The sequence below is a fragment of the Hemiscyllium ocellatum genome, chromosome 12 (assembly GCF_020745735.1).
Source record: "Hemiscyllium ocellatum isolate sHemOce1 chromosome 12, sHemOce1.pat.X.cur, whole genome shotgun sequence".
NCBI lineage: Eukaryota > Metazoa > Chordata > Chondrichthyes > Orectolobiformes > Hemiscylliidae > Hemiscyllium > Hemiscyllium ocellatum.
Genome location: NC_083412.1, coordinates 31,111,666 through 31,183,754, shown reverse-complemented (window position 1 = coordinate 31,183,754; position 72,089 = coordinate 31,111,666). Strand labels below are relative to the sequence as shown.

The window sequence follows — 72,089 nt, the reverse complement described above, 5'->3', positions numbered from 1 at the left end:
AATGTGTCTCAGTGGTGGTATGCATACGAAAGCTGTGGACTTCGGTGTTCTCTGGTGAATGTGTTAGGCTTGGTACCTCAACAGGTTGCTGTGGGGTCCCCTCCTCAAAAACTGAATTGGCACTGTGTTAGAAGATCCCCAATGATGCTGGTATCTTATGTGAAGCTGGGCACCCAGGCCTGTTATCCAACAAACCTCTTCTGAGGTCTGGACACACTCACTGGTCTCCTTCTCCTCCTCCAACATGATGCAATGCAGAGAAATATACACAAATCACACAAAGGCTCCAGCTCAGTTATTTTTCATTTCACTGGTACAGAACATAAAAGAGGATGTGGTGGCATATTGTAAAGGCAAATAACACAGAAGGTTAGAGGCAAAAAAACTGCAAACACTAGAATCTAAAGTAGACAGGCAGGAGGCTAGAAGAACGCATCGAGCTAGGCAGCATTAGGAGGTGGAGAAGTTGATGTTTTGGCTGTAACCCTTCTTCAGGACTAAGGGTGGGTCTGTGAGGAGCTGCAGATAAAGGGGGAGGCGGGGCAGGGTGGTGAAGTGGGGGTAGGTGGAGACAGGTAGAGGGTATGACCTGATTGGTCCATGGGCGGAATGAATCCAGTAGATGACAAGGAGGAGTGGAACGGAGGGGGAGGGGCTGGAAGGGAGTCGAGGGATGGGGAGGGAAGTTATTTGAAATTGGAGAATCCAATGTTGAGTCCTCCAGGCTGTAGGGTGCCCAAGGGGAAGATGAGGTGTGTTTCTCCAATTTGCGATGTGGTTTGTTGTGACAATGGATGGTCATGTAGGAAAGGGAGTTGGAAGGGAATTTGAAATGGGTGGTGACTGGGAGGTCTGGTCGGCCCCTGTGGGCCTGGCTGAGATGCTAGAGAACATTTCCATAAGTTTACGTTTGGTCTCCCTGATGTAGGGAAGACCACATCAGGAGCACCTGATGCAGTAAACTAGGTTGGAAGGGACCCATACTTGCATAAGGCAGAGAGGAGTGGGGAGGGCCAGATGTTCTTAATGGTGCGGTTTAGTTGGAGTTGGCAGAAGTGTTTAAGTATGATGTTTTGGGTGTGGAGGCTGGTGGAGTGGTAGGTGAGGACAAGGGAGACTCTGCCTTTATTGCGTGAGGGGTTTTTGAATAGTGGAACTAGGAATGAAGGTGGTACGGTGGAGGCTGTATGGAAAAGCATGTGTGCTTGAAATAGGTGGACATTTGGGATACTCGCAAGTGGAATGTCTCTTCATCTGAGCAGATGTGGCAGAGGCACAGAAATTGGTGGAATGGGATAGAGTTCTTGCAGGATATTGAGCGGGAGGAGGTATAGTCCAGGTAGTTATGGGAGTCTGTGGCTTTGTAGTAAACATCCGTCTGGAGCCCAGGTTAATGTCAATACATTCAAATCCCACATTGGCAGATGGTATAATTTGAATTTAGCAAAAAAAAAACTGGAATTAAAAACTAGCCTAATGGAGGCCATGCAACAATTTCATTACTGTCAATTATCGTGAAAATCCACCTGGTTCATTAATGTTCTTTAGGGAAGGAAATCTGTCATCCTTATGAGATTTGGCCCACGTGTGATTCTAGACTGATAATAATGTGGCTGACTCTTAAATGCCCACAAGGCACATTGGATAGGCAACAAATGCTGACCTAGCGAGTTCCAACCACATTCCATGAACGCATGCAAGAAAAGTGCATTCAAGAAAGCTTATACCTCTTTCAGTGGACAGCCACTGCTCGACACTCCAAAACACAGTAACACTGTTGGAAGCTCAATTCCTTGTCTTGCTTCAGCAGGTAAGAGATTCTAACAAACCTAGCAGAGTCCATTGAGCTGAACCTTACCATATTTTGACAAAGTATCATTTTCGTCAAGTTTCATGGAGGGTGTCTCCCTGCAAGAACTAATGTGTTTTCTTTTATTATCCTCCAAACTCATCTCATTAACTACCTATCACACCCTCTGCCATCCGCCTTGTCCAATGCTAGCCAGATTATCATCACTGCTGGGATAACCCAGGGGTTCTGAGGCTAGTGCCATCTACAAAATGCCATTGTTCACCCAGTCAAGCACTATCAGTCCAGAGCAGCCTTACGTAGTTCATGACATGTGTGTGACTGACAACGGGAAATTGGCATCTCACTCTCAGCCAGGGGCTACTAGATAAGTTGGTGCAGAGGAGGTTATCCTCTTTCCACAAGACCAGCAGTGTAGACCTCAAAACCAGACCTGACCAGTCTGTTCTGAGACCTCCAAAGGTCAGTGTGCTCTCAGCTGTCTGAGGAAACATGGACAATATAGGAAGAAGGTTACTGACTTTCTCTGCTCTGTCAATGGAGTGCCATCATCTTCTATCTGCCACTATGCACTCACTCCATTTCTGCTACTGTACACCTCTGTCACCATGAATCACACTGTACTACTGTCACTCTTGCATCTAACATCTTCTCACACTGACTCTAAATCCCCAATTCCCCCACCCTATTAACTCTGCAAGGCCTCTGCTTTCTTCCCCACTCGAGAAACCTAAACATATTTCTTTCACCTACACCAGTACTTACAGCTGTAGCAGGCACTTGCATTTCACTCAGTCCCTCCCTTTCTCACATTCCAGGACAAAGCAGAAAAATAGGGCAGAAAGCGCCAAGAAACAAGCCAGGTGGTGAGGTGTCTGACATTTGGCTCCTCAACCCCACAAGGGTAGGATTTTGACCCAGAATGTCCCAAGCAGCTGAGTGAACATGTCTAAGCCCCTGCACTGCCACTGACCAACTGTGCCAGCACTCCATGACTGATGGGTGTCTATTGAAATGGATGAGGATTACCACCCCCCCCCCGCCCCCTTAGAAATTGAGACCTGGACATTTGCTTGAAGCACTTTCAGTGCATTTGCCACATACACGTTTGGCACTGGTATGACAATGACATAGGATAATGGCATACAGATACATACACACCTCTTTGACTGATCATTGCTGACAACCATGATAGCTGCCTGGCTTTGTGTCTATGCTAAAAGGCAAGTTAAACAGAGGTATTTTGCACTTAGCTTTGGTTGCATGGGTAAAATACTGAAAAGTAAGGCAAGACAAGGAGACTGTGAGCATCCAGGTTGGCACTAAATATGTGAGCGCTAACAACATAAGTGAGCAACTCTGAGAAGCAGCCTGGTTCAATCTGTGAACTGAATGGTTGTTCCCTGAGAACAAAGTGTTCTTGTAGCAATATTGCGATGAGAAGAACCAGTAAGCATCTAAATGCAGCACTGAAATTCAGAAGAGTGCTGCAAGCAGTTCAGAGATGTACCTTGATGATGTGGAAGACTGTCCTGTGTCAATTGCTGGTGTTCATGGACTGGGATGCATGTGGCCACTGCCTACAAAACATGCCCTGAAATGTTGGCGCCGGGTACCAAGGTGGAAATCCAGAGGTGCAAGTAATGACCTGGAATCAGCAGATGCCTGCTCTGACCTTCATGTCAGTAGGTTTTTGGCATCAACTTTCTATCCAATGGTGGTAGAATGGGAACCAACCTAAGGCAAGATTATGTAGTCCCATTAATAGAGTTCTTGCTGCTCACCAGCAAAAATCTCATCTCGATGACCCGAACCCAGTTGGAAGATTTGATTTTTTGCTCCTGACTTTGTGAAAGATCTCCCTTGAGCAGATTTCTATTGGTGTGGACTTGATGGGCGCAAGTACTGTATAATGCTATGACTTCTCAAGTGATTCTCTCATGTTTCTGACCATAGCCCGTGTCATTCAGAAGCTAGGCAAATTCCTCCCTGTGGAACCTTAATAGACCCAGTCAGACTCTAACAGATCCTGTCATTCTTCAACAATGTAAGCAAATCAAAACAGATGCTAACAGATTCAAACAAAACTATCAGAAATTAACAGACCCTAACAAAGCCTTAAACTGACCCCTACAGATGCTGGCAGTTTCCCTCTGACACAAACAGACCCAACCATCATCACCAGTTTGAAATGGAGTGTATCATCAGATAGAGTCTGTCCTAGTGAACTTACAGCGTTGATCAGAGTGTGGAGAGATGAGGAAAACAGGGGAAGGAAGAAAAAACTAAACGTAGATTATCAATTTATAAATAAAGGAATAAAACGACATGGCAAGTTATCTCTATCTCAATTATCTTATGGTTTTACTCTTTTAAAGCAAGACAACAGCAATAATAATACTTCAATGTATTCTAGAATTTGCCCTTATATCTTCTTTATGGTATCTGTCACTTCTGCCAGTGTGTGGCACATGGTAAGGGATGTTTTAGGTAGTTTGCAATTATCAATCCTTCTTTGTCTATACTGTGTCTCGGGTCTATCTGTCGATCAGTGAGATAGGATACACCTCATAAAAGAGGCACGTGTCTTAGTAAACAATGCATGACAGCAGAGATCCAAGATGGTGGCATCTGAGTGATCTGCTGTGCTGGTCTCTATGCCATACCCACGGGCAAGGTGGACCTTTACGCCCCCTCCCCCCCCCCACACCAACCACCCACAGGAGAAAAAAAGTACTAATTTAAATGTGCGGATCATTTGGAGCTGCTGAAAATCGTGTGTGATAGGTTTAAAGCTAGGATGAAATTGAATAAAGGAAAGGTCTCGGGAGGAAGGATCCGAACACTGGAAGATCAGGTTCTGGTCCTTCAGGAACAAGTCGAATGACTTGGAAAGTAAAAATAGAAGGAAAAACCTATGGCTCATGGGTCTTCTGGAACACAAGGAAGGCGAAGACCTCTTCGGCTTCTTGCAGGGATGGGTCTCGAAGTTCCTGGGGCTGGAGTTGGAGTTGGGCCTAGTGAGCATGGAGCGGGCCCACCGAATCGCAATGCATAGGTCCAGGCCGGACCTGTGCTCCCACGCAGTCCTAGTGCAGCTCCTGTATTATAGAGAAAAACAATTAATAGTTGAAACAGCAAAAAGACTGGGAAGAAATTCATTAGTTTCAATGTACAAAGGCTCAAGGATAATGTTTTTTCAGGACTTTCCAGAAGCCCTATTTAAAAATAGAAGGGCATTTGATGAAAGAAGAAAGAATTAAGGGAGCTGATCATTCAACATTCTTTGAGGTACCCAGCAATGTTGCATTTCACCCATGGGGAGACGATGCATAACTTCGACTCCACAGAAAAGGTGAAGGAGTTTGTGAAGTCTTTGAATTGAAGGACCTGAGTCAGGGTGGGAGGGGAGGAGCATTGTTGCAGACATTGGTATGGGTTTTTTTATTGCCCCTCTTTCTACCTCTCTCCCGTCCTTTTTTGTTGTGGTTATTGGTTTTATATGTACAGCTTTGTTGTAAAATTGGAATTATCTTATATATTGGTTGGTTAGGTATTATCTAGGGCCTTTTTTTACTGTTGTCTTTTTGATTTTGTATTGGGGATGGCTATATCTGTGGTTAAGATGAGTGGAAGGGGGAATGGGCATCCATTGTTAGCTTTTAGAATGTAAATAACAGGTTTTCCTCATTTGTGAATTGTCTGGGGCTAGGGCATGGCCTCGCTAGAGAGAGTTAAGATGGTAGTAAGGATTGAGAGAGGAGCCCCTATGGGCAAGGGGGAAGATTTCTAGAGAAATGGGGGTTATTTGGGTGTTTGCTTCAGTTAAATGTAGTGATTAATTTTTTAGTTGTAGTAGTTTTTATAGGAATAGTTTTTAGATGTCATAGAGTTAATGTCTTTGTAGCTCATCACACCTCAGATAAGATCCCCCCTCCTAGGAAACCATGCGTTGCCCTGAACGACCATGGCTAGTAATTTATTCAGGTGGTGCACCTGGAATATAAAGGGAAGCCATTCTCCTGTTAAAAGAAAGAAGGTGTTGTCAAACCTTAGGAAGTAAAGGGTGGACATCACCCTACTGCAGGAGACGCATCTAACTGATAAGGAACATCTGAAACTGCAGCAGAGGGGTTATGACAGGATATTCTTCTCCTCCTTCAGCTCTAACAGTAGAGGAGTGGCTATACTAGTAAGAAGGAACATCCCTTTCCAGGTAACGGAGCAGATTAAGAATGAACATGGACGGTTTATTATTCTTAAAGCCCTAATACATGGAAAAGAGTATGGTGTCTGAATGTATATTGTCCCCCAGTGCACCCTCTTAAATTTCTAATCGATGTAGTGGCTAAATTAATGGATCTTGGGGTGTGCCGTACGATTATAGGAGGGGATTTTAATCGCATAATAGATCCAGATATTTACAGGGTGCCAAAAGGCCTGGCAGATACGCCTGCACAGTCTAAACAGTTGGTGGACATGTGTGAAGAGTTGGGATTAGTGGATGTGTGGAGATGTCTCCACCCTAACGGAAGATTCTTTACATTCTACTTCCACCCACACAAATGCCATACACGAGTTGACATTTTTTTATGCCAAGTGATGGTTTGGACAGAACATTGGCATGCAAAATTGGGAATATAGCTGTCTTGGATCATGCGTCAATGTATCTAGATGTTAAAATCAAGCATAGTGGAGTGGATGCATGGCACTGGCACATGGATCCATTGTTGTTATGGGACAGCAAATTTGTTGAGTCTATCAGAAGAGAATTCAGAGCCTTCTGGGATATCAACTCAGGTATGGCCAGTAATCCGGCAATACTTTGGGAGGCCACTAAAACATATTTACGAGGCCTGATCATTTCATATTTGACGACTAGAAGGAGGCAGAGGGAGGAGAAGTAACGGATGCTGGAGGCCCGACTGCAGATAGCTGAGAAAATATATTATAATAGGCCCCTCTCTGGTCAAGTTGCAGTGGGTCACGGCCCTCCAGATGGCTCTCCACTCATTGTACACACAAGTGGCTAAAAAAGAGGTCTCCTTTGTTAAAGAAAGATTACTTGAATTTGGCTATAAGCCAGGTAGAGATCTAGCATATTTGAGGAGGAAAAAAACTTCCTAATCTGCTAGGGAGAAGGTCGGTACGATTACGAATTGAAGAAGATCAATGTTCGGTTTAGGAAATACTTTGCAGAGCTATATCGGTCAAAGAGTGGGGGGCGGCGAACATGGTACAATGGGAGTGCCGTCCTTTTTTTGAAAATCTGGACCTCCCTAGTATAAATACGGAATAGGCTTCCCTTTTGAATGCACCTATAATGGTATAGGAAGTGCAGGAAGCAATAAGGCATCTCCAGGGTGGCAAAGCACTGGGGCCAGATGGATTCCCAAGTGAATTCTATCAGGAATTCATCAATGTGTTGGTGGACCCACTTCTGGGGATGTATAGCTATTCATATGCACAGGATTGTCTGCTACCTTCTCTGATGGAGGCTAATATCTCCCTCATTTTAAAGAAAGAGAAAGACCTCACAGAATGTGTTTCATATAGACCAATTTTACTATTGAATGTAGATTTTAAAATTCTATCTAAGATGCTGACTCTGAGGTTGGTGAAGGTCCTGCCCTATATTATAAAAGAAGACTAAATGGGTTTTGTTAAGGTCCATAGCTCCTACAACAATATCAGGAGGGTACTGAACGTAGTGCAGGTATGCCTGCAAAGATTGATTCTGGGTTTGATGGTCTCCCTAGATGCAAAAAAGGTATTTGATTGGGTAGAATGGCAGTATCTGTTTGGGGTCCTCGAGCTCTTTGGTTTGGGAGGATCCTTTACCAGATGGGTGGTAGTATTGTACAAAGATCCTAAGGCAGTAGTCATTGCAAATGGTGCTAAGTCAGATAACTTTAACATTGGGAGGGGTAGTTGACAGGGATGTCCTCTCTCACTGATGTTATTTACCTTGGCGGTCAAGCCGTTAGCTGAGGCAATCAGGAGGGATCTTGAAATAGTGGTCCAAGGGTGGGAATGGGGGAGCATCAGATCACTCTATATGCTGATGACATCCTCTTGTTCATGGCAAATCCAGAGAAGTCTGTTTCTCGACTGATTCAAACAATTAATTCATTTAGTGGTTTTTCAGGTTACAGGATCAACTTTACAAAATTGGAAGCCATGCCAGTAGGGGGATTAATGGAGGTGCCTAATCTGAAAGATGGAATGCAATTCCCATTTAGATGGTCATCAAAAGGTTTTTTTGTCCTTGCGATTTTTTATTACACCCTCCTTCCACCAGCTGTATAAAGCTAATGCAAGATTTGTGAAGGTTTGTAGCTCAGGTTGAGATTTAGGGTGTAGGTTTGCTCACTGACAAATCCCAGGAACCCCATCCAGGAGAAAGATATAAATAGAAAGCAGGAGACAACAGCTTCACTTCACTTGGAGGTCGCCACTGATGGTGTTACCTAGCCAGGTAATGAAACGTCTGGATGTCAAACCTACAGCTCAGCGAGCAAACCTACACCCTAAACCTCAACCTGAGCTACTAACCTTCACAAACCTTGCGAAAACCTACGGGCGCAACACGCTATAACTTGCCCAAAGATGGGAAAGGAATGCCATCCGAGAGAGTTCCACCCGTGAACAACTGTACTTCCTGCATGAATATTTAAGAAAACAGGTACTGCCAAAATGTCTCCAAAATCAACCGCCGATAAAACACCTCAAGCCAGAAGTTTAACAGAACAAAACGGCTGCAGAATGCTCCGAGAACTAATCAATGATCCCCACAATAGACTCCAAAAATACAACCGGGAAATTGTGCGCCAAAAACCGTTATTCAAACAAGCAACAAATCAAGAATGGACAGACGCGATAGAACAAGCTATAAACACCAAACAATGACAAACACAGATAAAGAAAAATCGGGACCTGAAGGAAAAACTGCACAAACTCACAAAAAAAGACAAAACCGATAACACAGGGGCATGGATAAAGAACTTATCAGACCAAACCCTATCAGACACAGAAAAAGCAGTACTAGTCAAAGGATTAAATTTCAATGAACGAGACGCTGACACGAAGGATTTCCTAGCGGCATTAGAAACCACATTGAAGGACAACAAATCACCACAAACCCCAGGAACCCCATCCAGGAGAAAGGTATAAATAGAAAGCAGGAGACAACAGCTTCGCTTCACTTGGAGGTCACCACTGATGATGTTACCTAGCCAGGTAACGAAACGTCTGGATATCAAACCTACAGCTCAGTGAGCAAACCTACACCCTGTATAAAGCTAATTATGTACAACTACTACAGACGATAAAACAAGATTTGCAGCAATGGGAGGGGTTACCGTTACGATGTTTGGGCCAAATAAACCTGATTGAGATGCATGTTCTTCCTCGCCTGCAGTACCCCATGAGAATGCTCCCATTGTTGTTCCCGAGACAAGTGTAATGGAGGCTCAATGGTTGGCTTGGGTCCTTTAATTAGTGGCACAGGCATCTTCTAATTAAATTCACTAAATTGCAGCTTTCGCAGGGTGAGGGAGGGATGGACCTTCTGGATTTGAAGAAATACCAGGTAAGTGCCCTGTTAACATATGGTGGTGACTGGGTATGGGAGAATACAGAGTTGATTTGGCTTGACTTTGAAGCCTCACAGTCAAGATGCCCTTTAATTAATTTATTATTCATGGACAAGATGAAATCCATGATCAAGTGATGTAAGAACCCAATTATTTTAAATATGGTGAGAGCCTGGAGGATAGTGAGGCAAGATGAGGGCAATTGGTCTAAGACATCACCGCTTACACATTCTCCTCGTGTCTGTGTGGGTTTCCTCTGGGTGTTCTGGTTACCTCCCACGGTCCAAAGTTGTGCAGGTTAAGTGAATTAGTCATGTTAAATTGCCCATAGTGTTAGATGTATTAGTCAGAGGGAAATGGGTCTGTGTGGGTTACTCTTCAGAGGGTCGGTATGGATTTATTAGGCTGAAGGGCCTGTTTCCACACTGTAGGGAATCTAATCTAAAACTCCCTGACTCCATCCAAATACTGTGTGAAATCATCATGTAGGATGGAGCTCAATACAGCTCACCATTATCTCTTGTAGAACTATTATCCTAAACGACATGCATCTCCAATGTCATTCACATCTGAATTTCTCATTGGCATTTCTGGAATGACTTGTCTAAACTGACTATTTTATTCATTAATACATATAATATTTAATCTAAAAGCACTTATTACTTACCTCTCTTCGATTCTCAGTTCATATTCATTTACTGGCGCGAGATTGTACTACATAATACTGCACTCGTTTATTGTGCTTTATGAAAACATGTCACTTCTTTTGCTTTCTGCTTTTTCACTGTTATCATTATCACTGATAAAGTAGCAAACTTGTGTGAGTCTGTTGCCTGTAGATCAACTTATTAGAAATAAGCATATGGTGTACAATTAGAACCAAATTGCTAAAATTTGCATCTAGTGAGTTTCTGTAAAGACATAGTACCTTGCAAGAATACAATACAGCTCCTAGAATTTCAGAAGCAAATATTAGATTCAGTAGCATGTCTCATTCATACCACTGTGAAACAGAAGCATTCAGGTCAAATTGTCAGATATTTGAGTATTATGATTATTCCAGTCACCTACTGGAGGCATCTCTGTCATCAATCGGTTTAACATCCGTGAAAAAGACAACTGGTAGCATAGTTTGGCACTTGATAATGAAATTAGATTGCGCCTAAAACTTTCCAATAAGCTTCATTGATAGTTTGGTTTACCAATCAGAGAAAGGAGCAGATTGGATTTCACTTTCATTGAGAATTTTAAGACAAACTGTGACAATCTACAATGTCACAATATGCTGAGGATACAAGGAAAAGCCATGGATTTTCTTTCACTTATCATAATGATACTGGAGGCTGAATGCCACCTTCCAGAATACACATAGTTACAAACTTTACAGAGAAAGGGCAAAATCACATATTGACCCAACGTCCTCATACCAGCCTGCAAATGAGGAAGTGGCTTGCTGTTTCTCAACGAAGGTGAAGTTGTTTCTTATCTTTTCATACACTTCTTGTAAAGCCGTGAATATTAGAACTTCCACGCCTCTATCTCTGACTATTTGAAGCAATGTGTACAACCTTTATTCTCTTGTAAAAAAATATTTTCATTGTACTGAGGCTGCCTGCTATACTATCGCTACAGGGTGGCAATGGTTTCTGATCGACAGCAAATAGATGTTCCCCTCCAATTAAGGAAGTTCTCGATGAGATTGATGCTCCTGTTTGAGGAGATGAAGTTGTCATTCTTTGAGACATGCACCCAGCATTTCTTCACCTTCAATTAATGTACTCACAGACAAGTCAAATATTTGTGCTATCATCATATTCTAATACTTCACAAAAGTGTCCATTCTTTACATTTGTGTTTCACTTGGACCAAACCATTTTATTAATTATCTTGAGTTACTCACCTTGTAAAACAATTGGCTATTTTCATTCATCGCTTTTAAAACTTCTAAGCATGTTGACTACTTGCTGTTCCCGCACTTGCCACAATCTGTTATTGATTAATTTTGTCATTTTTTAAAAAATTATTCAAAGATTATTGTTTATGACTGGCAAATCCCAATTGCTCTTGAGAACCACTTTTGTACATCTAAGGTGGGCACACTCCCAGTGCTGTTCAGGATAGATTTTAACCCAAAGACAAGGAGGAAACGGTCGTATTATTCTAAGTCAGAATAGTGTGCCTGTTGCAGCATAATGCTGCCTGTTCTTTTATGTGGTAGATGACACGGTTTAAGAAGATACAGTCAAAGGAATCCTGAAGAGTTGCTGCATTGCATTTTGCAAATGGGACAAACTGTCAATGTACATCAGGTGATCAAGGTAGTGAGCATTTAATATTGCAAATTGAGAATTTGTAAGACATATTGTGGCAATCTACATGGTCGCATTATGCTGAGGATGCAAGGTAATGCATGCTAATCAAGTGGGATGCTTTGTCTTAATAATGTCAAGCTTCTTCGATATTATTGGAGATGCACTCATCCAGGCAAGAAGGGAATAGTCCTCCAAAATCCTAACTTGTCCCTTGTGGGGTGGACAGGTTTTGGGAGTCAAGAGGTGAGTTAATTGCCACAGAATTCTCAGAGTTTGTCTGCCCTTAAAGTCACATTATTTATCTTATTATTCTTTTTCTTTTGTTCTCTGTTCCTGTCTATAAGAATCTGTTTATACTCTAACTTACTCTCAAGATTGTTACAATCTTTAGGGTGTACAAGTTTCCTCTCCAGTCAAATAGACCCTTCAGGTGTTAAAGATCCATGACTAATAAAATGTGCCTTACAGTATGAGGCATAATGCTCCTTTTGGATGAACGTTTTAATCAAATCTTATTTGATTCTCACTATAGCTGTATGACATAACTCTGTAGGAGTGTTACTGGTATCAAACCTCATCTTCAGGAAGACCTCAACTTTGGGAAGCCTTTGGTCTATTCCACAAAATTCCTGGTGGAAGCATGAGATGGGCAGGTGGGCAGCGGGGGTGGGGTTGCCTTGTTAATAAAAAATGAAATTAAATCAATAGCAACAAATGAGGTAGGGTCAGATGATGTAGAATCTGTGTGAGTAGCGTTGAAGAACCACAAAGGTAAGAAAACCACAATGGGAGTTATCCACAAACCTCCAAATAGTAGGCAGAATTTGGGGCATAAGATACAAACAGAGACAGCAAAAATATGTAAAAAAGGCAAGGTTACAGTGCTCATGGGGGATTTCAATATGCAAGTGTACTGGGAAAACCAGGTTTGTGGAATGTCTGGCTTTTTGGAACAGCTTGTGGTGAAGCCCACTAGGGAACAGACAGTACTGGCTTTAATGTTACGCAATGAGGCAGACTCGATAATGGAGCTTAAGGTGAAGGAAGCCTGAGGAGGCAGTGACAATAATATGATAGAATTTACTTTACAGTTTGAGAGGGAGATGGTGGAATCAGATATAACGGTATTACAGTTGAATAAATGCAACTATAGAAGCATAAGTTGAATTGAATTGAATTTATTGTCCCGTCTACCAAGGCACAATGAAAAACGTTGTCTTGCGAGCAATACAGGCAGATCACAGAGTTCGTAGTACAGATAAGTAGATATTAGGTAAACAGTGGCAAAAGCAAAAACACAGGTACAGGCAAATGAGGGAGAAACTCGGTAGAATTGACGGGGAGAGGAGCCTGGCAGGAAAGACAGTAGAACAGCAATGGCAGGGGTTTCTGGGAGTAATTCAGGAGACACAGCAAAAATTCATCCTGAGGAAAAAAGAAGCTACTAATGGGAGGATGAGGCTACATGGCTGATGAGGCAACTCAGGGGTAACATAAAAACAAAAGAGAAAGCATATAATGTGGCGAAGGGCAGTTGGAAGCGAAAGGATTGGGAAGCTTACAAAGACCAACAGAGGGCAACGAAGAAAGAAATAAGAAGGGAGAAGTATTAGGGTAAGCTAGCTGGTAATATTAGGAAAGAGTTTCTTTCGATATATAAAGGGCAAAAGAGAGACAAAAGTGGACACTGGGCTGTTGGAAAATGAAGCTGGAGAAGTAGTAATGGGGAACAAAGAAATGGCTGAGGAATCGATTAAGTACTTTGCATCAGTCTTCATGGTGGAAGACCGTGTAACATTCCAAAAGTTTGAGAGAGTTGGGGGGTTGGGGGGGGAGGGGGGGGCGCAGAGATGAATACGGTGGCTATCAGCAAGAAGATGCTAGAAAATCTAGAAGGTCTGAAAATGGATAAATTGCTTGGACCCAATGGGCTATGCCCTAGACTTCTGGAGGATATTCAAAGTTTGTGAGAAGATTTGTGGTTCAGGTGCTCGTTGTTGTGGTTCTGTTCGCCGAGCTGGGAGTTTTTGTTGCAAACGTTTCGTCCCCTTTCTAGGTGACATCCTCAGTGCTTGGGATCCTCCTGTGAAGCACTTCTGTGCTGATACCTCCAGCATTTATAATGGTGTGTCTCTGCCACTTCCGGTTGTCAGTTGCTGTCCGCTGCAGTGGCCGATATATTGGGTCTAGGTCGATGTGTTTGTTGATAGAATTTGTGGATGAGTGCCATGCCTCTAGGAATTCCCTGGCTGTTCTCTGTTTGGCTTGCCCTATAATAGTGGTGTTGTCCCAATCGAATTCATGTTGTTTGTCTTCTGAGTGTGTGGCTACTAAGGATAGCAAGTCGTGTTGTTTCGTGGCTAGTTGGTGTTCATGGATGCGGGTTGTTAGCTGTCTTCCTGTTTGTCCTATGTAGTGTTTTGTGCAGTCCTTGCATGGGATTTTGTACACTATGTTGGTTTTGCTCATGCTGGGTATCGGGTCCTTTGTCCTGGTGAGTTGTTGTCTGAGCGTGGCTGTTGGTTTGTGTGCTGTTATGAGTCCTAGTGGTCGCAGTAGTCTGGCTGTCAGTTCAGAAATGCTCCTGATGTATGGTAGTGTGTCCAATCCTTTGGGTTGCGGCATGTCCTCGTTCCGTTGTCTTTCCCTTAGGCATCTGTTGATGAAATTGCGTGGGTATCGCTTTTCACCAAAAATGGCCTCCTCTATATTGGGGAGACGGGCCGCTTACTTGCAGAACGCTTCAGAGAACACCTCTGGGACACCTGGACCAACCAACCAAACCACCCCGTGGCTCAACACTTTAACTCTCCCTCCCACTCCACCGAGGACATGCAGGTCCTTGGACTCCTCCATTGGCAGAACATAACAACACGACGGCTGGAGGAGGAGCGCCTCATCTTCTGCCTGGGAACCCTCCAACCACAAGGAATGAACTCAGATTTCTCCAGTTTCCTCATTTCCCCTCCCCCCACTTTGTCTCAGTCGGTTCCCTCAACTCAGCACCGCCCTCCTAACCTGCAATCTTCTTCCTGACCTCTCCGCGCCCACCCCACTCCGGCCTATCACCCTCACCTTGACCTCCTTCCACCTATCACATCTCCATCGCCCCTCCCCCAAGTCCCTCCTCCCTACCTTTTATCTTAGCCTGCTTGGCACCCTCTCCTCATTCCTGATGAAGGGCTTATGCCTGAAACGTCGAATTTCCTATTCCTTGGATGCTGCCTGACCTGCTGTGCTTTAACCAGCAACACATTTTCAGCTGTGATCTCCAGCATCTGCAGACCTCATTTTTTACCCCATGGTTAAATAGGGCAAAGTCAGCATGACTTCATTAAGGGGAGGTCATGCCTGACAAATCTGTTAGAATTCTTTGAGGATGTAATGAGCAGGTTAGACCGAGGAGAGCCAATGGCTGTTATCTACCTGGACTTCAAGAAGGCCCTTGATAAGATGCCGCACAGGAGGCTACTGAGTAAGATAAAGGCCCATGGTATTAGATGCAAGGTACTAGCATGGATAGAAGCTTGGCTGTCTGGCAGAAAGCAGAGAGTGGGGATTAAAGGGTCCCTCTCAGTTTGGAAGCCTGTAACTGGTGGTGTTCAACAAGGGTCAGTTTTGGGACTGCAACTTTTTATTTTATACATTAATGATCTGGATGAAGGTACTGAGGGTATTTTGGCAAAGCTTGCAGATGATACAAAGGTAGGTAATGGGGCAGGTAGCATTGAGGAGGTGGAGAGGCCGCAGGAAGATTTAGACAGGTTAGGAGAGTGGGCAAAGTAAAAGCAGATGAAATACAACGTGGGAAAGTGTGAGGTCATGCATTTTGGTGGGAAGAATAGAGGTATAGACTACTTTATAAATGAGGAGAAAATTCAGAATTCTGAAGTGCAAAGGGACTTGGTAGTCCTATTCCAGGTTCCTCTGAAGGTAAGCTTGCAGGTTGAGTCAGAAGTTAGGAAGGTAAATGCAATGTTATCATTCATCTCGAGAGGACTAAAATATAAAAGCAGGGATGTACTTCTAAAGTTTTATAAGGCTCTGGTCAGATCACATTTAGAGTACTGTGAGCAGTTTTGGGCTCCATACCTTAGGAAAGATGTATTGGCCTGGAGCGGGTCCAGAGGAGGTTCACGAGAATGATCCCCGGAATGAAAGACTTAATATATGAGGAAAGTTAGAAGACTCTGGGATGATACTTGATGGAGTTTAGAAGAACTAAGGGGGATCTGATTGAAAGTTTTCAGAATACTGAATGGCCTGGACAGATTGGACATTGGGAAGATATTTCCATTGGTAGGAGGGATGAGGACCCAAGGGTACAGCCTTAGAGTAAAGGGAAGACCTTTTAGAATGGAGATAAGGAGAAACTTCTTCAGCCAGAGAGTGGTGAGTTTGTGGAATTCATTGCCACAGGAGGCTATGGAGGCCAGTTCATTGAATATATTTAAAACAGAGCTAGATAAGTTCATGACTGCCAAAGGGATCAAAGGTTATGGGGAGAAAGCGGGAAAATGGGGTTGAAAAGCCTATCAGCCATGACTGAATGGCGGAGCAGACTCGATGGGCTGAATAGCCTAATTTTTGCTCCTTTGTCTTATGGTCTTATTTTATTTTCATTATGCTCCTTCTAAGAATTTTATAAAATTATTGTGAGCCATGTTCATAGATGTAACCTCTTGTCTTCCAGCAGTTTTCTCTGTATGGATCTTTGAAAGAAGCAGAAATTCATGAGATCTCTGTAGTGTAAGTGTCATGACAGCTCCCTAAGTATCAGGCACAGACCTTCCGAATTTGTCATTGATGGTCACATATAATTTAAACATTTACGGAGTGGAAATATTTTTTTGCTGAGGAACTCTGCAGATTGATGACAGAGCACTCTTAAAGCAACATGGGTACAATTGTAATCAGGAGAAAGTGAGGACTGCTGGAGATCAGAGCTGAAAATGTGTTGCTGGAAAAGCGCAGCAGGTCAGGCAGCATCCAAGGAGCAGGAGAATCGATGTTTCGGGCATGACCCCTTCTCCATTCCTGAAGAAGGGCTTATGCCCGAAACGTCGATTCTCCTGCTCCTTGGAAGCTGCCTGACCTGCTGCGCTTTTCCAGCAACACATTTTTCAGCTACAATTGTAATCACCCTGCATTTGGGGTAAGTCAACAGTGGTGGAGAATCATATTGTCCAAACTGTTTGACTCTCCTGTTCATGAAGGAAGGATATTCAGATCTGTGCTCTGGAGAAAATGGCATCTGCAACATTCTGAATGCAGTTATGGATCAAGAATTGGGAAATGGCACATAAGCCATGTAGTAACCATAGGAGAACCCTGTTCTTGCTGAAGTTGCTGATAAGGTATTAATCACCGACTCCTTCTACATTGTCTTCAGAGTAGCATCAAGGCTACAATTACTCCACCAATGGAGTATTCGTGGAAGATCCATGAGGAATTAGTCTGTCGGGAATGTCAAAGAAATAACAATTTTATCAAAGGACTTCCCGAACTGTCACATCCATCACAATGAAGGTTCATGTTATATCCTCATACAGTGTGATATGGATGCTGGTCTAAAAGTGTGCTGCTGGAAACACACATCTGGTCAGGCAGCATCCGAGGATCAGGAGAGTTGACGCTTTGAGCATAAGCTCTTCATCAGGAATGCTCCCAGAAAGGACATTATTATGCCTTAATAATGAGCTCTAAAATATAAGACTTTATCAAATGTTATATTCCACATCAAAGATTTCATTGGATCTGAGTTCTGCCAGTAATTAGATGCCAACATCCTTCCAAGGAAAAGGCTCCTTCAGCTTTTATATTTAATTAACTTGTTCTTATTACTATTGCTTTGTCTGCATGATAAGGAGGCAATTAGTTAGTACAATTAGTGACAATGATTGCCTGAGTCATTATTTTTCATTTGACTTCTTGGACAATTAATGACTTACTGATGAAGTGCAACTTTAAATCAGAAGAATGACATTACTGAATGAGCAAAAACATGATTACTGCAAAACATGGTAGGGCCTCCGCTTTCAAGAGTTTCAATCTGTCATTTAAAGGAAATAAATAGTAACTTACTTTGCTCATGGTGTCAGCCATTTTGAATTGTTACTCTCAACCTGACATAAAATGGTTCCATTTTCATTTGTTTTGTCAGCAACTTGCAGTTTCCATTTTGAAGCATACATTTCCCCCATTCTTCATATTGCTTTTTGTGATAGTGCTCGTTTGATCCCTATGACATTTCACACTGCACAGTTCCTATTGAGCCCTTTTATATACTTATTTCTGTCCCAAGTTTAAACTCAAAATCTTTGCCTTTGAAATTTCTCGTGCCTTTGTTGGCCACACATATTCCCAATGTACATACAAGGGTCAATGTGATGTGGTTGAATTCCACTTCTCCGAAACCTTCCAAAACTCCCAGTCCCCTGTCATTCATTATGAGATTCCACCTTACTGCAATTGTCACCTATCATTGTCACCATTCACTGAGTGACCCAGTAAAATGAAACCCATTCCCAGACTTGATCATTTTCATCAGGATGCTATGAACTGCTCCCTAAAAAAAACCCCTGATTATTTTGACTAAATCCCCATTACTGATCAGGGCCCATGAACTGAAAGACAGGACAGGACAGGCAATCTGAAAGGACAGCTCTGAAAAACCCTGGTCACCCGAGGCTGATGTCTCCATGACACCCCGACTAAGTCACTTGAAGTCCCAAGCACTTGAACTACAGCACTGAGTGCGGCCCTATCCCTGGCCTGCAAGGACATGACCCCTCAGGTTCTAATCAGATCAACTGCCTGACTGACCATGGCAGCCCCTGGATTGGAATTGAATGAGTGCCTTTACAGATGGTGGTGTTTTACACTGATTGATTGTTGTCCTCGTTACTCCACTGCAGGCAGCTCGCCTTTGATATTCACATGTAGTGGTGTGTTTGCAGTAGTGTGTTCTGAGTAAGGGTCAACAGCGCCAAAACATTAACTCTGATTTCTCTTCACAGATGCTGCCAGACCTGCTGAGCTTTTCCAGCAACTTCTGTCTTTGTTTCCAATTCTCCTCTTTTCACCAAGAATCTAAATGACACATCACATAACTCAGTATGCAACATGGCAACTGCAACCTGTTAAATGTTTGTCTTTCCCATCATGTACCTATTGCTCCTTCTAAAGACATGCTCCATATGTGCCACCTCCTTGACCTTTTGCCCAAGCATTGGGCATTAGCAAATGACCACCTTCATTACATCATCATCCCTGCTCTCAGACCAATTCACATACCACTTCATCCATTCAACACTTTACTTTACAGCCCAGAATTCAAGGGAATTGCATCATTTTGCCACATCACTTTGTGTGCTGACACACATCTGTATTTTATGCACCTGTACAGGATGCAACTTATGGCTTACATTGCTTAGCTTTCACTCACTTTGAACTAATTTGGATGTTGCCAGCCTCCATACATCATATTTTTCACATTGCTTTCTCAGAACACGCTAGCTGGCTTCAGCACTGACTTGTGGTTTGCATGCATCTCTTTAGGTTCATGTTAACTTCTTAGCACAGTCTTCAGTGACAGGCTTCCAGGCTCTGTGGTTTGCATTGCCTTTTTCATGCAGAGGAAGGGTCAGGTAGCTTGTGATGCTGGAGAATCAAGGAGGTGAACATGTCACTAAATGGCACTGTGTTACTTCAAATTAGGAACATCTGCCATCCTTGCCTAGTTTGGTCTACATGTGACTCCAGAGCCAAAGCAATGTGGTTGCCTCTGAACTGCTCTGTGAAATGGCCTAGCAAGCCACTCAGTTGTATCAATTGCTAGAAAGTCACAACAAAAAAATGAAACAGACGGACCATCTGGCATCGATCTTGGAACCAGAAAAGACAACAGCAAAAATACAAACAGCCCTGTCAACCATGCAAAGTCCTCCTTACCAATATCTGGGGGACTAGTGCAGAAATTGGGAGAGCTGTCTCACAGACTAGTCAAGTAACAGCCTGACATAATCTTTTCTTTCAGGGGAATTGAAAGTGGCTATACTTGCCACTCAATGACGAGATTTTGGAGTTGCAATTTAAGGCTTGAAGGGAAAATAAGGCAACTTTTCCTTATGTAGCTGCACAGATTTTTCAATTTCCGCTGTATATTCCTATCATTATTTCAATGACTCATATCACAGCAGTAAGAAGCAAATCTAAACTTGTTTTCTATCCAACTGCCTGGCTTGGATCTGAATTGACAGAGGATATTGGATCAAGCTGTAACAGAGTGTGGAGCTGAGTTAATCTGACAAAATCACTACTGATTGAAAGTGCACCGATAATGCAAAAATTGGCAGAATCTTGCTTCGAGTTTTTTGATAGAATGTACCATGGTGATTTTCCACATAGGTAGATACTACGGTTGTAGCTGGAATACCTTGGCCCAAATTTGAGCTCTTTTGATGCATCCCATAAATGTTTATTACTTACTTTCAGCAATTGTTAAAGTTAATCTTATAGCACTGCTTGGCTCACTCAACGTGATGCCTGCGGTTTTTTATTTAGCTAATTTTAGGTATACCAAATATTTCACAATAATTTGCCTCATTAGTAAAATGGGAACACTGTGGTCACAGATGAAGCATTGCCCTTCGAGAATGCAATGAGCTGAACAGTTTGCGTTGTTCCTCTATGACTGAGTGAGCACTTCTCCAATTCTATACGAACAGCCATCTGCTAAAGATACTGCTCCTGAATGACACTTTGGAAGACTTTAAGGCTTAATCTGTACTGGTGAGTGAAATATTTCCTTTTCTTCAATCATTTATATGAGTAAACATTATAATAATATATATTTTGATATGTATTTTAACTGGCAACAATTTGGGCTGTAGTGAGTACAATCACTTACTTGTCTGTCAATGGTTACAGACTTGCATCTGGTTAAAAAGCTGATATAAAATCATTGTGTTGTCATCCTCATGATAATCCTGAAGAAGGGCTCATGCCCGAAACATTGATTCTCCTGCTCCTTGGATGCTGCCTGACCTGCTGCGCTTTTCCAACAACACATTTTTCAGCTTATGATAATCCAGTTAGTTACACAGACAAATGTTATGTGACACTATGATATAGAGACAATTTATTGTGGACATTGTGGCAAAGAATCGTGGAATCCCTACAGTGTGGAAACAGGCCATTTGGCCCAACAAGTCCACACCTACCCTCTGAAGAGTAAATCACCCAGACCCATTCCCCTGCCCTATCACATTTCCCCTGACTAATGCACTTAACCTACATATCCCTGAACACTATGGCAATTTAGCATGGCCAATTCACCAGACCTGCTCATCTTTGGATTGTGGGTGGAAACCAGAGCACCTGGAGTAAACCCACGCAGGCACGCGGAGAATGTGCAAACTCCACACTGACAGTGACCTGAGACTGGAATCATACCTGGGTCCCTGGAGCTATGAGGCAGCAGTGCTAACCATTGAGCTACTGTGCCACCCAAAGTAAAGGACTTTTCCTGTTTCAAATGTTAGTAATGTCTGCATTACCTAAGAAATGATAGGAAAATAAGGACAACAGCAACTTTTTGAAATTGACTCTTATTAATTTCTGGGAGCACTTTTCTGTTTTTACTAAAGCACATTAGGAAAGTGGGAAACGCAGAACATAAGTGGCCAGTTAAAAGGAAGTTGACTCACCTTGCTTTGTTAATTGAAAAGCCTAATAAAAATAATTAATATCGATCATTGTACAATCAATAACCTATGCGTATGGATAATTGCACATGCAATTGCCTCAAGATTCTGAAAGGTTAATTGTAAAGAGGTATGTAATTTCTTTGAAAATAACAAGAAGCTGCTCTTTCTTTTAAACATTATTTTCTATGAGGGAAGTGGAACTACATCATGTGATGACAGCATACTTCATTTTATCTTGGAACAAATTCAATGACCAAAAAGCTAACGTTGCAATTTTAAAGATAGAATTAATAAGATAGCTTCCTGTCAAATACATTTATGTTGAAACAGCTTGAAAATGTCATTATTCCTTTTAATGAACAATGATTAAAAATGGTGTAATATCTGCCCCAACAGGTAAAGACTTTCAATCACTGAAATGGCTTAGTTTTATTCTCAATGGTAACAGAAAATGAACAAAAGGCTCAAGAGTTAGTGGTAAAATATCCACGGCATGGAATCAGGCCATTTGGCCCATTAAGTCCACACCAACTCTCTGAAGAGCATCCTACCCAAACCCACCCTCCCCACCCTATCCCCACATAATCCAACTAAACATTATGGGCAATTTAGCATGGCCAATCCGCCTAACCTGCACATCTTAGGACTGTGGGAGGAATCCAAAGCACCTGGAGAAAACCCATGTAGACATGGGAGAATTCCACACAGAGTTACCCAAGTGTAGAATTAAATCTGGGTCATGGGTGCTGCAGGCAGTAGTGCTAACCACTGAACCAGCGTGCCCCCAGCTTAAAACTTGTAAAAGTTCGTCACTTAAGGAACAAAGATTACTCTGGAAATATGCAAGGTGGAAGAGATTTCAATAATGTGATAAGAAATTTATTTTATTGTCTCAACCAGCATAGAAGTAAAAGGAAGACAACACAAATTCTCCCACTTTGGTGCACACAAAATGGAAGTCGGTTGCGCACCAATTTGGCGCAAACACCTCAATAACCTGAGTCACTTACCGTTCACCTCATCACACTGACAGCTGCATAATGGTAAAGAAGAAGTATGCTAGTGGTTGCCTGAAAACTTAGCAGTGAGCTGAGAACATTGTACTGGCAGCAAAGGGGTGCAGCTAGTCTTATGTCTATCCCTATTAAAGGTAAACTGATCCTCCTCAACACGTCTGTAACAATGTCTATCATATCAAGGTAAACTGTAACTGATTGCTAATGTGCAATTTACAATGTCATGTGAACACACTGTCAGGAGAATTATTCATTGTTTTTCATCTGCCCCAAAGTTATTTGCCCAAATAAAAATAATGTATTTTTTTCACATACTGTGCCTAGCCTTCGAAGGCAGGATTGAAGGAGTCAAGCCTCCCAAATAATGGCATGATGCCAGAAATGCTTATCTGAACTCAAAGGCGACTGTTGCAAGTGAATTTCTGCATGAGGGTACTTTTCTCTCATCACCACTGAAATACTTCCACAGAAGCCGGTATCCCATCACCAAGTCACCCTTTATTTACATGTGGATTCCTTGATACTGATGCAGCTCTCTCAGAGCCAGCTCTCAGAATGAACAGAACGTCTAGCACCCCTGTTTATATCTGTCAGCCAGGACCCCTGATTAGATCAGATTAACAGCCCCAACCAGGGAAGTCACATTCTAAGAGATCCACCTGTTTGACCTCGTTAAAATCACTACAAACCCTGTCACTTATCTATGGGCTACTATGCTGGGGAAGGCCAGAATTTGCACTATTTACCAGTTCGGCCTCTTTCTGCGGTGCATCCTCAGGAACTGCAATGGCTGACACTCCTCAAAAGTCATCACTTCGACGCTGGGCAGTTAACCTGTACTGAATTTGGGGGATGGGCGAAAGACATTCCAAAATTTCTGACCTCCCACCCTCTCTGTTACGAGGTTAATAGATGCGTTGAAACACGACAGGTTTGGAGGGTTTGAGCTAACTGAAAAGGCTGAATAGGCTGGGGCTGTTTGCCCTGATGCATCGGAGGCTGAGGGGGGATCTTACACAGGTTTATAAAATCTTGAGGGGCGTGGATAGAGTGAATAAACAAGGTCTTTTCCCTGGGTTGGAGGAAAGGCCTCATCAAGGAAATTAATGTGGTCTATCTTCTGTCAATCCAGTGTATGTCAGAAACTAAAAGACAACAACCCAACAATGAATGGCACAGCACACCAGGAAGCTAGAGGGCATAGGTTTAGGGTGAAAAGGAAAAGATTTGAAAAGGACCTAAGGGACAACTTTTTCACACAGAGGGTGGTGCGTGTATGGAATGAGCTGTCAGAGGAAGTGGTGGAGACCAGTACAATTACAACATTTAAAAGGCATCAAGTGCTGGCAAATGGGACTAACTTAATTTACAAAATCTGGCAAATGGGACTAACTTAATTTAGGGTATCTGGTTGGCATGGACGAGATGGACTGAAGGACCTGTATCCGTTCTGTACATCTTTATTACACTATGACTGTAAATGAGGAATTGTGAAATAATAAGTGGGGAAAAAAAACTGTTTTTGCTGGCTGGAAGACTGGCAGCAAAGTGCAATAGACCAGTGAGCCTGACTTCGGTGGTGAGCAAGTGGCTGGAGGGAATCCTGAGGGACAGGACATACATGTATTTGGAAAGGCAAAGACTGATTCAGGATAGTCAACATGGTTTTATGCGTGGGAAATCATGTCTCACAAATGATTGAGTTTTTTGAGGAAGTAACAAGAGGATTGATGAGGGCAGAGTGGTAGATTTGACCTATCTGGACTTCGGTAAGGTGTAGGACAAGGTTCTCCACAGGAGACTGGTTAGTAAGGTTAGATCTCATGGAATACAGGGAGAACTAGCCATTTGGATACAGAACTGGCTCAAAGGTAGAAGACAGAGGGTGGTGGTGGAGGGTTGTTTTTCAGACTGGAGGCCTGTGATCAGTGGAGTGCCACAAGGATCGGTGCTGGGTCCTCTACTTTTTGTCATTTACATAAATGATTTGGATGCGAACATAAGAGATACAGTTAGTAAGTTTGCAGATGACACCAAAATTGGAGGTGTAGTTGACAGTGAAGAGGGTTACCTCAGATTACAACAGGATCTGGACCATTGGACCAATGGGCTGAGAAGTGGCAGATGGAGTTTAATTCAGATAAATGCGAGGTGCTGCATTTTGGGAAAGCAAATCTTAGCAGGACTTATGCACTTAATGGTAAGGTCCTAGAAAGTGTTGCTGAACAAAGATACCTTGGAGTGCAGATTCATAGCTCCTTGAAAGTGAAGTCGCAGGTAGATAGGATAGTGAAGAAGGCGTTTGGAATGCTTTATTTTATTGGTCAGAGAATTGAGCGCAGGAGTTGGGAGGTCATGTTGCAGCTGTACAGGATATTGGTTAGGCCACTGTTGGAATATTGCATACAATTCTGGTCTCCTTCCTATCGGAAAGATGTTGTGCAACTTGAAAGGGTTCAGAAAATATTTACAAGGATGTTGCCAGGATTGGAGGATTTGAGCTAAAGGGAGAGGCTGAATGGGCTGGGAGGTTTTCCCTTGACCATCAGAGGTTGAGGGGTGACCTTACAGAGGTTTACAAAATTATGAGGGGCATGGATAGAGTAAATAGACAAAGTCTTTTCCCTGGGGTTGGGGAGTCCAGAACTAGAGGGTGAGAGGGGAAGTGGTGGAGGCTGGTACAATTTCAACATTTAAGAGGCATTTGGATGGGTATATGAATAGGAAGGGTTTGGAGGGATATGGGCTGGGTGCTGGCAGGTGGGACTAGATTGGGTTATAGTTCTTGCCTAATACCGTCAAAATTAGTCTTTCTCCAATTTAGAACTTCAACTTTTAGATCTGGTCTATCCTTTTCTGTCACTATTTTAAAATGAATAGAATTATGTTTGCTGGCCCCAAAGTGCTCCCCCACACACACCTCAGTCACCTGCCTTGCCTTATTTCATGTTAAATCAAGTCAAAATAATAATAAAAAGTAAAGATTGCTTTCCATGCTTCTCGCTGCACTGTAATTTATGGTATTTTTAAGCAAGACTGCAAATGGGAACCCTCTGACTGCGGTTTGTGGGCAAGCTGAGGCCAGCAGCTTTTTTTCTCACCAGTAGATTCCTTCTTTATAAAGAAATGCTGTTAAATTCTCCAGTTGTCTCCTCCTCCCACAACAACATCACGTGCACAATTAACAGCAAACCTGAGCATTCATTGGAGGAATCTTCATTTTGAAGCTTTTTTGGGAGCCTTTTTAATGATTTTGAATATTGTTATCCAGCTTTTGTATCTAAACAGCCTTAAGAATGAAAGATTTGTCATTTTCACAGGTTTCGGACATCTCAAATTCCTTAATTACTGCTAATGAAATCCTTCTAAAGTGTAATCACTGTTATAGTGTAGGACACATGGCTGACAACTGGTGCAAAATGCAACGCACAAACAGACTGCTGATGAAACCTCAGTGATAATTATTGGTGAAAACACTCAGGGAAATTCCACAACTTTTCTTTAACAGGTGTCATTGAATCTTTTTTTTTGCACACACCTACCACAATAAAACTATGAAAAAGATTCACAGTGCACAGTGTTTAAGGAAATTGAGGAGTCTACTTCGAAACAAATGGTTGAACAGGATTTCAGACATTTGGTCTTTATTTTGAATCAAAGCTATGAATTTACATCCTCATTAGTCTGTTTGTCTAAACTGAATCTTCCTTTCTGAGTTACCAACTACAGGATTCTTAGCCTCTGACCTGCTCTTGCAGTCACAGTATTTATATGGCTAGCACAGTTTAGTTTCTGGTCAACTGTGACCCCAGGATATTGATAATGGTGGATCCAATTATGTTAATGCCATTGAGCTATCAAGGGGTGATGGTTAGATTCCTTCTTGTTGGAGATGGTCATTGCCTGGCACTTGCATGGCATGAATGTTATTTGCCAGGGGTCTGCCCAAGCCTGGATATTGTCCAGATCTTTTTGCATTTGGATGTGGACTACTTCAGTATGTGAGGACTCATGAATGATGGTGAATGTCATATTGTCATCAATGAACGTCTCCACTTATGACTTCATGATGGAGTGAAGGTTGTTGATGAAGCACCTGAAGATGGTTGGACAATGAGATACTCTTGAAGAGGTGTCCTAGAGTTGAGATGACTAAATTCTAATAACTGCCATCCTTGAGCTTGGTATGACTTCAACCAGCAGATTGTTTTCCCCTGATTTCCATTGTCTCTAGTTCTGCTGGGGAACCCTGATGCCACACATGGTCAAATGTGGGCTTAGTATCAAGGGCAGTCATTCTCATCCACTTCTGGAGTTCAACTCTTCCATCCATTATCATCCATTAGTATGTCAGTAAAGTAGAGGAAGGTATCAACAAGGCTGTCAAGCAGTACTTGCTCAGCAATAATCTGCTCACTAACATTCAGTTTGTACAGTTCCACCAGGGCATTATTGAGTTCAGACATTGAATGACCCTGGTGGAACTGCACAATCTGAGTGTTAGTGAGCAGATTATTGTTAAGCAAGTGCTGCTTGATAGCCTTGTTGATGATACCTTCCACTACTTTACTGACATACTAATGGTTGATAACTGCCTGAATTGGATTTTTCCTGTTCTTTCTTTACTGGACATACTTGAGTAATTTTTCTTATTATTGAGTAAATGCCATTGTCCTCCTTCATATTTTTTTAATCTTGTCCATGGCAGTTCAATAAATGCTCTCCTCCCTAACAGTGGAGTGCATTTTCACCAGAGTGCAGCGCCAGTCCTGGGGATGTAAGATGAGATCCTGCTGACTACACCAAATAACTGTTGTAGATCTGATTCAACCTCTTCACCTTTCACCACCTTATTTTGCAGCTCTAGGGGCACCTATTACTTACATGTTCTTGGCATGTCATTTTGTGCACAGCGACATATATGCATGTCATCAGGATGCATCTTATGGCTACTCACTTCATTTTGATTTGCACTTACATTGAGACTGCCACTTTCCTGGTACTTCAAATTGCTTTCTTAGAATACACTCACTGGTTTCAGTGCTGAGTTACAGGCTGCCAGCCTCTGTAGATTGCGTAGGGAGAGGTGAGCAGCTCGTGATGGTGGGGAAAACTGATCAGGGTAGACTGATCAGGTGCCACACCAAGCCACATCAACATTACACCTATAGCACATGCCAACAGTTTATGTGACAACGTATTGCATGTGCACCAAGAAAATGGCAATGCGTGAAAGTCAAAAGGAAGCAGTCCTTAGAGAAGTGAAGAGGATTGTGCTCAAGAGGGGTACTGCCACAGTCAGTCAAAGAGTTGGTCTGATTCCTGTCCCAGCGGTTAGTGATGGTCAATCAGATGCTTGGTTCTACCAGAGTTGTAAGAGCTGCCTTCTCGCAGTCTGGGGTTTCAGCTACAGACAATCCTGAAGGTCAAGTGCGATCAATCCAGTGGTTACAGGTAGGTCAGTTGAGGTGCTGTGGAGACATAATTTCTGGGGTGAGTTGATCCTTCCTACAATGAGACAAAGAGGACACATTGAGTCCAATGGAAGTGGATGAAACAAGTTAACTGTGATGCAGGAGCAAGAGGGGTGGTGAGATATCCCGTGATGCAGTGGACAGAAGATGTGAGTAGTTTGGGTGAGAGCATTGAGTGGACATGATGCACGCAATAGTGAGAGCTATAGTTCAAGAATCTGGGTGAGAAAAATATGCGGGAACAAAGTTAGATTCAATGGTGGTCTGAGGTAGCAGAGTGAAAATGCTGGCAGTTACTTTGTGGTAAAGGATGGTTGATCTTCTTCCTGCACACCTTGATTGTTTTTTTAACTTGGGACACAGCACTGCCCTGTGGTACAATTTAAGTCCAAAGTGCTTAGTCTGCTTGTGAAACCTACTGAGGCAAGTAAAATGATTGACCACCTCTCCACCATTTCAAACATTCACTAGGCCCTAACCAACAAAGTGGGGAGTGAGCTTATCTTTTTTGATTTGGCTTGATATAATACTATCACATGTGCCTAGGTACAGTGAAAAGTTTTGTTTTGTATGCGGTACAGGCAGAACATACCATACAAAGATCATAGGATGATAGAACAGAGTGAGCAATTCAAAGTTACAGCTGCAAAGAATGTGCAATAAAAGCAAGATCAACATGAGATTTGAAACTTGAGAGTTTCAGTCTGAAGTCTAATAACAGCAGGGAAGGAATTGTTCTTGAACCCGTTGGTATGTGTGTTTAAACTTTTATATCTTCTGCCTGATGGAAGAGGTTGGGAGGTGTCTTTGATGATGTTGGCTGTGTTTCTGAGGCAGGGAGAAGCATAGATGGAATCAATGGGTTGAAGGTTGGCTTGTGTGATGGACTGGGCTTTGTCCACAACATTTTGCAGGGCCACATCTTCAACAATGAGGCTTGAATGCCACAGTGTGAGAGGTGGATCCTGCCTTGTAACATGTGAAATGATTTGCAGCTGATCTTTAAACTTAGTGGCAGAGGCATGTGGAGTGAATGTAACAAGTTCAGCCAAGTGGATCTCATGGAATATGAGTTATCTGATTGGAGCTGTTAATCTGGTCCAATCAGGGAGTCCTCACTGACAGATATGAACAGGCGTGTCAGGCATCCTGTTCACTCTGATAACTGGCTCTGAGGAAACTGGATCCATGCCTAGTACTATGTATGTATAAATAAAGGATAACTTGGTGACAGGATATCAGCCTCTATGGAGTTATTTTTGCAGTGGCAAATTCTTCCACCTTGCTGGCCATGTGATTTGCCAAGTACCCAAACGCTGTTGCATATTTAATAAAGTGAGAAGTGGAAAATTGATTGACAGAACTAGCTCCAGGCCAGGGAGGGCTCACACTCAATAAAACACTTTGACTAAAATATGGGAAAATCCCACCGTATGTTTCAAAGACAGACTGATGGAGTTAATGTGCTGATTAATTCCAAGTGTGATTCAATGCTGGAGCAGACTGAATCTTTTGCTACTGTTTCTATGTCCCTACATGCCACAAAATATACATCTTACTGTGACGTGACCAGCTACAGCTTTCAGTATTTTCTGTTTTCTCCACCAGAGGTTCAGGAGTGGTGTGAATCTGTCACTCACAAATTTATTTCATTCAGTACACCTTTGTGAGATACAACAAGAACACTAATTTTTAATCTGCTGTCATTTATATTCCATTTAGGCGAAGCATACTTCACCCAGTACATTGGTGGAATCTGCAGGTTGATGAATAGTCAGCACTTACGAGATTTTTACACACAAATCAGATCTGCGACTTTCTCGAAGAGAAATTACTTTAACTTTCCACGGGGATATTTCAATATCTCAAACTCGAAGAGAAAATGGTGAGTCATTTGGATTTTTCATTTTTAGCGTGAGCTTGTGCAATACTCCCATAAGTGGTAAGGATTACTCAAAATCTTTCTTTCTATCATTCATTTTTAACTCTTTGCCCTTTTCCTCCACCACCCCCTCCACCCTCATGGCTGAAGCATGTGATTGCCCTCCAATCTGTGCATGAAAAGTGCTGGAGATTAAGGCGACCCTTGACAACTGAGAACTAGAGTTTGATAACACCCAACTACAGACTCTTGTTACTTCAGCATCTACAAAGTCAGCCTGTCCCTGCCTGTGATCTAAAGATGAAGGAGAGAATAGTTGAGGATCATGGTGAGAGATAGCAACATCTCATATTTGATCCTCACACCACCACATACATATGAATCAGCATCCCAGCAAATGCAATGACAGCAACAAAATCAGTGAAATCCCTATTAAACATTGTCTCTATATGATTGCTAAGCATCTCTTAAGAAATGGAGATCAGAAAATCAAATAGCTGTACAGTGCCTCATAGAAACAACATTGAATTTTACCACAGAAACATCTGTTCAATACAACTAGTCTATGTTTTATTCCAACTTAGACAGTGGTCCTAACCCTATATGCCTCTTATATGAGGGTTCAAGAAAAATGATAACATTTTACTCTTACTGCACTACTCTGTCTATCTCTTGAAATAGTTTGTAGGTTTCAATGAGATAACATCTTATTCTTCAAAACTCTAAATTTGCCAATTTGCCAAATCTCTTCGTAGAACAGCCATGCCCTCTGTGAGCAAGTCTGGTGAACCTTCATTAGATTCCCTCTAATGCAATAACATCTTTCCTGAAATAAGGAGACCAAACCTGCATACACTGCTCTTAGTTCAGTATTATCAAGCTCCTGTACAATTCTAGCAATATGTCACTCCTCCTGTACTTAAATCTTCTTGTGATTAAAATTCCAGAAGCCTTCCTGGTAACTTGCGCATTTGCTTGTTTGCATTCAGTGACTTATTGACAAGGGTCCCATTGCATATTTACCTTTTCTAACTTTATAACCCATTCATCATTTTAGAAATATTCTTAAATCCGAACTTCCTACCAAAGTGGATAACCTCATGTTTTTTTGCATTATATTCAGTCTGCCTTGCTCTTGCCCAATCACTAAAGTATGTCCAAATCATCCTGAAAATATTTTATATTCCTTGCAACACAAATTCCTCCTTTGCTTTATGTCAATTGTGAAAATGTTTGATTTGGTTGCAACATCCAAATCTTTAAAATATATTGTGAATAACTGGATGGGGCCCAAGTCCTGATCCCTGTGATATCCCATTGGTCACAACCTGTCATTGGGAGAGTGGCCCATCAATCCATGCCAAGTGATTTAATATTGCTAAACAACCTCCTATGGAGGAATCTTACCAATAGCCTTCTGAAAATCCGAATATATTTCATCCATTGATTCTCCCCTTTATCAATTTTTTTTAGTAGCAATCTCAATAATTTAGCATGTTTGCCAAACATGATTTTCCATTCACAAATCCATGCTGACTCTGCTCAGCCTAATCATTACTATTTAACTGTCCATCTATCATGTCCTTTGTTTGATTTTAGATGTTCCCTTGCTCCTTTCTTAAATAGTTGCAACATTTTCAATCTTGCAATCATTCCAGAATCTAAGGAATTTTGGAAGATATTCAATATCTCAGTAGCCACCTAACACCCTGGGAGGTATGCTATAATATCCTGTGAATATAGATTTCAATTTGCCAATTTTAACCAGATCGCTGACTTCAAATTATTGCCTCTGAGCTTATTATATGAAAAATTCAGGAGTAATTTATGATTTCATCAACGGACAAAACATGACGCTCAGCATTTATCCTCTCTTGAATATTACTTTAGGGTAACTAGTCAACAGCAGTTTGTGACCCTTGCGAAATATTTTACTGTTATTTGCAAAATAAATTTGGGAAATTCTGGTAGGCAATGTAATGGAAACTTTTAATATGACGTCATTGAAAAATGTTTCACTGCTGTGTGTTCCTGCCTATATTCAATGATGAAATAATGATTTTTAAATATATAGGTGTATTAGTTTCTATGTATGTACATGATGCAATAATTTAGTTACAAATAAATAATTTTGAAATATATAATTATATGTAAAATGGTGCACATTTGTATTTCCTCTTTGGATTGGAATATCAGGGAGTCTGATTGCCTCTTAGGTGACTCTGCAGCCATCTATATAAATATTAACAACCTTTTATTTAAAGACAAATCATATGCACAGTCATGGACCTGCACTAGCTCAGAGTGACTCCTCTATCAGATGATTCGGAAAGTGGAGCAGTCCATGTTCAAATGCAACAAGATCTGAACATTATCCAAACTTAGGCTGACAAGTGACAAGTAACATTCACGTCATTCAAATAGCAGGTTATAGCCATCACCAATAAGAGATGATCTAATGTCTGTCCCTCGACATTCAATGGTGTTACCATCACTGAATTGTCCACTATCCAACATCCTAGGGTTACCATTGACCATAAACTGAACTAGGTTCACTACAAAACCTAAGTGGCTACAACAGCAGATCAGAAGCTAGGGATACTGCAGTGATTAAGTCACTTCCTGATTTGCCCAAAACTATCCACCATCTACAAGGCACAAGTCAGGAATGTAATGGAATACTCCCTACTTGCCTGGATGGGTGCAGCTCCAACACCATTCAAGATGCTTGACACCATCCAGGATAAAGCAGCTCACATGACTATCACCACATCCACAAGCATTCACTCCCTCCAGCACTAATGGTCAGCAGCTGCAATGTGTGCAATTTACAAGATGCATGGCAGAAATCTACCAAATTTCCTTGGACAACAAACCCATGGCCACTTCTATCCAGAAAGTCAAGGGCAGCAGATACATGGGAACACCACCACCTACAAATTCCTCTCCAAGCCACCCACTATTCACGGTTGCTGAGTCAAAATCCTGGAATTCCCATTATCAGGGCAATGTGAGTCTAAGCACAGCTCGCGGACTGCAGCGATGCAAGAATGTGCTTAACCACCACCTTCTCAACATCAACTTGGGACATGCAATAAATGTTGGCCAGCCAACAATGCCCCTGTCCTACAAGTGAATAAGAAAAGCTCTGCAGCTCACTCTTATTTGTAAAATCTTAGATCAGAATTACATTATGATCTCCAAGACCCTTTAACCCCTGTTAACCCTTTACTCTAAAATATGTAGAAATAGTTTATGTATATATAAATAAATAACTACTTCCACATCTTCTGGAGTAAAGGGTTAACAGGGATTAAAGGGACTAAGAGATCATAATGTAATTCTAAATATATATAGAATCAGCACACAGAGTTTTCTGAAGCCTGGTATTTCCTTTTATTAGAGTCTTTAAGTTGAATTTCCCCAGCTCTGAAATGATGTGGTCAAAAGTGTGTCCGTTTTGAATGGTGAGTTGAGAACTCCACTTGTGAGTACCCAATCTCTTCTCATTTAGATGCACTTTCCTTCTCTCCCACATGATTGAGAGAAACCCCAGACTGAGGTGGTTCTAAACATGAAAGTCAGAGTGGGTACCTGAAGGTTCCAACTTATCATTTGTTCCTCAAGGCCTCCATCTCAGCCAAAACTTCCCAATATCTCCTTTGGCAGAGATTGCCTACATGCCCAGTCCATGGAAGTTGGCATTGGATATGCACCATATTGAGCACATCACCAGGGCACATCTCTAACTCATTTAGTTTAGTTATCCACTTCACTTGAGCATTTTTTTAAAAAATACTTTTATTGAAAAAAATTCTTCTTTACAAAATTATAAAGTAACAAAAATATGAAAATATAACTTTATCACAACATAAACAACAACAATAAACAATAAACTAACTACTATACTACTCCACAAAAAAAAACTCTCAACTACACTCATTCCACATCAATAAATAAACAAGTAAATAAATAACACTGCTCAGCGTAACAAGACCTCAGCTCTCAACCTTCAAGAGCATCAATTTTTAAACCCACGTTTGCTTGAAATTCTTCCTATTAGGACATTAGGCTTATTAAGCCAAACCACCATGTCTAGACAAAAGCTCTAATTAAAATGGTGGACAGATCTGCTTTCAAATAATTCAAAAATGGCTGCCATGTCTTATAAAAATTGTCCATTTTCTGGTGCACCATATTTATCAAGCCATAGAGGTGTACAGTATGGAAACAGACCCTTCGGTCCAACCCGTCCATGCCAACTAGATATCCCAACTCAATCTAGTCCCACTTGCCAGTACCGGCCCATATCCCTCCAAACCTTTCCTATTCATATACCCATCCAAATGCCTCTTAAATATTGCAATTGTACCAGCCTCCACCACATCCTCTGGCAGCTCATTCCATTCGCATACCACCCTCTGTATGAAAAAGTTGCCCCTTAGGTCTCTTTTATATCTTTCCCCTCTCACCCTAAACCTATGCCCTCTAGTTCTGGACTCCCCAACCCCAGGGAAAGGACTTTGTCTATTTATCCTATCCATGACCTTCATAATTTTATAAACCTCTATAAGGTCACCCCTCAGCCTCCGACGCTCCAGGGAAAACAAATCCAGCCTGTTCAGCCTCTCCGTATAGCTCAGATCCTCCAACCCTGGCAACATCCTTGTAAATCTTTTCTGAATTCTTTCAAGTTTCACAACATCTTTCCGATAGGAAGGAAACCAGAATTGCATGCAATATTCCAACAGTAGCCGAACCAATGTCCTGTACTGCTGCAACATAACCTCCCAACTCCTGTACTCAATACTCTGACCAATAAAGGAAAGCATACCAAATGCCTTCTTCACTATCCTATCTACCTGTGACTCCACTTTCAAGGAGCTATGAACCTGCACTCCAAGGTCTCATTGCTCCGCAACACTCTCTAGGACCTTACCATTAAGTGTATAAGTCCTGCTAAGATTTGCTTTCTCAAAATGCAGCACCTCACATTTATCTAAATTAAATTCTATCTGCCACTTCTCGACCCATTGACCCATCTGAACGAGATCCTGTTGTAATCTGATGTAACCCTCTTCACTTTCCACTACACCTCCAATTTTGATGTCATCTGCAAACTTACTAACTGTACCTCTTATGTTCGCATCCAAATCATTTATGTAAATAACAATAAGTAGAGGACCCAGTACTGATGCTTGTGACACTCCACTGGTCACAGGTCTCCAGTCTGAAAAACAACCCTCCACCACCACCACCTTTGAGCCAGCTCTATATCCAAATGTCTAGTTCTCCCTGTATTCCATGAGATCTAACCTTGTTAATCAATCTCCCATGGGGAACCTTGTCAAATGCCTTACTGAAGTCCATATAGATCACATCTACCGCTCTGCCCTCATCAATCCTCTTTGTTACTTCTTCAAAAAAAACTCAATCAAGTCATGTATTTCATAATTAAATTATGCCACCCCGGAGGGTTCTCAGACACCCTACACATCAGAACGTTCTTCCTTGCACATAAAAGTGAGGATGCTTAAAAGCTTTCTCCTATGTACATCTAAGGGAGATAAATTCAGCAAACCCAGGAGAAGCGAAAATGGATCCATCTTGACTTCAATCCCCTAGACCCTCTCTATCACTTCTACGTTTTGATGGCTACTGACACCTTTCATTCCAAAGCTGAGGCCAGGGCACTCTGCATGCAGGAACAACCACTCAGCTCTTGGAGTTGTGCATCTCAAGGCTCCTCATTTGCTCTCTTAGTTCCCATTCATTTTGTGCCTACTCAGATGCTGATATCATCTCTGTTTTGCCTTTTTGTGCTTTGCTACCTCATTCAGAACTTAATGTTGCGAAATATTTCTGCATTGTCCTGCAGTTCAGTGCAGGCACAAGGTTAGGCTGCTTGTCATGGATGTCAGCAATGATCAGTCAAAGGAGTTGATATGTTACTGTGCAATGTCAATCTCACACCTGCACCATGTGCCAGCAGTGTACCCAACATACACATCAAATGTTCAACTAACAGCCACTTCTCATGGTCTAAGGGGTAGTTTTCAGTTAGGTCAAGGAGGACTGTTGTCAGTTGGTGGTCCTGCCTTAATCAGCTATGTCCTATGTCAACTCAGGGGCTTAGACACGGTCAACCGGCTGCTTGGGATGGTTCGGGTCAAGAGTTCTGCTGTCCAGGGACTGGACCACCTTCCGTCCTACAGGCCCAGCACAAACAGTACAGGGATTTGCTGAAGGTCAGATGGGGAACTGCATGGAGACTAGTAAGGGGCCCGACCATTGATCAGTTGGAGGTACCCATCCAAGAAGGTTGAGGCGTGTGCTATCAGGTCCATTACTGTAATGAGTCTAGATTAGTGTGGTGCTGGAAAAGTACAGCAGTTCCGGCATTTTTACCATTATTGTAATGAGCATGTTGAGGAAGTCAGTTGTAGATATTGGAAGCAGCATAATGGGGTGCAGACGAGACAATAAATGTGAAGGAGTGTGACAAAAGGCAAATGCCCCTTTGACGATTGCCTGTGAATACTTCAGCTTCAGACATGACTATTTTCAATCTGTAATGACCAGTAACATGCTAAAGATTTCTGGTGACCAGGATATTTTCAAAAGACAAATAATCTCTGTTTATTTTCAGAGCAAATACAGCCTTTCTTGCTGTTTTGTCAAAATTCTTTTTGTTTTTGCTGTTGTTCAAAAAAAGCTAACATTTTCAAACATTTGAAGTCTTTCCAGCATGTGATGTTCCTACACTGAACAGTGAGAAGATGTTATGCCACACTGTGTGACAAAGAAAGACTATCACAGCCTTGGAGTAAAAAATGAGGTCTGCAGATGCTGGAGATCACAGCTGCAAATGTGTTGCTGGTCAAAGCACAGCAGGCCAGGCAGCATCTCAGGAATAGAGAATTCGACGTTTCGAGCATAAGCCCTTCCTGATGAAGGGCTTATGCTCGAAACGTCGAATTCTCTATTCCTGAGATGCTGCCTGGCCTGCTGAGCTTTGACCAGCAACACATTTGCAGCTACCACAGCCTTAGATAGAGTTCTAACACAGCACGAAGGATGGATAGTCTGTGGAACTTGGTTGTTATTGCAGTTATAATGACTGTCAGCCAAAGAGGTGACGATATAAAATGACAGTACATTTACGAATGGGAGCTTATGTTTGCAATGAAGTATCCCTGTGCCACCTATGCACCCTCAAAAGCTCTTCATATTCATTCCCCTCCCACTATATACAATGTGACGGGCAGTTTCAGGCTGTAATTGACCAAGTGCACCACAGAGATTTAAACATGGTGTCAGCCCCAGAAATCACTGGAGATTCCAGTAATGGCAATTACGTCCGGTGTTGGCGAGTGCATGATAGCAGAAGTGGCCGGGCGGGGGGAGTGTGTAATAGAGGCAATGGTATATACTTAACTGCATGAGAAAACATATTAGGGCTCATGAACAGAACCACCCAGAAAGTAACATTTAGCCAATTTTTCTAAAATTCAGCCATGTCTATGTTCTATGTGTGACAACTTTATGAATCATGAGCAGAAATTTTAACAGAAAAGTATTATATTTGTACACAGAAAATGATTAATAACACCAACTTCCTGTTTTGATTTATTTTAATTTTCCTTAGGTCAAAGCAACATCAGCTTCAGCACTAATTTTACTGTGCTTCCTCTTTCTACTCAAAATTGTTGTACCGCTCACACCCAGATGGATTCCCAGAAGCCTCCCATGTGATGTGAGTATAGGGAATAACGGCTCCTCTATTCAAGTAGACTGCAGAAGCAACCGGCTTCAAAATATACCAGCAAATATTCCTGCAAATACAACAAGTCTAAATCTGGCAGATAATCAGATTTCATACATTTCCAGTCACCATTTCTCCAACTTACAAAACCTAACCAAATTAGATTTGAGTTGGAACCTTTCACCTGGGAAGAGCATGGTTATTGCAAATGACAGCTTCTCCTCCCTGAGAAATCTACAAGAGTTATACCTGGATCAAAACCACCTCGATAAAATCCCTAAGAAACTCTCACTTAGTTTACAACTACTCAGCCTCAATGGCAGTAAGATTCTCAATGTAACAAAAGAGGACCTACCCGATCTGTCAAACATAGAAACACTTCACTTGTCACAAAACTGTTACTATCACAATCCGTGCAATGTGTCCAATCATATAGGTGATGGGGCATTTTCAAGTGGCAACAAACTGAAAACTCTATCGCTTGGCTCAAATAATTTAACCTCGGTTCCTCGAAAACTGCCAGAAACATTAAGTTCATTATATCTCCATAAAAACAAGATTCAAATTATAAACCATGATGATTTTGAACATCTGATTGATCTGGAATACCTTGACTTATCTCAAAACTGTCCCAGATGTTTTAATGCTCCATTCCCATGTGAACCCTGCCCTGGAGATAGCTCCATGCACATCCATCTCTACGCTTTTCAAAGGCTTTCAAAGTTACAGACATTAATTCTTTCCAGCAACAGCCTCCATAAAATACAAAGTGACTGGTTTCAGAATTGTACAAACTTGAAGGTTTTACATCTTCAAATGAATTTTTTGATTGATGAAATTGCTACTGGAGACTTTTTAAACTACCTACCCAGGCTAGAAGAACTAGACTTGTCATTCAACTATAAAATAACTCGATATCTCAAAAACATAAATCTCTCAAGAAACTTTTCCAAATTAGTTGCTTTGAGAGAATTAATTATTAAAGGTTATGTTTTCAAACAACTCGAATCCCAGGATCTGAAACCATTGTACGTTCTTAACAATCTTACTGTTCTCAACCTTGGAACAAATTTCATTAAGCAGGCAAACTTGACAATCATCCAAAAATCTACATCACTAAAGATAGTAGATCTTTCAGAAAATAGAATATCACCTCCATCAGTCAACAGAAATCTTCTACATGATTCTACATATAAAGATAAACCTCTCCCATTTGTAGAGTCGAGTTTAAACAAGCCAAATTTACTGCCAGGATATACCCATCTTGGATATGAATCCCTTAATGATGATGATAACAATATCCTGGGACCAAAGATGCAGTGGGCTTGTCATTCGTATGGGATGACATTGGATTTGAGTTTGAATAATATTTTCTTCATTAGCCCAAAGCAGTTTAAAGGCTTTGAGAAAATAAGGTGCCTGAATTTGTCAGCAAATGCAATTGGGCAAGCTTTAAATGGGACTGAGTTTGCTTCCTTGCCAAATTTGAAATATTTAGATCTTTCTTATAATCGACTTGATCCAGCTTATGATAATGCTTTTAAAGAACTGTGGCAACTGGAAGTGTTGGACTTAAGTCACAACCCGCACTATTTTATCGTTGAGGGTGTGACACATAAAATGGGATTTATTGAAAACCTTAAATATTTGAAAGTGTTAAATTTAAGCAACAATGGTATCTTCACCTTAACAGAGAAAGGATTAAACAGTGCCTCTTTGGAAGTTTTGAAATTCCATGGAAATCGGTTGGATATTTTGTGGAAGAAGGAGGATTGTAGATATATAAACTTATTTAAAAATCTAACAAATTTGACCTATCTTGATTTATCTTACAATCAACTTGAGCACATCCCATCTGAAATCTATGAAAATTTACCACGTAAATTATCATACTTGTCTTTGAGCCATAACAAACTAAAAATGTTTAATTGGGATGAACTTCACTTATCGAAGAACTTGCTGACTTTAGATCTGAGCCACAATTACTTAACCATTGTCCCTGATAGGCTGTATAATTGCACCAAGTCCCTCCAAAAACTGTTGCTGAAAGATAATAAAATCATTCAACTTCCCATAAGTTTCTTTACATCAGCAAACAGAGTAAAGTATCTTGATTTAAGTTATAACGAAATTAAAATATTGCAGCAGACAGTTTTTCCAACAAGTGAACAACTTTTCTTGGAAGTTCTGGTTTTAAAAGGGAATCCATTTTATTGCATTTGTGAACTTGTGCCATTTATTGCTTGGATTAATACATGCGATCTGGACATTCCTCAGTTGGCCACTGATGTTACCTGTGAATCTCCTGAAAGTCATCGAGGACAAAGCATTATTCTCCTTGATCAGCACACATGCGCAATGAATGATCTTGCAGCTTCACTAAGTTTGGCTTCTGCCATCATCATTTTTTGCACATTGTTTATGGCATTGACCCATCATTTGTTTTATTGGGATGTATGGTACTTGTACAACTTATGCACTTCTAAGCTGAACCAGTATCAGTATCGCACTCTTAAAGTACAGAGCTGCTCCTATGATGCATTCATTGCTTATGACACTTCAGATCTGGCTGTGACAGATTGGGTTGTCAATGAATTATTGGTTCATTTGGAAGATAAAGGTGAAAGGCAATTTTGCCTCTGTTTGGAAGAGAGAGATTGGGAATTAGGAATGCCTGTTGTCGAGAATCTTTCTCAAAGCATTCACAAAAGCAAAAAGACCGTGTTCTTGCTCACAAGGAAGTATGTCAAGACTGGAACTTTCAAAACAGCCTTTTACATGGCTCACCAAAGACTAATGGATAAAAATGAAGATGTGATCGTGTTGATCCTGCTGGAACCTGTTTTAATAAACTCAAAATATCTGAAATTAAGGAAGAGGTTATGTCGCAGCTCTGTGTTACATTGGCCTAAAAATCCTAATTCTGAAGACTTTTTCTGGCAATGCTTAAGAAATGCGATAACAGCAAACAATAAGTCAAGATACAATACAATTGCAGAATTCACTTGACTCCATTTAAGCCATCTTATCTTTTTTTACACTGCATGATGCCCGATATGTGATCACATGGGCTACAAACTCCAATGTACTTGCTTGGCCATTCATTCTCAAGTATGGCTTGATCACTTAAGCTTAATTTCTTTTATGGAACTACGGTAAACTGAAGACAAAGAAGAAGTCTAAAATTCTCGTCTCCCTTTTTGATAATACGCTGTCAAATGTTTTCCTCCTGCTACTACTTTTGCTGTGAGGTGTTCAGGAATTTGTTTCAGTGTGCGTAATATTAAACGTTCCTCTTCTAAGTGAACTGATCAAACCACTTCTCCATCTGATCATTCACAACGTGCATATTATACATTTCCACCCTCACCCACCCATCATCATAAAATATATATTGTCCTTTAAGAGTACCAGTTAATCCTTCAATTTCCTCACTTGGACACTACACTTCTCCCATGCCTGTAACATCAGCAACTCCACACTTTTGATTTAAATGTCCTTCAAAACACATCATCAAATCACAATCTCACATTACCAAATATTGCTCACCTGCATTATTCCCCTTCTCTCTAAATTAATGCCACAACATCATCAATTCCACCTTCTTCAACTTGCCTCAGTTTCTCTCCTGGTTCCTTCACATCTGTTGTGTCATTGGAATTACTTCTCTCCTGGCTGCATTTTCGGTTGTAACATCCTTGTTACCCTCTTCACCATTTACATTCAATCTCTTAAAACATGGAGTCAATTTCCACATGCATGTTAGAGATGCTTGTTATTTAAATTTACTCTCTCCAACAATAATACTTGTTTGTCCAACAACTATCCTGCATAAGATTCTGGATGAGCCATACTTAGCAGAAGTTTAATGTCAACAAAACTAAAGAGATTTTATAGAGATTCCAAAGCAGCTATAATTTACTCCATCAATCTCCCCAGCATCTACCATAGACTGAATACCAATTTATAGGATTTTCTGTTGGGCACCATTTGCAGCTCCCTCTTCCACATTTCAATTTAAGGGAAGCAGGTTGCCCATTTCTGTTCCTGTCAGTCAATAAAATTTAAGTTCCTAATTATGTGATCTTGAATCTAGGTTCTTTTGACCCACTTCTTGCTGTCCTTCATGCTTTCTCCTCTCATGTCCTTTGTCACTTCTTTGCAATGGAACTCTGACCCATGTTCTCACTCTTCACTAGTTATCAACAGAGGAAACTATATAATTAACAATATACTATAATAGTCATTCAATACTTTAAAACTTTGCCTATTATTCTGTAAGACAAGGCAAAATTATATTCATAACACATTGTCAATTTAAAATAGTTAAGAACACGCTATTTCTGAAAATATTTACATTCTTTTGTTTGAGGGAAGAAGTGTTCTGTTTTATTTTTTACAGTAAGTCTGCTGTGCTCCTTTGTTTACTGTATGGTGCCACAATAAACTATTTTTGCCTTTTTTAAAGATATCCAAAGTTTCATTTGAATTTAATATTAAGCCAGCAAACCTGGTCAGGTCCTAATTTTCAAGTTAATAACCAGCATGACTTTTATGTAAGCAGTGCCTGCTGGTGGTCTTTAGAGGTAATTACAAGAGTGTTTCCAGGACAGCTTGACCCTGTATTCATCAAAGTAATGATAGCTTCTAAACAAACTCTTCACACATGTTATTACACATCCCCGTTCCAGATGGGATTGCAACCCCATCATAAAACTGGTCCTTTTTCTCAAAGTTACTGCACCCTTGATTTTTTTTCAGAGGGGTCTTAAATCAGCCCAGCCTCCAAAATGGTTGAGTTAATGCAGAGATGAATGATTTATTGGGGCCCATTTTGTGTACCCCTAAACAAATGATACCTCAGGCCAAAGGCTTTCATCTTTTAGAAATAACTTGTATAATGAAAGAGGAATGGCCAGTCCTGGCAACCGAGGTTTTTTAGTTCATTTGCAGCAGGGGCTGTGTGAAACAAGCTGTTGGACTTCTCTCTCTCTTGGCAAACTGTAAGCCTTTGCTTGATTTTACCTTTTGTACTAAGGGATGTGTGTACTGGGACTGTTGCATGTATTTTTGGAACAGTATCATTAAGTCAGGTTGGATTGGATAAGTTTTGTGGCGTTCTGTTTTCGGACCTTTGTATTTCATTCCGTAGCTTTGTAAATAAATCTTGTTTGTTTAAACCTTGGCAGTAGCTCCAGCTAATTTACACCGGGAATATCCACTATACACCGAGTTAAACAAATAGCAAAGTTACGGTCTGGGCTACCTGCTTAAAAATGTTTTGAGTGGTCTGGCCTAGTCCATAACAACCCACATCACCAGCTCAAAAATAGGGACACCTGCCACTGCATCACAAGAACCTCCACCACTGAAGTAATGATTGGTATAACTTAATGTAGAGCAGCTGTAATCTATGGGCCTTACAAAAATGTACGCTGACTGAACACTGCACATACTGACAGGAGCAGTGCCAGGATCACTCACTTCATTTTCATCTATGTTCACTCTACAGGATCTCATTTGATTTGTTTGATAGTATAAAATGAGAGAAAGTGAGTCAGCAGCCCAGTTTACATTTCTACTGGATTTTTATTCACACTCAAGTTACGTGGGGTCATAGTTTCATTCACAGGTGACGAGGGTTGATGGTGCCTGTCAATTTAAATATTTAAATAAACTTTTTATTTTTGCACACAACTATCTTGGTTAAATAAGTGAAAATGAAGGTGACAATCCCAAGTAAAAAGAGGAAAAGTTAATTTAAGAAAAAGACATCAAACACACATAAACTTAAATGAGTGGTGGAGTGGTTATGGTCACAACAGAAAGTTAAAAACAATTGAAGTTCAAAGTTTTCAGAGCTGTTAAGTTAATATATTAGAAAACGGAGTACTGCCTATTTAGCTGTTGTCTTGTTTCTTCAGCAGTGAAGTTTATAGCTTTTGTGTTTTAAATGAATACCTATTATTCCAAGTTGTTTTATTTGGATGGATTTCCTACAGTGTGGAATCAGGCCCTTTGGCCCAACAAGTCCACACCGACCCTCTGAAGAGTAACCCACCCAGACCCATTCCACTACCCTATATTTACCCCTGACTAACGCACTGGGTTTTTTTGGCATGGCCAATTCACCTAACCTGCATGTCTTTGGATTGTGGGAAGAAACCAGAACACCCTGACAAAATCCACAAGACTCAGGGAGAACATGCAAACTCCACATAAATAGTTGCCTGAGGTGGAACTTGAACCTAGGTCCCTGGCATTGTGAGAAAGCAGTGCTAACCACTGAGCCACCGTGCCACCCATCAAGTGCTTGAGATAAAAATGCAATGATATCCTAATGTGTTATCAGGCTTGCAGAAGCAGGACACTGCTGACAGCACTGGGTAAAAAAAGAAATAAAAAGACTGCAAATTTTCCTTTTTCTGGCATTGATTGGAATGAAAGGTGATGTGAAATAAAACTATTTTTTTTCCATTCACATGAGAAAAAATATGAAACTGAGCTAGTACCAATTAACAAACTAGAGCGGTTACAAGTAGCCACACATTTAGCACTGTTGGGGAGAGACTATTGCAAAGTGTATTCCACCCTAAATCTCTCTGAAGAACAAAAAAACAACAGACTGCAGAAGGCACACATTGAACCCCATATGAATGTAACTTATGAAAGGTATATGTTCAGTATTAAGGTTTAAAGTGAAAAGAAGTCTATTCATCAATTTGTACCTGCATTAACACAGCTCACAGAATCCTGCAAATTTATACAGGTCTAAATTAAAGACAGGATTATAACAGTCTTCCCTCTAGTAGTATTTATGACTGCATGAGCTTCTGAGGTCCACGTGCAACAGTGACTTCTGATTAGAAGTTAATGCAGCAACTGTCATGTTGATGCCAGTTACTCTGAACACAACTCTGGAAAGTTGCACACACATGCATCCATGTAGCTCTGAGGGGCACAATCGATCACGAAGAGAGAGAATGTCTACTGAGAGAGAAGTTTACTTTCAGGAAAGCAATCAGCATGCAGAATCAGTGAGATTCTAAAGCCAACAGCTAGGATATAATCTAATTGTTACATACAATTATGGTGTCATTGGTTAGTAGTCCTCTTTTTTTACTGGACGTGCATGACTTTATTATCTCAGCACTGCTAAAATAAAGAGACATCAGTATCCCATTTTAACAATTCAGCTGTTGTATACAATACATTCCTTGCTAATGACATTTCACATCATACCGTGAAGCTGAGTTGTCAAAGGAGGAAAAAGAATAAACTGACATTTGTCTTTGCTTGGAAGAACAATATTCAAAAAGCCTTTTGTATAGCTCAATGAACCATAGATGAAAATGAAGAAGTGACTGCAGTCATGCTGTTAGAAACTCGCTTGTTAAATGGATTGAATGTTCCCATTTGCAGTTAAAGATTTTGTTGAGGGGATTCAAGATGGTGGCGTTCTTACAGGTCTGTCTTGCTGAGCTCTGCACCCATAACTCAGGCAAAGTGGCGCTTTTGCCCTCCACATTTTAGATATTCTAGGAAAAAGCAGTAATTTTAAGTCACTTGAATTGGTATATATCCTTTTTAGCAAATTGGGAAGATGACTAAAGACAAAGGACCACAGGGATCACAACAAACAGGGCACTCCCCTGCAGTGACGGACACACACACGACTGCAGTGTTGGCCTCCGTGGAAACCCCATTGGACATACCTGCTCAGTAAGACCTGGCTTTGTTAAACTCTGAGAAAAGATCGAGCCAGCAATGGAAGAGGCCCAGGCCAGGTTGGAACCGATCATGGCCATGCTGCAAAAGCATGAACAGGGGATGTAGTGCTCGGAAGAGGCTGAGTGGCGGACCACAGCATCAGAGACCGCAGCCGAATCTTCAGCGGGACAGATCCAGGCTCTCGAAAAGCAGGTAGAGGCCTTAGTGGAGCAGGTCAACAATCTTGAATATCAAGGCTGGAGAAAGAACATTCGTGTTATTGGGCTGCTGGAGCAAGAAGAAGGGGATCAGCCAGTCAGCCTTTTTGAGCAATAGCTACCACATTTACTGGGCTTGGAGGCTGAGGCAAGCCAGGTGTAGATCAATTGAGTTCACCGGGTCGCAGTGCACAAGCCTGGGTCGGACCAGTTCCCCCCTGTTCTGAGTGAGATTCCAGTCCTATAGAGACAAGCAGAAGGTGTTAGAAACTTCCAGAATGGTGGTGAAGGAACCACAAACCCTGATCTATAAGGGATCGAATATTATTTTTTCAGGACTTTTCTGTAGCTGTGATCCATAAAAGGAAAACCTTTGATGAGGTAACGAAGAAGTTCAGGATCTGAATATCCAATACTCTGTAAGGTACCTGGCAGTGCTCCGTTTCAGCCACAAAGGATCTGTTGACTCAGCAGAGAAAGGAAATAGCATTGTGGACACTTAAGACAGTCTGGCTGGCTCAGCAATGTGAATAATAATGGTTCTCCTTTGTTGTTGTTGTTTCTTTCATTTTGTTTTGTCCCTTTAATATTTTTTATTTCTTTTCTCTTCCTTTCTTCGCTTTGCTGGGGTTTGGGAAGCATTGTTGGAACTTTTGGCTTTTGACATATGGAGGTTGATGTATGGGTGGGATGAGTGAAATGCCCACTTTTAATTCATACAGTCATAGAGCTGTGCAGCATGGAAACAGACCCTTTGGTCCAACCCGTCCATGGCAGCCAGATATCCCAATCCAATCTAGTCCCACCTGCCAGCACCCGGCCCATATCCCTCCAAACCCTTTCTATTCATATACCCATCCAAATGCCTCTTAAATGTTACAGTTGTACTAGCCTCCACCACATCCTCTGGCAGCTCATTCCATACACGTACCACCCTCTGCATGAAAACATTGCCCCTTAGGTCTCTTTTATATCTTTCCCCTCTCACCTTAAACCTCTGTCCTCTAGTTCTGGACTCCCCGACCTGAGGGAAAAGTCTTTGTCTATTTATCCTATCCATTCCCCTCATAATTTTGTAAACCTCTATAAGGTCGCCCCTCTGCCTCCGACATTCCAGGGAAAACAGCCCCAGCCTGTTCAGCCTCTCCCTATAGCTCAAATCCTCCAATCCTGGCAACATCCTTGTAATTCTCTTCTGAGCCCTTCTAAGTTTCACAACATCTTTCTGATAGGAAGGAGACCAGAACTGCATGCAAAATTCCAACAGTGGCCTGACGAATGTACTGTACAGCCACAAAATGACCTCCCACTCCTGTACTCAATACTCTGACCAATAAAGGAAAGCATACCAAATGCCTTCTTCACTGTCCTATCTACCTGCGACTCCACTTTCAAGGAGCTATGAGCCTGCACTCCAAGGTCTCTTTGTACAGCAACACTCCCTAGGACCATAGCATTAAGTGTATAAGTCCTGCTAAGATTTACTTTCCCAAAATGCAACACCTCACATTTATCTGAATTAAACTCCATCTGCCACTTCTCAGCCCATTGGCCCATCTGGTCAAGATCCTGTTGTAATCTGAGGTAACTCTCTTCACTGTCTTTTCTTTACTTTTGCTTTGCCTGGGTTTGGGGTGCGGCTTCAGCTAGAAGGAGCCATAGAGGTGTTTGCCCTATGGGCAAGGAGACAAGTCTTCTCTTATCTGTTTTTTATATTGGTTTATTGTAGCTGTAGTTTTTTTTGAAGTTTTGTTTTAATAGTTTTTGTGAATGTGTTATTCAGGCTCTATGAGTCTTTAACTGTCTCCACTCAGACATGTCATGAGTAGGATTCTTCCTCTTGGGTTCATGGGTTGTTTAAGCTGACTATGACTAGTTGTTCATTCAAATGGTGCACCTCGAATATTAAGGGGAGTCACTCATCAATTAAAAGAAAGAAAGTAATTTCAAGCCTTAGAAAGGAGAGCATTGATGTTGCTCTGTTACAAGAAAGCCACCTTGATGACAAGGCGCATCTAATGTTGCAGAAGAGGGATTTAACCAGGGGAAAGGCTACATTAATTCAGAAGAATATCCCTTTCCGGTTGCTAGATCAAATTAAGAATGAATATGGATGATTTGTGATTCTCAAAGCTTTAATACGTGGTGAGGAGTACAGTATTCTGAATGTTTACTGTCCCCCAGCACACCCCCTTAAATTTCTGATGGATGCGCTTTCTAAGTTGATTGCCCTTGGGACACACCATACGATTATAGGGGACACTTAATCATCTTACAGATCCTGCAGTGTATAGAATGGCCGGGGTCCCCAGGGAACCTCCCCACAATCTAAGCAATTGGTGGACTTATGTATGGACTTGGGATTGGTGGATGTATGGGGATGTCTTCACCCAGAGGGTAGGGATTTAACCTTTTTCTCAATTCCGCATAAGCGCTACACGAGAATTGATTTCTTTCTTGTTTCATCGGCTGTTTTGGATTCGGAATTGTCCTGTAAAATTAGGAACATTGCCATTTCTGATCATGCGGCAGTGTTTTTGGAGGACAAGGCCAGGAGTAATAGGGTAGGTTCACGGCATTGGCACTTGGATCCTTTTTTCCTTAAGGACGGTAAGTTTGTCGAATACTTCTCACGAGAGTTTAAAGCATTTTTGGATGTCAACTCGGGCACAGCCAGTAACCGGTCTGCTTTGGGAGATTGCCAAGGCCTCGGCAAGCAATATAATAATCTCCTATTCAGCCACTTGGAAATAACAAAGGGGAGTGCAGCAATATCTGCTCGAGACCCGGCTGAAGGCAACCAAGATCGCATACATTGATAGACCATCCATGACGAAATTACAGCGAATCACAGCTCTCTGAGCTGCTCTGAAATCTGCACTTACTCAAACAGCGTGGAGAGAAATTTATTTTGTGAAACAAAGCTTGTTTGAGTACGACGATAGGCCAGGTAAATACCTGGCTAGGAGAAAGAGTGGCCCCCAATCTTACATATCTATCAGAGTGGGCACTGGGATTCTGACTTGACTCCAAAAAGAATGATATTGGTCTTAGGAAATTTTAATCCGAGCTCTATCGGTCAGAGGTCTGTGAGGACAGGTTGGCAAAGATGAAGTCTTTCCTTGACTTCAGAGTAGGCATCCCTTCTGAATGCTCCCTTGACAGAGTAAAATGTACAAGAGGTGGTAAGACAGCTCCAACGTGGTAAGGCAACTGGCCCAGATGGCCTTCCGAGTGAATTTTATAGGGAATTTATGAATATGTTGGCTGGGCCAATGCTAGATGCACAATTATTTGTACAATCAGCACTGCTTCCTACCCTCTTAGAAAGAAGCTAATATTTCTCTTATCTTCAAGAGAGGGAAGGCCCCAAAGGACTGTGCTTTGTATAGGCCCATTTCGCTGCTAAACTCAGATCTTAAAATTTTATCTAAGATACTTGCATTGCGATTGGAGAAGGTGTTGCCCTCTATTGTAAAGGAGGACCAGACAGGTTTTATTAAGGGCCATAGGTCCTCTAATAGCATTAGAGGAGTATGGCTTATGGTCCAGGTGTGCCAGCAGAGGTCAATTCCAGGCTTGATCTCCCTTGACGCCGAGAAAACTTTTGACCAAGTGGAATGTTCATATCTATTTTATATTGTAGAGCAATTTGGTCTCAGTAGAATCTTTACCAGATGGGTGGAAGTTCTATATGTTGATCCTATGGCACCGGTCCTTACAAACGGCATAAGAACTAACAATTTTAGTACTGTTAGAGGCAAGTTTGTCCCCTCACACTGCTGTCGTTCATGTTGGTGATTGAGCCTTTGGTGGAGCAGAAAAATGTGTTGCTGGAAAAACGCAGCAGGGCAGGCAGCAACCAAGGAACAGGAGAATTGACATTTCGGGCATAAGCCCTTCTTCAGGAGTTGCTCGAAATGTCGAGTCTCCTGTTCCTTTGATGCTGTCTGACCTGCTGCGCTTTTCCAGCAACACATTTTTCAGCTCAGATCTCTAGCATTTGCAGTCCTCACTTTCTCCCATTGGTGGACCAACCTCAATATAATTGTCCCAGAGATGGGTTCAGAGTACATAAGATCATACTCTACACAGATGATGTTCTCCTTTTCCTATCAAACCACAATGTATCAACTTATTTGGTTCTTTCTCGGGATATAAGATTAATTTCATGAAGTTGGAGGCCATGCCCGTGGAGGGTTTTGGGGGAATATCCAATCTCGAAGATGAAATCCAATTCCCTTTCAGGTGGTCACAGGGAGGTTTTCTATACCTAGGCATTTTCATTACTCCAGCTCTTGACCAGTTATATATGGCTAACTTTGTGCACTTGCTCAAGAAGATAAGGCAGCATCTTCAGCGTTGGGAGGTTCTTCTAATATCCTGTATAGGCCGAATAGCTCTTAATAAAATAAATGTTCTTCCTTGCTTATTATATCCCATGAGAATGCTTCCTCTGATGTTGCCTAGACAAACGTTGCGGACTCTCAATGGTTGGCTCTGTTCTTTTATTTGGCTTCACTGGTGGCCTCTCATTAAGCTTACCACACTGCAGCTTTCCCAGGGAATGGGGAGTGGTAGACTTTTCAGATATCAAAAGGTATCAAATAAGCTCTCTGGTATCCTTTGTGAAAGATTGGGTTTGTAAGGATCTGTGGTCAATGTGTCTGAATATCGAGGCCTTCCAGGCGAAGAGCCCCCTTATTAATCTGTTATTCCTGGATGAGATGAGGACAGTCACAGAGTGTTGTTAGAATCCAATTATCATCAATGTAGTTGAAGAATGGAGAACGATTCGAAAAAGTGAATGCAGTTTATCTAAAACCTCCTTTCTCATTCCTATAGTACGAATGCCAGGATTTTGGCCAGGGTTGATGGATCCTGGTTTTAAGTTACGGGCATCCAGGGAAGTCTCTTGTCTGGGAGACTTATTTGAGGGGGAGGTCATGAAGTCCTTCAATCAGTTGAGTCACAAGTATGAATTGCCCAGCAGGGACCTCATTCGTTACTTTCAGGTTAGGGACTTTATCCAGAAAAAGACTACACTTCTGATTGATCTTTATTGGTCTGACATAGAGAGGGGAGTGCTTCAGACCACAGGTACTTTCTTGATTAGCCCCTTTACCATTTACTGAGAGGCAGTGTCTTGTAAAGATATTGAGCGGCTTCATGGGGTCTGGGAACAAGTGTTGGGAGTGGAGATTTTGTCAGAGATATGGGAGGACATTTGGGAGAACATGAGGAAGATCTCAATCTGCAACAGAATGTATGCTATGCAGCTGAAGGTCCTTCACAGGGTTTATCTGATCCCAGAGCAGCTTGGGAAATTCAAAAAGGGGACATCTCCATTGTGCCCCAAATGCACAACAGGTATTGGTACTCTTACTCATTGTTTGTGGTTATGCTACAAGCTTTTCAAGTATTGAGGCACTATAGCAAGTGTCATGGAGGGGGTTCTGGGCACTGAGATCAAGGTAGATGCAAGGTAGTTTCTTTTCCTTAGATGAACATGGGAAAAAGCTGTTTACTATTCTTACATATTGTGCAAGGCAGAACATCTTGATGAGTTGGGTCTCAGAATGTCCTGCAGGTCTGCCGGGATAGTGTAGATTAGTTATAGAATACATTCCCTGGACTTCCTTACAAGCACCAAAAAACAGAACTTTTTTACACGACATGGCATCCCTTACTGAACCACCGGGGAACCTATTTGTCGGCTATATTAACTAGTGCTTTTGTTTAACCATGAGACCAGGATGATTTATTTCTTCAATTATTTATTAAATTGTTGTTTAGGTTTATTATTTTGTAGAGTAGAGTAGTAGTTACTTTATTGTAATTGTTGTTATACTCTCAGATTGCTATATTTTTCGTAATTTTATAATTTTGTAAAGAATAAACATTTTTTTCAATTAAAAAGAAAAGATTCTGTTGACTGAGATACATATTGCTTGGTTTGCCGTGGCTTGGAATTATTTTTTTTCACATAATCTTCCACTCTTCACCTCGTTCATGATGCAGCTGAGGTATTGGGTGCCTTTCACAGGGAATCATGGGGCTGGAAAGGGGTGAGAGCTCATCACTGCCATAACCTTCCAGCATTCAATGCTCTGGCATCATATTTAAAGCCTAGTCACACACCATTTCAGATGATTCAAGCCAGAAACTGCATGCCCAAAACAATACGGTGCTTGACCAGTTTTAGAAGACACATGACCCAGAGGAAGAGAAAACCCATTTCCCACTTTACAGATGTGTCCTGGAGGTGCTCATGAATAGGGTCATGGAGAACAGGGCAGTTCTTTTCTAGCTCATCCTCACAGAGACCATGCCACTAGACCAGCCTAAACATATATTGAAATCTGGATTACTGCTGTGTCCTAGGTGAAACAAGATGTGCAAAAGTGAGGAAAGCAGATCAAATGTCATTTACATACTGCAAGGTAGATGCTACTCTCTGCTACTTCATTTACACAAGGCCACCAATGCTCAGCTCATACACTCATACATTGAACACAAGCACAGAGGGTGGCACTCTGTAACTAATACTAAAGAGCCTGCATGCTAAGGAAGGGAAGCAGGTCACACAGAGGCAACTTGTAAGCCAGTGCTAAAGAATGCACTAAGAAAGCAATGTGAAGTCAAGGCTGGCAGCCTCCAACTATGTGATAAACTGAGTGAATGTCAAGGTATGAAACTAAGAGTCAAGAGCCATAAGTGTAGATGTATGAGATGCTCTGTATCACTGTGAATAAGGCACTCTGACAGAATCAGGGAAGTCACACGTGACCCTGAGCCCCAGTGTGAAGTGTTGACAGGCTGTAGCAGTGTTTGAGTCAGTCCGGGAGTTGGCAGGACAATGTGGCAAGGCTGGTGATGCCAACTTGTATGATTCAAGGATCAAGGAGGGTGTGGCCATGGGGAATACAGGGATATTGTCTGGAGAAGCAACCAGGACACACATTTGGTTGGCTGATGCCCGTCAGATTTACATATTAGAATTTGCACCATTGAGTTTCTCAGTGAAGGAGAGAGGAATTGGAAATAATGGACGAGTACAGCAAGTTAGGGATATACTGAGGTACAAGTGCATTGAAGATAGATTGTCACAGCTCAATGGTGAGATTCTAAATGTGTTATTTATGGCTTGAGGGAAAGATTGGAACAGTTTCCTCAACACATTGATTCAGATTCTTTCAACCACACATTTACTTTTCCCATTCTTCTTGTCATTGCATATACCATATCAAAGAGGGAAAAATTTGACCCCATGCTATGAGAAGCTGAGGAAATATGTTCAGCTCTCCTTTTTTCAGTTCCCTTCTGATTGGTCATAAAAAGTGAATTTCAAGGTTTTTTTTGTGTAAAAGCCATTGGAGTTTTATTACCCATGAAATCCAAGAATAAATAACAAAATATGGCACCTAACATTAAAAAAAACAAAAGCAATTATCTGAAAATGAAGAGAGGAAGAGGAGAATGTTTAAAAGGTGCAGAAGTTGTGGTTTGAACGTTTTTGAGTTTAAAAAGTGAAACCTAGTTCCCAATGGTTTTGCTGTTGTCTTGTTTCCTCAAACGTAGTTTTTTACAAGTTGTTTCTTCACCAGCACTAGATTCGGGGATTGAGAATGTGTGAGGGAAAGAAGGCATTCAGTATCCTTACTGTTGTAAGTCCATGTTACTTTCTCTCTCTTTATGTGCAAAGACTGCCATTGGTAAAACATTCCTGCACAGCAGGAGGTGTCTATCATTGTTTTATTTCAAACAATTAGCAGTTAACCTTTTATCTCACAATATGCATAAGTGATCATGCAACTATGAGTAAAATAAAGGATGTGAATTTCCTAATGCCTCACTGAGTTTAAGTGCAATTGATTTAAAAGAGAATTCTCCAGCAGTTAGTTTTGTAGATTCGAGGTGGATTGCATGGGTTTATCAGATTACCACAGAAGCCATTTTAGGCCCATAGAGTCCCTTTTAAAACCATACCCATCAGTATCTCAGCTAATAAAGTCAAATGATGGAATTTGCAAATTGTCAGTACATTTTTGGAGATGTGTAGGAGATCCGTGCTGGATTAGACAAGAGACCCCATCCTAGTGCATTAGCAACAGGCAATCAAGAATGACACAATGATGTTCCCATTCTATTTAATTTGCTGCTTCCACAATTGCAGATGTCCCAGTCTATTAAGGGATTTTATTGTGATTAAGACAATCTGGTTTATGTTCATAATTATTTGTAAATTTGAGGAATGTAAAGAGTAGTGGTAAGGGAATAAACATTGTTCACTCTTATTTTGGACTGCAAACTGAAATGGAGATTTATCTTGAAAAGAAACATTGGAAAGACACAGTTTTAGAGCCAGAAAGATGTGTAGTATGAAAACAGATCCTTTGGTCCAACATGCTGACCAGTTATCCTAAATTAATCTAGTCCCATTTGCCAGCATTTGGCCCATATCCCTCTCAACACTTCCTATTCATATACTTTTAAAAGTTGTAATTGTATCAGCCTCCATTATTTTCTCAGACAGCTCATTCCATGCACACACCACCTTATGTGTGAAAAGATTGCCCCTTAGGTCCCTTTTATATCCTTCTCTTCTTACCTTAAACCTACACCTTCCCCTACCCTGGAAAAAAACTCTTGGCTGTTCAAACTTTCCATGCCCCTCATAATTTTATAAACCTCTATATCTACAATGTGATTAAAATAAAAGTTGTGTATTGATAATCTATGTGATACAATATTGCTTTCTGGAATTTAAAAAAAGGGGGCTGTGTTGCTTAGTTAGTAAGAAGTGAAATTAAATTGATAGCAAGGAGTGCCATGACTAGGGAGAAGGTGCTGGAGAAGCTGACTGGTCTGAAGGTGGAAAGATCATCTGGCTCAGAAGGAATACAGTCTAGAGTTCCAAGGAGATAGCTAATGGGATTGTAAAGGCATCACTGGAGTCAAGGAGGGCTACGGGATTGGACAATGGCTAATGTAACACCCCTGTTTAAGAAGGGAGAGACACAGAAAATAGGAAACTACAGGCGAATTAGCCTGACCTTGGTCATTGGTTTTAGTGTCCATTACTAAGAATGAAATTGCAGAGTACTTGGAAATGCATTGTAAAATAGGATTGAGTCAACATGGCTTTGTCAAGGAAAGGTCATGCCAGATATTAGAACTCTTTGAGGCAGGAATGAGCAAGTTAAGAAAGGGCGAAATTATGGACATAATTTATTTGGATTTCCTGAAGGCCTTTGACAGGGTGCTACACAGGAAGCTGTTAAATAAGATAAGCACCCATGGTGTTGGGGCAAGGTAATGGTATGGATAGAGATTGGTTGACTGGCAGAAGGCAGAGAATGGGTATAAAGGGATCCTTTTCAGGATGGCAGCTGGTGATTAGTGGAGTTCTTCAGGGTCAGGTTTGGGACCACAACTATTCATATTATAAATTAACAGTTTGGATGAAGGTACTCAGAGGATTGTTGCTACGTTTACAGATGATCCAAGGGTATGTGGAGAGGCAGGCAGTGTTGAGGAAGCGGGGAGGCTGCAGAAGGACTTGGTCAGGCTAGGACAGTGGGCAAACAAGTGGCAGATGGAATACAATGTGAGAAAGTATAAGACATGGACAATTTTGTATAATGGGAAAGGCTTGGGATTCATCGGCCAAGTCATTGATTGTATTTAAATTGGAGATTGATAGGTTCTTGATTGATAAAGAGACCAAGAATTACAGAGACAGACAAGAGAATGGATTGAGAGATGTATCGGCCATGATTGAATATAGGAGCAGATTCGATGGACCAAATGGCATAATTCTGCTCCAATGTCTTATAGTCCTAGGTCTGGAGTCTAATAGGTCAGACCAGGTGAGGACGGTCAATTTTCCTCTTGAAAGGACCTTGGTAAACCAGATTTTTTTACAACAATGAATAAGATTAATGGTCATTGTTAAACGCTTAATTCCAGATTTTTATTGAATTCAAATTCTACTGTGTACCATGGCAGGATTAAAACCCCAAGTCCCCAGATAATTACCCAGATGTCCCTGGGTTTATAGTTTAGTGATAATGTCTCTAGGCCATCATCTTCCCTTTTGGCCAAGTTCAAGTAGCCTTGAATTATTTGAAGGGATTCTTGCTGTGAAGTCCGGCATATTTTCTTGCCCTATCTACAAGCTTTTTGGCTTTAGTCTGTGCTAAACGGCTAGGCAAGACAACAGCTATATCAGCCTGGCATCTCTGGCTGAGTGAGCAAAGTGCAAAGTGACAAGGTAAGGTGATACAAGACAGGGATGCTGTGAATATCCAGGTAGGGTCAAAGTGCATGAGCAGTAAGAGACCAAGCCCACAGACTGGTCCAGTCTACGAATTTGGTGCACATTCTTGAGCACACAGCAGAGCAATGCAATGGTAAGTAATATCATAAGATGAGGTGCAGCATTGAAATGCAGAAGCATCTTGTAAGTGGAGAAATGCCATGAACATTCTTAGAGGCTAGTACATGTTGAATTCCATTGTCTGTGAATGTGTGGTATGTGTATGGCCCTTACCCATGGACTTTGCCCTGAGACATTGGTTCTGGGTTTTTAACATGGAGGTTGCTTGGAGAACTGATGAGCTGAATGTGCCAGAGGCTCCCTCCTTCTTGCGAGTTCCCAATGTCCAACTTGTTTGGCAAGGCTGCATGCTGTGGCCTGGAACGGGTGAAGACAGGATGCGATGGACACTAAAGGAGCTGGGAGAGCGGCAGCAGTCTTCTGACGAGGCAGATGAGGACATTGAACAGGAAGAATGTCACCTTCAGCATGACAGAGTGGTGTAGCATCAGGCCTACACTTGAACAACTGCAGCATTCATTGTGGTGAGGTATAAGTCTATTTTGGCACAGAATTCCAGCATTTTGAACAAACTACAATGAAAGAATTGTGATGTATGCACGCAGGGTGAAGTGTTACTTAGAGTTCCCTGATGTACCCAGGATATTGCAGCTGTTGTCCATTGCCTGTCCATTGTCATGGAGAATTACTTCAGAAAGTTTAGGAAGTTGCCATGTTATGTTCTGTAAGTAGCACACACTGCAGACACAGACCACGGGTGATAAGTAACTGGATGTTAAGTTTATTAGTAGGAGTGCTGACCATGACAATTGCTTCATGGATAGAATTAAACCTCGTGTGGATTACTACAGCAGCAATTTTACATTGTTACTGCTCTGTTTGTCTTTTCCTCGCATCCGCCTCCAGAGGGCAGTGGTAAACAGTGTTAAAAAAAAAGGCTTATTTGCCACGTACTACTAATCCCAAGTGACAGGTCAAATTCACCCAGAGCTGCCAGCTTTGAGGAAAAAAGCAGGGATTTAGTCTTGAAACAGCTGTCCATGCAAGAGGTTTTCTTACTGCAAAAAAGTATGACTTTAAAAAAAGTCTTATTCAGCTTCCTTTTGATTGAAGCAGATATATACAGCATGACACAGCTAACACACTTGTCACTGAAGTGTATTTTCTGGTTTCACATCCCCCATTAGATTATTTACCACACATATTCCTGTCAGCTGCATGGAAACTAGCTGAGAAAGTTGTGCAGGTGATTACAGCATGATTTTAGACTGAATTGACTCTCATTTATTTTAACACAGAATGAACAACTACCTTAAGAACCAGGTCATTCCTTATGATAGCTCAGAAATTCATAACAGTGCTTAATTTTTGATGGGCACTAGGTGACCTTTGCCAGATTAATCAATTGGCTGTCCATGAGTAAAACTATAAATATATTGTTTGGCAGGATAGATCCATCTATTAATGCACTAATGGGAGCAATACAAATGTGAATGGGTCATTAATATTTTATCAGGTTGCTGGTTTTCAACTAACACTTAGAATTCTGGAATGCATTCGTATGCCATCTGAGTCCCTACCATTAATCATAATGTGAATCAAAAGATATTTTAATAATTTCAGATCATTTCAACCAGCTGCTCATATTGCAAAACAGTTGTCTTCATTTCTCACCATTCCAATGTCTATGCACTCTTTCAGAATTAGTGACAATGCTGGCTGGTTTCATGAGACAAGGTTTATATTACAAGTGACATCTTTGACAAGGAGCACTAATGAAGCAGAAAATAATGTCCCAATTTTTACGATCAGTGGCAAAAGAACAGCATTTACCCTTCATTGTGTTGACAGTCATTCAAAGGGTTTTTTGCAGGAAATCAAGAGCAGACCTGCTGTCCATTGACTGTCAGTTCCAGAATAGTTCTCTTTGCAAGGGAACCTGTGAGCAAGGACAAGAGACAGCAAGATTGTTCAATCAATCAGTGAAGAATGTTCACTTATTCATGTAGGGGATAAATTGGACATGGCAACATCCATTTCTGGCCTTAGGGTTTCAAAATGGCTTCTGTTTCTTTTGCACACACTTCTGAGGCATAGTGAACCAGGTACCACTTTAATGAAAATTCTGGTTCAGGCACAATTAAAAGTGATCAGAGTTGAGCAGATTATGTCATTACTAATTTAACACCACTGTTGCCAGTTTTGAGATTGGGCAATATCCTTTCTGAGGGTAAAAACAATGACTGCTGATGCTGGAAACCAGATTCTGGATTAGTGGTGCTGGAAGAGCACAGCAGTTCAAGTAGCATCCAAGGAGCAGCGAAATCGACGTTTTGGGCAAAAGCCCTTCATCAGGAATAAAGGCAGAGAGCCTGAAACGTGGAGAGATAAGCTAGAGGAGGGTGGGGGTGGGGAGAAAGTAGCATGGAGTACAATAGGTGAGTGGGGGAGGGGATGAAGATGATAGGTCAGGAAGGAGGGTGGAGTAGATAGGTGGAAAAGAAAATAGGCAGGTAGGACAAGTCATGGGGACAGTGCTGAGTTAGAAGTTTGGAACTAGGGTGAGGTGGGGGAAGGGGAAATGAGGAAACTGTTGAAGTCCACATTGATGCTCTGGGGTTGAAGTGTTCCGAAGCGGAAGATGAGGCGTTCTTCCTCCAGGCGTCTGGTGATGAGGGAGTGGCAGTGAAGGAGGCCCAGGACCTTCATGTCCTCGGCAGAGTGGGAGGGGGAGTTAAAATGTTGGGCCACAGGGTGGTGTGGTTGATTGGTGCGGGTGTCCCGGAGATGTTCCCTAAAGCGCTCTGCTAGGAGGCATCCAGTCTCCCCAATGTAGAGGAGACCGCATCGGGAGCAACAGATACAATAAATGATATTGGTGGATGTGCAGGTTGTGCAACTGAACATGTATTTATACTACCAATTTGAAGGAACCTTAATCATGCTATTTAAAGAGATCATCAACTACCCATTAGTTAGTTGCTGGTTGATTTCTTTTGACCTTCGCTACAATTCTTTCAAATGTTTGATGTTTTCAACAGTACCAAGTTCCCAAAGTCTACAGGGAGTGCTGTGCAGATGCTACAGAACAATTTGCTGACTTTGACATATCTGCATAAGCCTGGTGGCCCCAGACAAGTGTATGTTTAAGCAATTCCCCTTGGGGATCATGTTGTGGAGAATGCTGTCCTGCACTGTGATCAAAAGAGATTTCATTCATTCAACATGTAGGGCTGTTAGGTGACACATGATGCAAGTGATGTCTGGTACACAGTGGTATCACTGTGCTTCTGTTCTGTGGGAATCAATTGTGTCCCTTGTATTTCACCGTGGAAAACCAAAAAAATGGCTAAGGGCGTGACACGTGCGATCTGCACCCCACAAGGTTCCGAACTCAAACTTTTTAATTGATATTACCTCCAGCACCACTAATCTAGAATCTGGTTTCCAGCATCAGCAGTCATTGTTTTTACCCTCAGAAAGGTCAGATGGTAGTCTCTGAGCTCTGGAGCAGCACAGTGGTTCAGTGGTTAGCACTGCTGCCTCACAGCAGCGAGGACCAAGAAATGATTCCATCCTGGGGCAGCTGTCTGTGCAGAGTTTGCCCATTCTCCCCGTCAGTGGAGGTTTCCTTCCAGTGCTCCAATTTCCTCCCATAGTCCAAAGATGTGCAGCTTAGGTGGATTGCCCACAGTGTCCAGGGATGCACCAACTAGGTGGATAGGCCATGCGAATCACAGAGTTACAGGGATGTGGTGGGATGCTCTTTGGAGGGTCAGTGTAGACTATATGGACCAAATGGCCTGCTTCCACACTGTATGGGATTCGATGATATTTATCTTTCCTTAATTTGTGAGGTCATAGAGTCATAGAGTAACACAGCATTGAAGCAGACATGTCAGGGCAACCAGTCTACGCCACTATGTTCCCAAACCAAACCAGTCCTACTTGCCTGCCTTTGGCCTATATTCCACCACACCCTTCCTATTCATGAACTTATCCAAATGTCATTTAAATGTTTTAACTGTACCTGCATTTAGATTAGATTAGATTAGACTTACAGTGTGGAAACAGGCCCTTCGGCCCAACAAGTCCACACCGACCCGCCGAAGCGCAACCCACCCATACCCCTACATTTACCCCATTACCTAACACTACGGGCAATTTAGCATGGCCAATCCACCTGACCCGCACATCTTTGGACTGTGGGAGGAAACCGGAGCACCCGGAGGAAACCCACGCAGACACAGGGAGAATGTGCAAACTCCAAACAGTCAGTCGCCTGAGTCGGGAATTGAACCCAGGTCTCAGGCGCTGTGAGGCAGCAGTGCTAACCACTGTGCCACCGTGCCGCAGTACTCTGGCAGTTCATTCTGCATATGAAACAATCTCCATATAAAAATATTGCCCCCACGTCATTTTTAAATCTTTCTCCTCTCACCTTAAAACTATGCCCCCCAGTTTTGAATTCCCCCACCTTAGGCAAAGGACCTTTGTTATTCACTTTAACTATGCTCCTCATGATTTTGTAAACCTTGAGAACGTCATCCCTCCTTCAGCTACATGGCTGCACATCACATCAAATTAATTGAATCTGTAAACTCATTAGGATGTCCATGGTGAACAGTAATAAGGAAATTTCTCTAATATATTCATTAGGATTCTCCTGACAATAGGAGCTGAACATGGTCGTTAAGTTTGATGTCGCCTTTCTAACGTTTTTGGAGATTGTGGATGAGCTTGCTTTTTCCCAACAGCATTGCTTCAGGAAAGTTTGTGGTAACACTCATTATTGTTAAAAATATATAATTGATATTTACCAGAAATCAGATAAATGTCAATTTTGGCAAGTTACAGGCAATACTCTCTCCCTAAGCCCTAGCAAGTTTTCTCTTACTGTCTTCCCAAACTCACATTATTATCTAACCACCGCTCCCCCCATTATTGCTCCTCACTCACTATATTCTCCCACTCAACATAGGCAGATGTATTGTCCACTGCCAAGTCCTCATGGGATTCCTGGCATTGTGCCATCTTTAAAGCCAAGCCATTTACCAGGTAATGTCCTGACAGTCTGCAGCTGCCCTGCATGGCATGTTTTATTTGTCCTGGGCATGTGGAAAATAGGGTAATAGGCACCTTACTTTGTCAACAGGGTCCTGCTGGTTGGGAGTGTGTATGGGTCAATGAGGTGTGGTGATATAAAAATAAGGATTTTAATGTATGCCAACGCATGCATGTAGACCTCTTGCTGCTCAGCCAGTGAGAATATTGTGTTTGAAAAATCGGATTGTTTCCTTTCAAAGGCAATTCTCCCAACTTTTTCACCAATGTCCATGTCATTCAGTGTCTGGGAAGATTCTGTCAACAGATTCCCATTTCTTGTTCTAGGTAGGCATCCTATACAATCCAGGAGAAAGTGAGGACTGCAGATGCTGGAGTGCCAAGAGTCAGAAAGTATGGTGCTGGAAAAGCACAGCAGGTCAAATAGCATCCAAGGAGCAGAAGAGTCAATGTTTTGGGCATAAGCCCTTCATTAGAAATGCTTATGCCCAAAATATGGACTCTTCTGCCCCTTGGATGCTGCCTGACCTGCTGTGATTTTCCAGCGCCACACTTTTCAATCTTATGCAATCTATCAAGACTGTGCTAAAGAGTTCTTCAGAAGCTGATATCAAAATTGAAGTTGCAGATTTTGCACACAGTTGAGTCTTCTCCACGATCTGACAGATGCAGCTTATCTGGCAAATTGTAACCACAACATCATGCTATCCTGGTCAATAAAATGTAGCAGTATTCTAGCCTGCAATGTTCTTAATACCTAAGTCACCTGCTAGTGATTTTTATTATGATATACAAATGGATCTATGATTTCACAAATTACATCAACTCCTCATTGGTTAGTCATTAAGGCTGCCTCTATTTTCTCCAGAGCACTTTGTCTTTTTAATAGTAACACACATGTTGGCTTTGAGTAGGCTGATGGATGCAGTACAATGTGATCTTTTACATTCACCTGATAGAGCAGATAAATCCTTGATTTAATGTCTGATTCAAAGGTTCCAAGCTTATAGCACTCTATCAGTATTGTAGTACAGCATCAATTTTAATTATTTTCTGTATCTTTTTCTCTTTCCTTTCAGTTTATTCTCACACAGCCACATGCCAGCTTAAACTCGGAGAAATGGACAACTGCTATTCCCAGATATGAGGCTCTTTAACTGGAGGGTCATTGATTCTTGTGATAAATCTGTCACTCAATGCTCCCAACAGGCTTTGCTTCAATCTTTCCTCTTCCTTCTGACTGTTAAAGTTTCCAACATAACTGACGAAGAGATCATCTTGTTCTTCGAGTGGCCTCCTGCTAAATATGGGAACAGAATATTGATCATCACTGGTTTGTGTGAAATTAAGCTCTTGATTACACGAAAATTCCTTAGACTAAGAGTTTATCAGCCAGCATCTATTCCAGGACAGATGTTGTCCCAGATATAACAAAGATTGTTAGATTTAGAACTCTCTATACAGGAGACAGAGATCTCCAAAGCAGTGTCTGTACATTTCAGGTACTGAATTTCTTAGAACTCCTTTCGATATTTAAGACATTTACAAAAGCTGCCACCACTGCCCCTTGCTCCAGTAATAATGTTCTCCGCTCCAAGATTTAAAGTCTTATGGTGATAATGCTATTGTAATGGCAGAATGGATGGAAATCTGCAAGCTACTAAGGACTTCCCCAGTCACATAGAATTAATGTTGCTCGTAAAATTTATGTCTGAAACAATGAAAATGTTCTATTACCCAAAAATGATCCATCAGAAAGAACAACACAAGTGCAAATCCACAAAACAGTCTCTTCTTGCATCTGATGTTTACCGATAAGTTGTCAGCAGCCTGCAGTCCCAAACCTGGCCTCCGTATCTTTACAGTGGCAGTTGATCAAAATAGTTTTAAGTTTGTTATTAATATACAAATTTTCCTGATGGAGCTTCAACTGACCTGCAGCAACACGTCTACAGATTAAATCTCTTTCAAAACAACACAGTTGAAATTTTTAAATGCATTTCCTTTCTGTATACAATCACTAAACGTTCATAGAAACCATTAAGATCTGAACAGGATGGGTCAGGCAGTCCAGCAATGAACAACTAGCATTACTTGCAACTCCCACACAAACATCTTATCATCTTATTCTGGATTAGTGGTGCTGGAAGAGCACAGCAGTTCAGGTAGCATCCAAGGAGCAGCGAAATCGACATTTCGGGCAAAAGCCCTTCATCAGGAATAAAGGCAGTGAGCCTGAAGCATGGAGAGATAAGCTAGAGGAGGGTGGGGGTGGGGAGAAAGTAGCATAGAGTACAATAGGTGAGAGGGGGAGGGGATAAAGGTGATAGGTCAGGGAGAAGAGGGTGGAGTGGATAGGTGGAAAAGGATATCGGCAGGTAGGACAAGTCCGGACAAGTCATGGGGACAGTGCTGAGCTGGAAGTTTGGAACTAGGGTGAGGTGGGGGAAGGGGAAATGAGGAAACTGTTGAAGTCCACATTGATGCCCTGGAGTTGAAGTGTTCCGAGGCGGAAGATGAGGCATTCTTCCTCCAGGCGTCTGGTGGTGAGGGAGCAGCGGTAAAGGAGGCCAAGGACCTCCATGTCATCGGCAGAGTGGGAGGGAGAGTTGAAATGTTGGACCACAGGGTGGTGGTTGATTGTTGCGGGTGTCTCGGAGATGTTCCCTAAAGCGCTCTGCTAGGAGGCGCCCAGTCTCCCCAATGTAGAGGAGACCGCATTGGGAGCAACGGATACAATAAATTATATTAGTGGATGTGCAGGTAAAACTTTAATGGATGTGGAAGGCACCTTAAGGGCCTTGGATAGAGGTGAGGGAAGAGATGTGGGCACAGGTTTTACAGTTCCTGTGGTGGCAGGGGAAAGTGCCAGGGTGGGAGTGTGGGTTATAGGGGACGTGGACCTGACCAGGTAGTCACGGAGGGAACGGTCTTTGCAGAGCACTTTAGGGAACATCTCCGGGACACCCGCACCAATCAACCACACCGTCCCGTGACCTAACATTTCAACTCTCCCTCCCACCCTGCCGATGACATGGAGGTCCTGGGCCTCCTTCACCGCTGCTCCCTCACCACCAGACGCCTACAGGAAGAACGCCTCATCTTCCGCCTCTGAATACTTCAACCCAGGGCATCAATGTGGACTTCAACAGTTTCCTCATTTCCCCTTCCCCCACCTCACCCTAGTTCCAAACATCCAGCTCAGCACTGTCCCCATGACTTGTCCGGACTTGTCCTACCTGCCTATCTCCTTTTCCACCTATCCACTCCACCCTATTATCCCTGACCTATCACCTTCATCCCCTCCCCCACTCACCTATTGTACTCTATGCTACTTTCTCCCCATCCCCACCCTCCTCTAGTTTATCTCTCCATGCTTCAGGCTCACTGCCTTTATTCCTGATGAAGGGCTTTTGCCCGAAACGTCGATTTCGCTGCTCCTTGGATGCTGCCTGAACTGCTGTGCTCTTCCAGCACCACTAATTCAGAATCTGGTTTTCAGCATCTGCAGTCATCGTTTTTATCTTATCATCTTATCTGACTTGAGAAAGAGAATGCAAACATGAAGGTTTATCAATCCACTAGTACACATTTTAAACAACACACATACTGGCCTCATTGTTCTTTTTAATCAACTGTTCTAAATAAGATTTTTTTCCAACAGTGAACACATTACTTAGTGACTAAAAATCTTGAATTTCAATTCAAAGCTTTTCCGTAATCAGATACGAGAAGACTACAAAGTAGCATTCTCATCAATGGGCTCTTTTGGTAACATCCCATAGTCAGAAAAGATAGCATTCAAACAGTTTGCACCAGACACTCATGGAGAAGTTTAAGCCTTAATAGCTAATGTCTATTATGTCCTTAGTGGTGGATGTTAGTTTTGGATGGAGTTTTGACTGTAACAATATCAGATTACGCTGCTGCTCATTAATGATACGTGGCAGTTATCATGATGAGGTAACCTCATCAAGAGATGATCTATAGTTGATTGGTACATATTGTGTAAGGAACAATGCCGTTGTGGGAGTGATTACAAAGCAATAATTTTATTGTGGAGCTCAGCAATGCTTTCTTTGTAATAATTTGAGAGGTTTGGAGGACAATTTTAACAATAAAATGAATTATTTGATTTTCTATTCATAGAATCCCTATAGTGTAGAAACTTACCATTTGGCCCAACAAGTCCACACTAACCCTCCGGAGAGTATCCCACCCCAGACCCATTCCCCTACAGTTACTCCTGACTAAGACATCTAACCTGCACATCCCTGAACATTATGGGCAATTTAACTTGGCCAATTCACCTGACCTGCACGTCTGGAGGAAACTCACATAGAATGTACAAACTCCACACAGACAGTTGCCTGAGGCTGGAGTTGAACCCAGATCCCTGGTACTGTGAGGAAGCAATGATAACCACTGTCAAAGAGCATCCTACCCAAACCCTCCACCCGTACCCTATCCCTGAAACCCTGCATTCCCCAATGCCTAAAAGGGTCAGAAAAAAGGATTCTGGGTAATCCAAGATGGAGGACGGGAAAACATTCTGGCTCTAAGAGCTGCTCCCTCATTGGGGTATTTTAGGTGTTGGAGATGATTTCCTCAAATTCCAGAAGAAGCAATTACTGCTTTGTATGCTGTTGCATTGTTTTGGAACTTTGGAAAAAAAAAGTCAAAATAACATCAGTTTAAAAGGGAGAAGAGCAGACAAAGGAAGCACACGGTGAGGACAGTGCAGGAGAGAGAGAGAGATTGATTGATTGATTAATTATATGTTTTTGGAGATAGGTCTCTTGATTAAACTTAAAATATAATCCATAGCTATTAATTTAACCTGGGGCAGTGTTTGTAGAGGAATAAGACAATGTTATTTTCTGGGTCTGTAGATTGTGAAGAAGCAAAAATGGCCTTTGCAGTGATACGTACTTCTTGTCAGATATGGGAGTTTAAAGACAGTTTAAGGGTTACTGCGGATTATATCTGCCATAAATGCTGTTGAATGCGAATCTTATCAGATTGAGTGGATCGGTTGGAGAGACAGATAGGAGCAATGAGGAATTTGCAACAGCAACAGAATGTGTTGGATGTCAGTTATAGGAAGGGGGGGGAAGTCTCAGATAGTCACATAGATGGGTTAACTCCAGGAAGGGTAAGAGAGGTAGGCAGCTAGTGCAGGAGTCTTTTGTGGATATACCCATTTCAATCAGGTATGCTGTTTTGGAAAATGTAGGGGGTGATGGATTCTCAGGGCAACATAGCATGAACAGCCAAGTTTCTGGTATTAAGACTAGCTCTAATGCAATGAGGGGTACGTCAGCTTCCAAGAAATCAATTGTGTTAGGGGATTCTGTAGTCAGAGATACAGACAGACATTTCTGTGGCCAGCAGAGAAAAAACAGAATGGTGTATTGTTTCACTGGTGCCAGGATCAAGGATGTCTAGAGATGGTGCAAAATGTTCTCAAGGGGGAGAGGGGCCAGCAGGAGATCATTGTCCACATTGGAACCAACGACATAGGAAGGGAAAAGGTTGAGATTCTGAAGGGAGATTACAGAGAGTGAGGCAGAAATTTAAAAAGGAGGTCCTCAAGGGTAGTAATATCTGGATTACTCCCAGTGCTACAAGCTAGTGAGGGCAGGAATAGGAGGATAGAGCAGATGAATGCATGGCTGAGGAGCTGGTGTATGGGAGAAGGATTCACATTTTTGGATCATTGGAATGTCTTTTGGGGTAGAAGTGATCTGTACGAGAAGGACGTATTGCACCTAAAATTGTAAAGGGACTAATATACTGGCAGGGAAATTTGCTAGAACTGCTTGGGAGGATTTAAACTAAGGGGGGGTGGGGAGGGGGGGGGAGGGGGTAGGACCCAGGGAGATAGTGATGAAAGAGATCAATCTGAGACGGGTGCAGCTGAGAACAGAAGTGAGTCAAACAGTCAGGGCAGGTAGGGACAAGGTAAGACAAATAAATTAAACGGCATTTATTTCAATGCAAGGGGCCTGACAGGGAAGGCAGATGAACTCAGAGCATGGTTAGGAACATGGGACTGGGATATCATAGCAATTACAGAAACATGGCTCAGTGATGGGCAGGACTGGCAGCTTAATGTTCCAGGATACAAATGCTACAAGAAGGATAGAAAGGGAGGCAAGAAAGGAGGGGGAGTGGCATTTTTAATAAGGGATAGCATTACAGCTGTGCTGAGGGAGGATATTCCCGGAAATACCTCCAGGGAAGTTGTTTGGGTGGAACTGAGAAACAAGAAAGGGATGATCACCTTATTGGGATTGTATTATAGACCCCCCAATAGTCAGAGGGAAATTGAGAAACAAACTTGTAAGGAGATCTCAGCTCTCTGTAAGAATAATAGGGTAGTTATGGTAGGGGATTTTAACTTTCCAAATATCGACTGGAATGCCATAGTGTTAAAGGTTTAGATGGAGAGGAGTTTCTTAAGTGTGCACAAGACAATTTTCTGATTCAGTATGTGGACGTACCTACTAGAGAAGGTGCAAAATGTGACCTACTCTTGGGAAATAAGGCAGAGCAGATGACTGAGGTGTCAGTGGGGAGCACTCTGGGGCCTGCGACCATAATTCTATTTGTTTTAAGATAGTGATGGAAAAGGACAGACCAGATCTAAAAATGGAAGTTCTAAATTGGAGAAAGGCCAATTTTGATGGTATTAGGCAAGAACTTTCGAAAGCTGATTGGAGGCAGATGTTTGGAGGTAAAGGGACGGCTGGAAAATGGAAACCATTCAGAAATGAGATAACAAGAATCCAGAGAAAGTATATCCCTGTCAGGATGAAAGGGAAGGCTGGTAGGTATAGGGAATGCTGGATGACTAAAGACATTGAGGGTTTGGTTAAGAAAAAGAAGGAAGTATATGTCAGGTATAGACAGGATAGATCGAGTGAATCCTTAGCAGAGAATAAAGAAAGTAGGAGTATACTTAAGAGGAAAATCAGGAGGGCAAAACGGGGACATGAGATAGCTTTGGCAAATAGGATTAAGGAGAATCCAAAGTGTTTTTGCAAATATATTAAGGACAAAAAGGTAACTAGGGAGAGAATAGGGCACCTCAAAGATCAGCAAAGCGGCCTTTGTGTGAAGCCACAGAAAATGGGGGAGATACTAAATGCGTATTTTGCATCAGTATTTACTGTGGAAAAGGATATAGAAGATATAGACTATAGGGAAATAGATGGTGACATCTTGCAAAGTGTCCAGATTACAGAGGAGGAAGTGCTGGATGTCTTGAAACGGTTAAAGGCGCATAACTCCCCAGGACCTGTGAACTCTGTGGGAAGCTAGAGAAGTGATTGCTGGGCCTCATGCCGAGATATTTGTATCATCGATAGTCACAGGTGAGGTGCTGGAAGACTGGAGGTTGGCAAACGTGGTGCCACTGTTTAAGATGGGCAGTAAAGACAAGCCAGGGAACTATAGACCGGTGAGCCTGACCTCAGTGGTGGGCAAGTTGTTGGAGGGAATCCTGAGGGACAGGATGTATATGTATTTGGAAAGGCAAGGGCTGATTCAGGATAGTCAACATGACTTTGTGCGTGGGAAATCATGTCTCACAAACTTGATTGAGCTTTTTGAAGAAGTAACAAAGAAGATTGATGAGGACAGAACAGTGGATGTGATCTATATGGACTTCAGTAAGGCGTTTGACAGTTCCCCATGGGAGACTGGTTAGCAAGGTTAGATCTCATGGAATACAGGGAGGATTAGCCATTTGGATACAGAACTGGCTCAAAGGTAGAAGACAGAGGGTGGTGGTGGAGGGTTGTTTTTCAGATTGGAGGCCTGTGACCAATGGAGTGCCACAAGGATCAGTGCTGGGCCCTCTCCTTTTTGTCATTTACATAAATGATTTGGATGCGAGCATAAGAGGTACAGTTAGTAAGTTTGCAGATGACACCAAAATTGGAGGTGTAGTGGTCAGCAAAGAGGGTTACCTCAGATTACAACAGGATCTGGACCAGATGGGCCAATGGGCTGAGAAGTGGCAGATAGAGTTTAATTCAGATAAATGTGAGGTGCTGCATTTTGGGAAAGCAAATTTTAGCAGGACTTATACACTTAATGGTAAGGTCCTAGGGAGTGTTGCTGAACAAAGAGACCTTGGAGTGCAGGTTCATAGCTCCTTGAAAGTGAAGTCACAGATAGATAGGACAGTGAAGAAGGTGTTTGGTATGCTTTCCTTTATTGGTCAGAGTATTGAGTACAGGAGTTGGGAGGTCATGTTGCGGCTGTTGAGGACATTGCTTAGGCCACTGTTGGAATGGTCCGTGCAATTCCTATCGGAAAGATATTGTGAAACTTGAAAGGGTTCAGAAAAGATTTACAAAGATGATGCCAGGGTTTGAGGATCTGAGTTACAGGGAAAGGCTGAACAGGCTGGAGCTGTTTTCGCTGGAGTGTCGAAGGCTGAGGGGTGACCTTATAGAGGTTTACAAAATTATGAGAGGATAAATATACAGTCTTTTCCCTGAGATGGGGGAGTCCAGAACTAGAGGGCATAGGTTTAGGGTGAGAGGGGAAAGATATAAAAGAGAACCTAAGAGGCAACCTTTTCAAGCAGAGGGTGGTACGTGTATGGAATGAGCTGCCAGAGGAAGTGGTGGAGGCTGGTACAATTGCAATATTTAAAAGGCATTTGGATGGGTATATGAATAGGAAGGGTTTGGAGGGATATGGGCCAGGTGCTGGTAGGTGGGACTAGTTTGGGTTGGGACATTTGGTCCAACATCGGGTTGGACTGAAGGGTCTGTTTCCATGCTGTACATCTCTATGACTCTATGACTCTAAGAAGGGGAATCATTTCAAAGTGAAATGCAGGAAGTTTGAAGGGAATTTGAGAAAAATGTTTCACCCACAATGTGGTGTGAGAGCAGTTAGTGCCTATTCTAATGTACCAACACTTAAATGGGTTACAGATTCGCCTCAAAGTATGATTCAGCAACTTAGAATTAAAGAATCATACTGTACAGAGGGGGTCCTTCAGACTATTAAGCCAAAAACATACTACAGCCTGCACTAGTCTCACTTTACTGCACTAGTCCTTGGATGTTATGTCACTTCAGGTGCTCTTCCATGAATTTTTTAAGGTTATGAGTTTTCCCATCTCAACTACCTTCCCAGGCAGAGTATTCCAGACTCTCAGCATATTTTTATCAAATTCCCTCCAAACTTCCTACATTTTACTTTGAAATAATTCCCCTTATTACTGACCTTTATAAGCCATTGGGAAATACAGGGTTACAGGGATTGGGTGGGGGGTGGGGGGGTTGAGTCGGTTGCTCTTAGAGGGTCAGTGTGGACTCAGTGGGCCAAATGGTCTGCTTCCAAACTGTAGAGATTCTATGATTCATTTAACTAAGGGGAACAGCAGCTCTCCACTCACTCTATCCATTCCTCTCCTCATCTTATACACCTCTATCAGGTGTCCCTTACTCTTTCTTAAACTGGAAAATCTCAGTATCTGCGGAGAGAGAAACACAGTTGATGTTTCAAATCTAAAGACTCATCTATCTCTTTCTTATTGTATCCATCTGGATGATGGCATTGGCATGCCTTTTGGATTTAGGGGTACAATGCCTGAACCTCATTCAATCCTCACCTTAACTCCTTGCAAGTATGTCCCAGCAACAAATACTGGACACTGATGTAAAGTGGGAACCTTGATTTGTGCTCCCCTCTCTGTCTGGGTGAACTAATTACTATTGCATTGCCTCAGTTTCCAGTGAGATCAGCTAAATCATGATCAAAGGCTGACACAGTTGCTTGCTTATCATTGCTTAGCATGAAATTAGATTAGATTACATTCCTTACAGTGTGGAAACAGGCCCTTTAGCCCAACAAGTCCACACCGACCCTCCGAAAAGTAACCCACCCAAACCCATTCTCCTATTCCCTATTTACCCCTGACTAATGCACCTAACACTATGGGCAATTTATCACAGCTAATTCACCTGACCTGCACATAGAACATAGAACAGTACAGCACAGAACAGGCCTGTCACCCCACGATGTTGTGCCGACCACTGATCCTCATGTATGCACCCTCAAATTTCTGTGACCGTATTTATGTCCAGCAGTCTCTTAAATATCCCCAATGACCTCACTTTCACAACTGCTGCTGGCAACGCATTCCACGCTCTCACAACTCTCTATGTAAAGGACCCGCCCCTGATATCCCCTCTATACTTCCCTCCAGCCAGCTTAAAACTATGACCCCCTCGTATTAGCCATTTCTGCCCTGGGAAATAGTCTCTGGCTATCGACTATACCTCTCATTATCCTGTATACCTCAATTAGGTCCCCTCTCCTCTTTCTTTTCTCCAATGAAAAAAGTCCGAGCTCAGTCAACCTCTCTTCATAAGATAAGCCCTCCAGTCCAGGCAGCATCCTGGTAAGCCTCCTCTAAACCCTCTCCATAGCATCCACATCTGTCCTATAATAGGGCGACCAGAACTGGACACAGTATTCCAAGTGCTGTCTAACCAAAGCTTTATAGAGCTGCAACAAGATCTCACGACTCTTAAACTCAATCCCCCTCTTAATGAAAGCCAAAACACCAAATGCTTTCTTAACAACCCTGTCCACTTGGGTGGCCATTTTAAGGGATCTATGTACCTGCACACCAAGATCCCTCTGTTCCTCCACACTGCCAAGAATCCTATCCTTAATCCTGTACTCAGCTTTCAAATTCGACCTTCCAAAATGCATCACCTCACATTTATCCAGGTTGAACTCCATCTGCCACCTCACAGCCCATCTCTGCATCCTGTCAATATCCCACTGCAGCCTACAACAGCCCTTTATACTGTCAATGACACCTCCAACCTTTGTATCGTCTGCAAACTTGCTGACCCATCCTTCAATCCCCTCATCCAAATCATTAATAAAAATTACAAACAGTAGAGGTCCAAGGACAGAGCCCTGTGGAACACCACTCACCACAGACTTCCACACAGAATATTTTCCTTCTACTACCACTCGCTGTCTTCTGTTGGCCAGCCAATTCTGTATCCAGACAGCTAAGTTCCCCTGTATCCCATTCCACCTGACCTTCTGAATGAGCCTACCATGGGGAACCTTATCAAATGCCTTGCTGAAGTCCATACACACCACATCCACAGATCGACCCTCATCAACTTTTCTAGTCGCA

General features: G+C 42.0%; 1 protein-coding gene across 2 annotated transcripts; it reads left to right on the top strand.

Annotated features, from left to right (window-relative positions):
* The first annotated feature begins 20,415 nt into the window (after nucleotides 1-20,415).
* LOC132821007 (toll-like receptor 7) lies at nucleotides 20,416-41,854 on the top strand. Of its 2 annotated transcripts, XM_060833475.1 has the most exons (4): nucleotides 20,416-20,510; nucleotides 29,640-29,802; nucleotides 37,448-38,689; nucleotides 39,518-41,854. In XM_060833475.1, exons 2-4 carry the CDS (start codon nucleotides 29,800-29,802, stop codon nucleotides 40,571-40,573), a joined length of 2,301 nt encoding a protein of 766 aa, XP_060689458.1. In that variant the 5' UTR covers nucleotides 20,416-20,510; nucleotides 29,640-29,799; the 3' UTR covers nucleotides 40,574-41,854. The 2 variants fall into 2 exon arrangements, with proteins under 2 accessions (XP_060689458.1, XP_060689457.1); XM_060833474.1 differs by having other exon boundaries at nucleotides 37,448-41,854.
* Nucleotides 41,855-72,089: the final 30,235 nt, after the last annotated feature.